Genomic DNA, 70,718 nt, shown 5'->3' on the forward strand with positions numbered 1-70,718 from the left:
GGGAACCACGTGTGCCGATGAGTCGGTTGATGAGAGACATCCTTGAAGGGAATGCTCAACTCTGCCAACCTCTCCCCTGGTGTCTGGAGAGGTAGGGTGCTTCCAACCTCCCTGGGTTCACCCCCTCTGCTGGCACGGGGAGGGAAGACGTTAGTAATCTCTCCCAGGGGTCTGGCCTGGGATAAGCCCTTCACAGCCCTGATCACACTTGGCAGTCTCCCTGTATAGAAGGCACTGTCATTCTCATCTTTGCAGGACTCCCCTGAAGCACAGACAAGGCGACACACTTGTCTGAGGCCCTCCCAGAGCAGCAGGTGAAAAAGGGTTCCACTCCAAACTCAATTCACCCCCTTTCACTCCACGGCCCTGGCTATGCTGCAAAGACAAAACAATCAAAAAACAAAAACAAAAAGCAAAAACCCAACATGGCAATTTTGGAAACTGGGATCCTGGAAACCCAGTAGGACCCCTCCCCCCATAGTACGGCTCTGCTCTGCTCTCTCCCAAACGCTGCTGCAAGTGGTGGGACTCAATGACTTCCACTGAGGGCAAAGAGGTCTGTGTGGACTAAACAGTGGCCTGTGGCCCTTCCTTCCTCTCTCTGAGCTCTTAACTGATGGCAGGCAATTGCCGGGCTGCCAGGCGCCCCGTGGAAGCTCAAGTCTTGCGTCTTTGTGCCCTTTGCCTCCAGATATCTGCCTGTAGCACAGGTCCGTGGAGCTAGCCTGCAACCTCCCATCGCTGCAGGGCGGTCACCTGCAGAGGGTCGGCTCTGGGAGGCATTCCCCACACACACCAGGGTCCCAGTGGGATCTCCACACCCTTCCTTCTACTTGCCCTCCTCCTGTCCACTGACTACCTCCCAGGTGAGCTGCCTGTACCTCAGCCCTCCCCTCAGGTCAAAGCCAAGCCTCGCCTGCTCTCCGACCTCACAGCAAAGTCACTGACGAGAAGGCGGGTGTGGCAGTGCCCTTTGGTGGAAGGCTTAGGTAGAGTGGGGCCTCCACGAATCCCACCCACTTTGGCTTGGCCCAGGTCTCTTCCCTTCCCAGTTGCCACACCCAGTTCACTGCACCCACGGGTGCTCCTGAATGCCTCCGAGCTGACTTTCGAGTCTTCTGACTGCCACCACCTTGCTCCAAGTCTCCCGCCAAGCTGGTCCTTGGAACAGATATATACTCACACACCTCAACTCAAGATGTGTGCCGAGCACTGTCTGGAGGGGGTTGGCTAGCCGGCTGCATCCACAGGCCTTTGGGCTGCACCTTAGCGCTCCAAGACCTGTGTCCAGTCTCCTCTCAAGATCCAGGTAACGTAAACTTTATACTTTCAGGGAAGGAAACGCTCTCGTTGGAGCCTCAGGTAACTTGCCTAGCCCCTTCCCCTACACTGATAGTGGGAACTCATGGAAACTCCTGCCTCTTACCCGGCCGGTACAAGAAAGAATACCCAACAAAATCTGGTCAGTACAAGAAAGAACACCCACCAAATCTAATGGGAAAAGTGGATGGAAGGATTGCTTGAGAATTCTATAGGGTTGTCCAGGGACCGTGGGCCCGAGAGTAGAAGAGGCAGCCTGGTGAAGGGGAGAACGTAAAAATGTAAACACAGAGGCTACAGTCTTGCATTGCGCGTATAGCCGCCCCCTTGTGGACAGCTGGACAGCTCGCTCCCAGAACTGGGCCAGGCCAAGTCTCTCTTGTATCTTACCTGCATGGGCACAATTCCAGGAATGCGGTCTTTGGCATCCTCGGGGATGTGCGCTGTCTTCAGGTGTGGGTCCCCAGAGAGCATTTGCAGGTCTGCTCCCAGCATCTCAGCCAGGGCCCCTTCGGAAGTCACCCTCGCGTATCGGCTCTGCAGACCGCTGAGCTTGGCCGCCATCTTGGCCCCCAACTCAGGGGAGGCATAGTTATCTGCCACTAGTTTTCCAGCTGTCTGCAGCACTGTGGGCACCTTGGCACGCAGGGCCACTATGTCCTGGGCTGTGGAAAGGGCCTCACTCATGGGCACAGTGATGTCGGGTTCCACACCAGCCAAATCCCAGGCCTCGCCGGTGGCGGCACTCAGGGCCATCTGGGTAGGCATGGAGGCGTATAAGGGGCTGTCGCCCACCTGGTAGATGCCCACAGAGAGCGCCCCTCCAGCTGTGGGCTCTCCGATCACTGTGGCCCGCTGCAGGTCCTGCATGGTGTGGGCGAAGGCCTCGGCGGCGGAGCCGCTGGTGTGGCTCACCAGGATGTAGAGGTCCTTGTGGGGGCCGTAGCGCTGCCCGGCGACCAGCGGCAGGGTCCATATCTCTGTGACCCCAGAGGTTGCCCTGTCGAAAACAGAATAGAGGTGCTTGCGGGGTTCTGCCTCAAAAAAATAGGAGCAGAGCAGGGGTACGGCGGAAGAGTAGCTGCCGGGGTTGTAGCGCAGGTCAACAACCAACGCAGCCGTGTCCACCAGCCGCTGCCACACCAGCCGTACCAGCTGAGGCCCTATGGCCTTCACTGTCTCCAGCTCAGCCATGGCGTCAAAACGCAAGTAGCCCAGCTGGCCCGGCAGCACATCTGTTTTGAACAGGGCCTCGATGAGATAGGAGAGTTCCTCTGGGGAGGGAACAGCAGGGGGCGGCAGGGGGACCTCCTCTGCCACCAGCTCACCAGGGCTGTGGAACACCAGCAGGCGGTGATCCTCGGACACTTCCTGCAGGTCAGCCGTGAGCTGTGAGGCCAGTGACTCCAAGTCCACAGCTGTGCGGTATGCTCCTTGGGCCAGCTTGGATCGCAGGAGAGCTCTGGCCTGCCCTGCGACCTCTGGCCTGGCATAGTGGGCTTCCAGCAGGCGGCCGGTGCCTTCTACCAAGGCGCCCAGGCTGCGGTGGAAGTCCAGAACCTCCTGTGCTCTCTCTAAGGCCTCTTCGGCCAGCACGATGGCGTCAGGCACCACGCCACCACCCAGCCAGGCCTCACCGTGGTTGTCAATAAAGGTGAGCACAGGCACTGTGAGTGCCAGGCCGCCCTCTGGCGAGTCCAGCAATGGCACGGTGCAGGTGTGCAGTAGGCTACCCGCGGTGATTTCACCTACCAGGGTGGCCCAGCCCAGGGACTGCATTAGGAAAGCGAACTCCTCAGCAGCCGTGGCAGTCCTGTGGCTGGTAAGCAGGTACACTCCACGCTGGTTGCCGTACCGTTGGCCTAGCAGCTCCCTGTGGCTGAAGTGCTCCTGGGTGACGTTGGTGCGGCGGTCATAGGTGGTGAAGAGGCGCACGGGGCCAGCCTCGGGGCCCTGGAAGTAGGACAGCAGCAGAGGTACAGCAGAGGACGGCCCTCCGGGATTGTGACGCAGGTCCATGATGAGGTGCTCTGTGTCCTGCAGGGGCTCCCACACCTGGTGCAGCACATAAGGGCCCAGTGCCCTCAGCACAGAGGCGTCTGCAAATCTGTCAAAGCGCAGGTAGCCCACATTTCCTGGCAGCACGGATACCTGAAACACAGAGTCCACTAGGGCCCTCCGGGCAGCTTCTTCCGTGGGTACCTCGGGAGCGGCTTCTGGGGGCTCGTTAAGCCCAGTGTCAGGCCTAGGGGAGCTCTCTCTGGGTCCGGTGGCTCTCACCAGGAGCCTGGGATCCTCCGAGACAGCCTGCAAGCCAGCATTGAGCTTTGCCACGAGGTCCTCCTCAGAGACCACGGCTGAGTAGTCCATGCTAGCCAGGTGATGCAGCAGGCCCGGCACCCGGTCCACCAGTGTGTAATAGTCCTGCAGGGCTTCCTGCAGTTGGAGGACAAGCCCTGGCAGGGCACGGCGCAGGGTGAGGATGGCCAGGGCCTTTTCGAGGGCCTGCTCTGCAGGTGTCCCCACGCAGGGCAGCACTCCACTGCCTTCCCATGTCTGGCCACCTCCGCCCAGGGGCCCCAGGGACCTGGACACGGGCACTGTGAGGAAGAAGTTGGACTGGCCTATTCTCAGCTTCTGGAGGTCCAGGGCTCCACCCTCGGTCCGCTCACCCACCACGATGGCCCTGCGCATCTGCTTGAGGATGTAGGCGATGTCCTCAGCCACGCCCCCGGTACGTCCACTGGTGAGGACTACCACATCCTTGTCGGCACTGTATCTCTCCCCCAGGATCTTTGGCAAGGTCCAGATCTCAGTGGTGGTATTGGAGGGGCGATCATAGATGGTATCCACGTGCGTGACAGTGTTCCCTGGGTGCAAGTAGGAGATGACATACGGGATCCCGGAGATGTGACCACCAGTGCAGTGCCGGAGATCTAGCACCAAGGAGGAGGTGCCCATGAGCCGCCTCCACACGTGGGCCACCAAGAACTCCCCCAGTTCACTCAGCACCTCCTGGCCCGGGAGGTCATCCACTCGTAGGTAACCCACATTGCCCTCGAGAACCTCATGGTGGATGTTCCTCTGCAGCTGGGCCAGTAGCTCTTCTCGGGTGAGGTTGGTGAGTGCCGGTGCTTGCTGCTGGGGACCTTCAAGGGAACTGGGCTCATAGGAGATGAAGAGGCGTGGGTCATTCAAGGAGCTCTGCACTCCGGCTGTCAGCACCTGGGCCAGCGTCTGAGGGTCTGTGATGCCCAGAATCTCACGACTCTTCATAGCCTGCTCAATGGCTGCTTGCATTCCCATCAGGTTCTCAGGGAAGCAGTAGTTATCCAAGAGGACCTTGGCCATGTCCAGCACCAGGCTTGGCTGGAACAGGTTCTGTATGGGGCTGGCCAGAACACAGAAGAGCAGTGTGGCCAAAACCAGGGCCCATTCTCTCGTCATTGGGATCCAGGAGCCCTGGCTCCTGAGTCTGAGCTCCCTTGACTGTGTTTAAGACTGTGGTCGTGCTCCCACAGCTGCCTTTCCCCCTTGTCCTTCTTAGCAGGCAGACAGAAGGTCTGGGGCTCAACTCGGGAGTTAGACGTGAGGCTTGCAGCTCTGGTAAGCCTTTAATCCTGCCTAATTCAAGTTCATGCGCCAGGGGACTAGGAAGAAGAGGCCAGGGTGGTTTGACCCGGAAGGAACACTGCATCTCATCTTGCTGAGCCATGCCTCCATAGAGTAGCACAAGTAATGATGTTTATTTTGAGTTCTTGCCACATACTAGGCCCTGTGCTGTGCTTCATATGCTCACAGATTTTACTAAAGCCTTGCAAATGAGAGTTGTTAATCTACAAAAGAATACTGTTTTCCTACTACTGTGGGAGCTCTGGAATTAGGCAGATGTGGTTGGAGGTCTGGTTCCGCTACTGTTTATTCTGTAGACTTAGGAAAGTATTTCATCTGTTTAGTATGTGAGTTATTGGATAGATTAAATACGGACGTTTTCACAAAGCATATAACAAGTATCATATATATTTCACTGCCAGGGAGTTCAGTAGCTAATTGATCCCACCATTTCAGATGGGGACAGGTGAAAGATCGTGAGAAGAGGCTGGGAAGGCCACCATCATGTCAGTGTCAAGGCTGAGTCTGGGGCCGTTGTTGGCCTCAGGAATTGAAGTTTGTTCCTGTACCCTGCTTGTCTCCTCACAAATTTGCAGCAAGATGAATGCAATGTCTGGGTGTGACAGGTGAGAGGACATGGGGTCAGTAACTCCAGATCAGATAAGGTTAGCTGTGAGAACTCAAGAGCACGGCTCTCCTTGTCAGTGGGGACCCCTGTGGGCTAAGGGCTCTGCTTCAGCCCAGCACTTGCAGTGAAAGTAAATGTCTCTCTGTGGCCCCAAGTCACACACAGAATACAGGTCACTCTCATACCTGCAGGAGCATTCCTGGGAGCCAGTCCCAGGAACATTTCTATGTTTCACCTTTTCTTTTTTCGTGACAGGGCTATGGAGTTTTGCTTGTCATTGACTTGCCCTGGATATCTAAGAGCATCTGCCGTGGACCGCATGCCCAGAACCCCTGCTTTGCCCAGGCAGCCTCTTAGTGGGCACATTTCTCTCATTTTGCAGCTATCCCTACTCAGATTGTATCGGGGTGTGGTGGGGGGCGTGTACAGACAGGGAATAGCAGTTGGTGCAAGCCACTTCCCATCCCCACCTTCTGGCTTCTTGAATTCTATCTAGAACAGACTGGCTGGGCTCGGTGAATAGCAGTTCGTCCCATGGTGTCATAGGCAGAGAAGGTGGTCTTCCAGGACAAGGATGAAGGAGTGTACCCTGCAAGCTGGAAACCCAGAAGTCAACTTCTGGAAATCATTATCTGAAGATGTTTACCAAGTGGTTTGTTTACAAAGGCCGGAGAGGTCAATTAGCTAAAACAAACATATTTTTAGCTCATTAGGATTTGTTTAATACCCAAGTGGCATATGGTCTCATCACTCCACTGCTTGCAGCCAATGGGAATGAAGCAGATTTACTTTCAGGATCAGCTGGGGGTGGGAAGCCACAGACACAGGCCTCTCTGGGGTGACTGAGCCTTTTCAACCTCCACCTGGGAAGCCAAACTCCAAACAGCAGTCAGAGTTCCTCTGAGGGCATGGATCTGTCACTGCGGGAGCCCAAGCCAAGCCCTGGACCGGGGACAGGGAGAGGGTGAAGACTTTCAGGAATAATGCTCTTTTGGGAACACGTTATCATCACAAAGATGCTATTTGGGGATACAAGGCAGAAGGTCCTCATGTATACGTATGAACAGCTGCCCAGCATGGGCTACAAAACTACCTGCAACCCTTACCACTGCCTAGGGTACATGATACCTTCATTGGGTGACATGAGATCTGGATTAGGTTATAGACAGAGGTACATCTGTAAGAGAATTATCTGTTAATATGTTTGTCTGTATGCCATCCATCTGTCCATTATTTTGACGCTGTGTCCTTTTTGTCTGTCTTGCATTAGTGTGCCAAAATACCAAGCATAAGCAAGTTAAAGTACCAGAAGTTTGTATTGGTTCATAGTTTCATAGCTTCAGCTGGCTCTGAGGCTTTTAGGCCTGTAACAGAGCAAGCTAGAACAAAGCTGCTCATCCTATGGTGGGCAGGTATGAGAGAGTGAAGAGAGAGAGAGGTGGGGGGGAGAGGGAGGGAGGAAGAGGGATGGAGGGATAGAGAGAGGAGAGGGGAGAGGGATGGAGAGGGAAGAGGGATGGAGAGGGAAGAGGGATGGAGGGATGGAGAGGGATGGAGAGGGGAGAGGGATGGAGAGGGAAGAGGGATGGAGAGGGAAGAGGGATGGAGGGATGGAGAGGGATGGAGAGGGGAGAGGGATGGAGAGGGAAGAGGGATGGAGGGATGGAGAGGGATGGAGAGGGGAGAGGGATGGAGAGGGAAGAGGGATGGAGGGATGGAGAGAGGAGAGGGGAGAGGGATGGAGAGGGAAGAGGGATGGAGGGATGGAGAGGGATGGAGAGGGGAGAGGGATGGAGAGGGAAGAGGGATGGAGAGGGAAGAGGGATGGAGGGATGGAGAGGGATGGAGAGGGAGAGGGATGGAGAGGGAAGAGGGATGGAGGGATGGAGAGAGGAGAGGGGAGAGGGATGGAGAGGGAAGAGGGATGGAGGGATGGAGAGGAGGGAGGAAAGGGATGGAGGGATGGAGAGGGATGGAGAGGGGAGAGACTACTTGTAAAACAAAGTCACTTCCCCAAAACCTTCCTTTGGCAATCAGGAGTCACTTGGAAGTTCTGAAGTCGTGTGTGGTCAATATTTTGTCACAGCGACAGTGAGTGCGGTATAGCAGAGCCCCTTCCCAGGTACTTTCCTCAAGGCTGCCTAACTTTAGCATTTTTGTTATAAAGAAACCCATTACCTACCATCTTGATTATTTCATTAAAAATGCGTAAGTGGTCTGGGGAGATGGCTCAGTGGATAAAATTCTTGCCATAGAAGCATGAGGGCTAAGTTCCAACCCTCAGCACCCACATAAATATCAGATGGGCATGGCGGCTCACCTGTAATCCCAGCACACAGAAGGCAGAGACAGGGTCCCCAGATCAAGCTGGCTACTAGGTTGGTCTAATCCCTGAGCCCTGGATTTAAGTTCGAGACCCTGCCTCAAGATGGAGAGTGATGGACAGCTGACACCAAGTTTTGGCCTCCACACACATGAGCATCCCTCCCCACGTGAGAACACGGATACACACGACTGCATAACACATACACACAAAAAATAGGGGAAGTTTGCGCATGCCCCAAATCACACACATGGTTTTCATGATAATTATTTATTATCCTTGCTTGATAAACACATTGACCCAGAAAGTGACATAGACTAGAGGAGCCCCCAAACCTGAGCACCATTCAACATATCAGCTGTAGCAAAGGGGCTATGCCCCCGTCGAGATGTTCCCGTGTTAGGAATTATCTGCACGTAAACAACAGTCAAGTCCAAACAGATGCTGTTGAATGTTGCAGAGACCTGACCACGGTACAGGCTGGGGACATTTTTCTGATGGGCAGGGTTGTGCACTAATGGAAGGAGTCCATTGTCTGGTGAACAGCGGTCGTCTGAGCAGGATGTGTCTGACGAGAGCTAAGGCTGGTGGCGAGTTAAGCACGTGGCTGTCTGGACTGGTGACCATTTACAAAGCACAGGCCGCTATCAACAGAGGAAGGGGCTCTAAGCAGGGTGCTGGCTGTCTGACCCAGCACAAACTACCCGTGGTGTCCATGCTCAGGTATGGTCACAGTCTCCTTGCTGTCCTTGTTAGGGGAGAAGCTGGGACAGTGGAAGGTAGACAGTGGCATGCATCCTCCCTGTGTCCCAAGGACTCGCCACGCGGATGCAAGAGATGGGTGTTTTTGCTGTCTGCGGCTCACAGATTGGAGAAGCCTCGTGGGCTTCCTTGGCACATATTGGGGAGAGATAACAGGGTCATTAGACCCCAGGGTAGGCATTCTGCATCAAAACACGGATTCTGTCTGCCTAGATGAGGCCTGAAACCACTGCCAGAGATCTGACCCTCTGTTCACGTTTCTGGCACATTTTCTCAACATTTGTCAGCTCTCTCCCCTTATTCCTGGCTCAAAGGAAAGGTTGTAAAAGAGGCAGAGGATTTTCTCTCCCTGAGCAGCGTAAGGGCAGCACCATGACGCCAGCATCTCCATGCACGCTGCAGTGACCACTTTACCAGGGACGGAAGGTGCTTTAGGAGCAGCGTCCAATGTAACTCTACACTGATGGGCTCATTCGCATGTCAGTGGCCAGAGGATGACCACATTGTGTTTCAATCCATGGTGGCGGGCGAGCAACCTTCGACAAACGCTATGTGAAAATATCCCAGTGGTATGGAAGCCAGAGACCCCTCTTGAGTCTCTCCTCGTGGGTTCTACCCTTGTGCTCAGCTCCACCTCAGGCTGTGCCTCGGGGCATGTTGGCCTCCAGAAGTGACCAAAGCAAGAGGCTATGGCCTTGCCTCCAGAAGACTCATGCCACCCAGGAGTGGCACAAACCAGGAGAGTGTCATCTCCCATGCTGGGGCTTGGAAACTGTGTACCAGGTTGTCATGTGCCTAGGGATGGAGGTGTGGAAGATCAGGATGTGTTTCTGGAAGGGGAAGTCCTCTGTGGCAGCTGTTGAGACAGGATCCGAAATGCAAACACATGCAGAGGGACACCGGCCTGGTGTCTATTTTTATGACATTAAAGTCAAACTTCACGACTCTCTGTAAGGGACCCTAAGCCCCAGCCGTGTCCTACATGGAGTCCTTTAATGGGACATCCACCACTGAGCCCGAATTGATGGGTGATGCTGGAGTTTGGGGTCCCCCTCACAGGTGATGGCACTTGTACAGCTAGAAGTTGGGGATGGGAATGGGCAGAACATTGGCCTGAGGAAGGAGAAGAGGGGATGAGCTTGTGGGTAGCGTGTGTCTGAGGCGCGGGCTTCTGAGAATGACAGTGGTGGACGGACACTGGCAGACACCCTTGGACATGAGGTGGAGATAACCAAAGGTTATCTGTCTCCCGGAGAGAGACATTCTTCTCTGACGTGTGTATGTGGGGGAGGGGGAATATGGTCATATCAACACACACACACACACACACACACACACACACACACACACACACACGTGCGCATGCACACTCACTGACCCCAGCGTGCAGATACCACACACCTTTACCCTGTGGAAATTCCATGTTCCTGCCCCCGGCTTCTCCTACCCTGGGGGAAGTGATGACCTATCTCCTAGGGGCTAGTTAGGCAGGTGTGCAGGGCTGTGGAACTGGAGAATCCTCAGCTCTGACCTCTCATTCGGGAAAGACACATACCAAACATAAGACTAGATTTCTAAGTAAAACTGTCTCATACACACAGAAACATCTCTAGGACCTGGAGAAGACGTCGCCACCCATCACCATCTGTCAACAGTGCGGCCACACCACACTGCCTGGCGTGTCTCAGGAAATTATCTTTTCTTCAACTCCACCAATAAAGAGTAATGCTTCATTGAGTTTTCTGTTATAATTGTTCATTGGTTCCATGGAAATATTTAATGTACATCATTGCTTTAAATTATGTGGGAGCATCAATGGGAGAGTGGTCCAGACCTTTGAAGTCCTTCTGGGCCCTGCCTGGCAAAGGATATCAGGCTCTTCCTCACCCCAACCAGTCCCATGAGCCACTGGGAGAGTCAGGTGAGAGGCTGAAGCACAGGACTGGAAACGCTGTCCTCCCTGGGGACACACTACTCAAGGAAGCTGGCAGAGTCGATGGCAGTAACGAGCAGCAGAGCTGTCTTCAGATGCCGGGAACCCTCACCCAGTAAGGCTGGACCTCTCATCATTCGAATGCAGGTCACCAAGGAAGGAAAACAGGCAAGTTTAAAATAGTTAACTGATAATACATTTGATCCCAATAAGTTCAAACCCCAGCCCCGTCATCTGTGGCGTCCTCAGGCAGGGGATGCTCCTCCCTGGGCTGCTGTCCAGACAAGAGTAGATAATTTCAGAGGCCCGAGCCATGAGCAGCCCTTCCCAGATGGTCACAGAGAATTGGAATAAGGGATTGCAAGTGGCCTTTCGTGACCCCTGGGACATGTGAGGACTGTCCCAGTGATCAAAACAGCTCACATCACAGTGTCAGAGGTCCTGAACTGCCTCTCCATTCTGTGCTTGCTTAGGGACATTTATGCAGGGGTGGAGTTTGTCACAGGAACAGGAAGTTCATGCTGGGGCACAGCAAGTTGTGGGTACGGGGCCTGGCTCAGCCCTGCCTGGCCTCATGCTGGGCCTTCCGGATCTAGGGACTCCTTCAGCACTCAGTGACCTGCTAAACTGCATGGGACACTTGGGAACGCCCCAGGCCTCAGGGCCCCACAGACTCAGGGCGGATTCCTACTGCTGGGTTGTGGTAAACTGCTTGTTGAGTTCTGGTTTGTACAACTGGCAATCAGAGGCCGTGACACACATCTCAGCGGGGTGTGGAAAACAACACGAAACGCAGGACGGAACCCTCTTCCCTTGCTGCCTTCACGTGTTGACCTCCTGGGCCCCGTGATGCTCTCTGCACACCACCTGCATCTTCTGCTGGCTTCCGCTTGGTTTTCTGCTGCCTCCCACCCCCACCCCCTTTGCCTCCGATTTCTGCCCACCTCCTTCTGCCCACCAACCCTTCCAGGGGCTCCTGCTCTGCTCGCAGACCCGTATGACACAGTCATTGTCACTTCAGCAGAGGAACCCGCTGGGGACAAGGAGGACAAGTGGTTCTTTTCTTTCTCCAGGGTGGTTTCAGATCAACGGGCGGGGGTGGCAGGACCCTATCAGCACCTCTTCCCTGCCCTCCACCCCCAGCCCCGGGGGTGCGGGGACTACCTGCACCCACACTCTGCCACACTCATGCCCTCATAGTGGTACTTGAGGGTTGGCACCCCCATGTCATCCTTGTAGAGGATGGAGATGGGGCTCAGTTTGGTGGGAACACAGCAGGCTTTGCCCACCTTCGTGGGGAACTTGAGATGCGCCAGCGTCTGCACAATGGCGTGTTTTGTGGGCGTCACGTCGTCAGCCAGGGGGAAGAAGCAGCCTCCTTTACACTCGTAGGCGTCATATTCCTTGGGTGCAATGATCCAGCTGTCCCAGCCAATGTCCTCGAAGTTCACCCTGAGGGACATCCGCTGGCAGTGGCTGCTGGTCCCGGTGCTCCTCTTCCTTCTGGCTAAAAATGGTCCCGCCGCGGTGTGCTCACCCACTTCCTCCTCGTCATGGCTCTCACCGGCCTCCTGGTAGCCGCTTTTGGATGTCTTCACCAGCGCGGTTTCCTGCTCGTGGCCGATCATCTCCTTCAGCTCCAGTCTGGTCTCCTTGGTCCCATTACTGCGGTCATTGGAGAAGACGACAAAGAAGGGTAGGTTTTTGGAGCCTGGTGGGACACTGATGTCCAGCGTGTCGCAGCCCTTCCTGTGGCTCTCCACGGTTACTTCCAGCTTGTTTTTGTTTGTGGTGGAGCCTGCCCTGACCCATCGCTTCACAGCACTCGAAACTTCCAAGGTCTCCCAGCCTTCATACCGAATGTCCTGGGATACCAAGAAGGTCTTGGTCCCTGAGGCGCCATTCCAAGTGTCATCCCCATCCAGAACATCGTAAACAACCATGTTTCCTTCCAGCACATGAGTGGAGCCCACACGGTTTTGACAGGAGACATAGAGACGGAGCTCAGCCCTGGTGATCTGCTCGTGTCTAGGGATGGAGATGTTGAAGATCAGGATGTGTTTCTGGAAGGGGAAGTCCTCTGTGGCGGCTGTTGATATGGCGTCTGAAATGCAAACACATGCACAGGAGCATCTGCCTGGTGCCCATTTTTATGATACTACAGCCAAAGCTCATGATTTGCTAAGGGGGACATCTGGGACGATGGATTTAGTCACTGTTGTCTCCAATCTGTGTCGAGAGCATGCAGGAAGTTTCTCTTAGGATTTTTCCAGGAAAAACAGAAGCAGGAACCTTCAGCTGGGGTTAATAGTATCTACTATTTATTGAGCACCTACTATGTCTCTGGCATTATACTGAGTTTGGGAGGATCTAGTTATTATCCCAACTTTGTACATATGGAGTTCAGTCTCCATAGCTTTTTACTGTCAGAGTACACGCAGGTAATCGGCACCCTTATCTATGTCAGGCCAGAAAATACATTGTTACCTTTAGAGGGAAGATTCGACAGTCCTGGCTGGGGCAATGAAAGTCCATATTTAAGTAAAGTAAAAAAAAAATGCAGCGTTAGAGTGTTTAAATATTTTGGAATAATGTTAATAACTTCCATCAAAAGTAAAAGTGGATTTATTTTTTTAAGAGAAAAAGTATTTTCATCCCAACAGTTTTGTCATGTTGGGCAAAAACGGGCATCTTTTCTTAGCCTCAGTTTTCCACTTCTGGGCTCGGTTTGACCACAGACACCGCCTCTTGTGAGTTCCCGCCCACACGCCATGGCTGCTTTATCCTTGGGACACATGTTCTGACACACGCAGTGGATGCCTGTGAGCACAGCTATTTCTGAGCCCTGGACAGTGTTCCTTCCATATGCATGTCTGTGCTAACGTGCAATGTGTAAACCAGGCGCGGTAAGACCGTGAGTAAGGAAACCGAGAATTAAAAAATAATCTCACCTGTGATACAAGTAATCTAGAAATTATGAGTCATATTTTTTTTATTTAACCACAGTAGAGCCTCAGAAAGAGGCCTGGAGTCTCTCAGATTAGGGGGATTCCTGTATGTGCCACCATGAACAGAGATCATGCTGTTTCTGAAACCTAGCAAGTTGTCTAAAGAATGGAGTGTCAGTCCTAACTCTGTCCCTCACTTTTAAGCTCCTCGGTGCCTCAGTTTCCTCTCTTGTGGAATGGGGCTCATCTTACCTGCTTTTTTTTAAATCAAGGTAGCACATGGGACTTATAGGCCAGTCCTGAGATAATGGATGATGTTCAGTTAATATTTCTGTCCCCGTCCCAACTCGTGCAAGCCCAGTGCTGTGACAAAGCATGTGGCCCTTTACTCAGGCTCTCTGTGGACTCCTCACTCAGCACGGATGTGCCGTTCCAGTTCCTGAGTAACGTGGTGATACCACGGTGTATCAGAACAGTGAGAACTGTGCATTGCATTCACGACCCAAGGCGACCTTACTGTGACATATCTCTACCGAGGTCATTGGACCACTGTCAGACATGAGAAATCCCATGCCCACTGGGATTAGATGGATGTTTCCTAGTTCGTGTGTGTGTGTGTATGTGTGTGTATGTATTTATATATGTGTGTGCATGTATGTACTTATATATGTATGTATGTATGTGTGTGCATGTATATGTGTTGTTGATGTTGGTGCTGTTCTTGCTGCTAACTCATGTAATAACTGTGTCAAGGATATTTGTGTAGGTGGGCTTGTGTCTCTAGCTGGTCTTCACATTCCAACCCATGGAATATGATTATTTAGATCCCAATAAAAGCAAAATAAAACGTCAAGAACAACAATAAAACCCCCCAAACCCAGTCTTTCTCCAAGGCAAACATCATAGACAATCCCAGGGCCCTGGTGACCTGAAAACTATGTTTTTAAAAAATGAATCCATATTTTTTAAAAAGGCAAGTGCCCTTGAAACGTCTGTTGGGCAGTCAGAAAACTTAGGAGTACTGAGCATGCGTGTTGATCACAAGTGTCCTTAGATTGGTACACGCTCTGCAGGCTGGACAAATCTGGCCAGAACTGGCTATGACTCTGAACTGGGATCTTTGGGCAAATCCTGGACCAGAAATGGGGAGGCCCTGTGCTCCTGGTCCTTCAGAGTGAGATGCCATAGCAGGATAAGGGGAGCTGGTTTGGTGCAGGAAATAGGGCCAGTGACATGAACTTGCAAGTGTGCCTGGCCTGGGTTCCTCAGCCCTGCCAACCCGGCCTTTCCGTCCAGTAACTCATTCTACCCAGATCTCTGGAAATCTGTGATGTATCAGTTACTGACCTCACCTCCATGTTCATCTAGTCTTCCTATAACGAGGACGCTTACATTTAAAACATACTGGACAGAAACGCCTGCTGTGCTGAGGAAGATTACATCGACTCTATTAACATTTTAAAATCTAGGTTTAAAAGGCTCATTAAGAGAGAGACTGTCTTTCCTTCAAAGCTTAAAAATATACCAGCTTATTGGAGCTAAACGAGCGATCTATTTCTAAGTCCAAAAGGGACAGGGAGAGAGAGAGAAGTCAAGAGAAAGGGAAGGGGGGGGCAGGAAAGGGAAGTGAGGAAGAGGGAAGGGGAGGAGGGGGAGTGGGAAGGGGAGGAGGGGGAGCGGAAAGGGGAGGAGGGGGAGCGGGAAGGGGAGGAGGGGGAACGGGAAGGGGAGGAGGGGGAGCGGGAAGGAAAGCAAAGGAGACAGAAGGCAATAGAAGTGAGGGGAGAGAAGAGGAGAAAGGACAGGGGAAGGGGTCAGAAGAAAGCAGAACCCTGGCACCCTCACTACTTGTTGGGTTAAATGTCTATGCCCCAGGGAGGAGCCAGGCAGTCCATCAGATCCTTCAGTGTTGATGGTCAGGCCCCATGATGCGTGCTGCCCTGTAGGGAAGCCGTTAGGCACACACAAAAGTTGAAGTGGGTACTTCCGTTTCCACCCCGTTTTCCTGTAATGCACTTCAGTATAAACTGGGAGATCTGTTTGTGGGGGCAGGGTGCTGTAGGTATGTCCCACCCCTCGGGACCCCTCGGGAAGCACTATGCATACCTTCCACACTGAAGCTCCGAACGATGTTGGAGGCAGGAGTGGACGACTTGTCGCTAGTGTACCTGTTGTACAGGTCAATCATGTACTGGGGTGTCTCCACTCTGGTTTTGCCCTGGGAGGGAATGCCGCTGAGGTTAAGGCTGTGCAGAAAATCCACCTTCATGTTCTCCAGGAACATCTTCAAGTCAAAGAAGCCCTCCTCTCCACCTCCAGACAGCCCCAGGATGCTGCCGGCGTTTCCCCCCGGGGATGCCTGGTCCCAACTCTTCAGCGGCTTCTGTTGTGTGGGACACACCAGCAGGGACAGCATGAGCAGGGCCACCCAGGAGGCCCCAGGGGACATCTTGGGCCCTGAAGGGGGTCTCCGCCGGGCTGTCGTGGTGTGTCACCGGGTGCAGCAAGGAGCCCAGGAGGAACGGGCCCACATTGCCCTGCTGACAGCTCAGCAGGGAGCCTGGCTGGCTCAGTTCTCCTCAGCAATCTGAAGGCCTCTACACTTCTTATCTGGGTGTGGATGCTATGCTCGGACCTCTTATCTGAGGCAGCTCTCTTTAATGAAGACTGTATAAACATCTGACAAGTACTGGGGCTGGGGGGAAGGACTCCGTCGACTACTGAAGAGGATCCGCATTTCTCTGGGGGTCATCCACCCTAATTAGGATCTTTGTTCATTTCCTTGCTGCCTTCGTCAGAAGACTCTCCGGGCAGGGGGATGCAGACCCCACCCCCTGGACCACAGGAACAAAGAATCCAGGAAACGAGAGGCCGGGAAGTTCCCCAATATATAGAAAGCCCACCAAGTACCCAGGAGATGCCACAGACCGTGGGGGCACCGAAGGTGGGGTGAGGTGAGGGCTGTGCCGGGGTTGGTGAAGGCTGGTCCTTATGCTATCAGGGCCTGGCAGTGTAACTAGGCACTGCTCTCCGAGGAAAGGGCTCCTAAGTACTAAGAATGGAGTGTGCATGGGCCCAGAACACTCAGCGCTCCGATGACGTCACACGCAACGCAGATGAGGCCTCCAGACCCAGCTCCTTTGCCTGTTCCCCTAAGCTGTGGCCTCAGCTCTTTGAGCCTCCCTTTCAGGATCATAGAGGTAAGAACTTAGAAAATGTGTTTACATACATGTAGGCAGCCACTGCCAGCTCCTAGTAGTGGGTGGTTATAGTCAAGCAGCCCTCCAGGGCTGGGTCTGACTGAGTGGATCTTGGGGAGGAAACTCTGTGTCAAGGCCAGTGGCTCCTCAGTACCGCAGACATATGTATCCAGAGACCCTGAGTTCTAGACCCGTCCCTGGCCTGTGTGGTGCTTGTGTATGCAACAGCATATGTGTAGGGGTGTGTGTGTGTGTGTGTGTGTGTATGTGTGCATGTATGTTCAGAGTGTGACTTGGTTCATGTCAGTGGGTCATACCTATCAACCAGGGGACCCACTCACAAGTTGAATACACAGGAGCAGTTGGGCAGTTCTGAGACTGATCCCATGCCCAGAGATGGTTTCTAGCCTGTGAAGGCCGCTTGTGATAGCCCAAGGACAGTGTTTATTTTAAGAGTGGTGTCCCCAGAATAAAGGAGAGCAAGAAAAGAGGAACCATAATGGAGGCAGCCATTACAGGTTTAAAGAGAAATCTGGCACTGGGGAAATGTCCATAGATCTACAAGATTGACCCCAACTAATAATCTAAGCAATAGTCGAGAGGCTACCTTTAATGCCCTTCCCTGATAATGAGATTGACGACTACCTTATATGTCATCCTAGAGCCTTCATCCAGTAGCCGACAGAAACAGAAGCAGACACCCACAGCTAAACACGGAGCTGAACTCTGGAATCTGGTTGTAGAGAGGGAGGCGTGATGAGCAAGGGGTCAAGACCTGGCTGGAGAAACCCACAGAAACAGCTGACCTGAGCAAGGGGAGCTCATGGACCCCAGACTGATAGCTGGGAAACCAATATAGGACTGACCCAGAACCCCTGAACGAGGATGATAGTTTGGAGGTCTGGTTAATCTATGGAGTCTAGCACACGAATGGACTTTGGGAGCCCATTCCACATGGAGGGTTACTTTCTCAGCCTAGACACACAGGGGGAGGTCTAGGCTCTGCTCCAAATGATATGACAGACTTTGAAGATCCCCCATGGAAGGCCTCATCCTCCCTGGGGAGCAGAAAGGGGATGGGATGGGGGCTTGGTGGGGCTCAGGGGAGGAAGGGAGGGAGAGGGAACTGGGATTGACATGTAAAACAAGAATGTTTCTAATTTAAATTAAAAAGGGGGGAGAAAAAAGAGTGGTGTCCCCATACTTAGCTTCCATCTATCTCCATCACAAGTGGCATTAATTAAAGCAAAGAAAGAGCACAGCTAAAAATATTTGGAAAGTGTGGTGGTCTACTGCAGGCAAGAGGGGCTACAGTGTTCTGTGCTGTTGGGGCTCCTGGGAAGAGGGACCACAGGGCCAAGAAAGTTCAGGAGGTTGCAGGATGAGCAGGGCAGGCTGTGGTCAGAGAGCTCAGAGAGGGAGGGTGGACTGGACTCCCACCTGTACCCGCGCTTTGGGGATACCATCAGGGCAGAAGGGAAGGCCACAGCTGAGGAGCCATGCTTGTGAGCGGAAAATGCAGTGTCCTGAGCACCGACTCCATGTAAGAAGTGTAAGGGCTGGGAGAAGACAGATGGGACAATCCCAGGGCCAGGAGATGGGGCTGAAGCTGCAGTGCTAGCGGGCCCGGGGGGGGGGGGGGGGGCTGGAGGGTGATCTGGGCAGTCTCTCCGTGTGCCAGAGCCTCTGGGGCCAACCCGCGGCACTCAGAGGCTGAGCACAAGAGGCTCCAGGGAGACGGCATGTGCACTGGGCAGTGCAAAGGGCAGCTACCCAATACTTTTTTTAAAAAAAGAAGTTGGCAAAATTTGACCCCAATAATGACAACAGCGTATGGTGTGGAAAACTGGAGGAAGCCAAACTTAAAGGAGATAAAAAACCATCCACAGCCTTGTGACCCAGTCAACAGTCTGACATGCGCAGCTCTGTAAGTCTCTGCCAAACTCTGGTGACCTGGAGTGCTAGTGGGACTTGGAGAGCTTCAGACTGATGCCAAGTCATCTCGTCCAGTTGCTGTGTTGTGGGAGAGACACAGCTGGGTGAACACAAGAGGTGTATTTGGCTCATCGACTTATTTCAAGCGTCACTGAAACCTGTCCTCCCAAGGTGGGCACTTGTGGTTTCAGCTGTTGTGGAGCTGAGAAAGGGTTCACCTGAGTGTCCATAGCACAATTGCCCTAGGCTGTCAGGAACTAGAACATACCACTCTGAGCACACTTCTCTCTTCCTTGCAGCTCCATTGTTTGTTTTCTGTTTCTCGAGACAGGGTTTCTCTGTGTAGCCCTCATTGCCCAGGAACTTGCTCTGTAGACCAGGCTGGTCTGGAACTCACAGAGATCCGCCTGCCTCTGCCTCCAGTGCTGGGATTAAAAGGCGTGCGCAACCATGTCCAGCTTCCTGTAGTTATCGAGAGACACACTACATGCAATTGTCTAGAGGAACGTCCCCATGCAACAGACATGCTCATAGAAGCTGCAGGGAGTATCTGAAGGTAGGAAGGGCTGGAATGGATTACTTCCCAGATCTGGGCAGAGCTTCCTTGAGAACCTGTTTCCAGTTGGCCCATGATAAGCACCGATTCATTGAATGTTCCTGGCCTGTGACAGTGCCCGGTAAGCTTACTGTTTAGAAATGTAGTTCTGAAATTGTGGCCCAAGGACCAGCCACACTAACACCTAGGAGGTGCTTAGAAACACAAAGGCTCAGAATTCATCAGAAAGCTGTGTGATCTCAGCAGGTGGTTTTGAGGCACGTTCAAGTTGAACGCTAGATACGGCCTTATTTGGGGGGTCATGTGCTAGTTCCCCTCCCTGTGTGAGTGTGTGAGTGTGAGTGTGTTTGTACAGGTGTGTGTGTGTGCCCACGAGTGTGAGTGTGTGTGTGCCCATGAGTGTGAGTGAGTGTGTGTGTGCCCATGAGTGTGAGTGTATGTTTTGATAAACATTTGCTCTAAGCACGGAGCTTTTGATAACATAGGACAATTGTATGAGTCTTTTACAAAATGAAACATGAAGAAGTAGTTGTCCCTCAGAATTCGTGGGAGATGAGCCCAGGATTCCCACACACATACCAAAATCTGAGGATGCTTCAGTTTCCTTTATGAAAACATCTGGAGAGATGGCTCAGCAGACAAAAGCACTTGCTGCTCCTTCAGAGCAACTGAATTCAGTTCCTGTCACCCATGTCAGACAGCTCACATCGCCTACAACTGCAATTCCAAGGCATCTGGTGACCTCTCCTGGTCTCTGTGGACACTTGCACTTACATGGTGCAAACACACACACACACACACACACACACATACACACAAATCAAAATATATCTTTAAATAACCACAAAGAAATGCAGAGATGAAATAATGCAAATCCTGTCAATAGATAAGGCAATTCCTCTGATCTAATCATTGTATTGTGTATATGAATTAAAATGCTATGCTACACCTTACAGATAAGTGCAATTTCTATGTGTCTATTCAAAGACAAAATATATTCTAAAATAAAATAAGATTACCCCAAGTTGTTATAGTGTACAATTTAGAGAAAAATCCCTGCACACAGTTACAGGTACACTCCACCCACCAAGTGTTTTCAATCCCAGGGTGAATCTAAGAATTTGGAGTCCACAGATATGGGGTGGGGAGTTGTTTAACAGATATTTGACACACAGAAGATGTTGAATATTTGAATAAATAAACAGAGCTACTTACACCTTTTCACTCCCAGCTCATCCGATCAAGAGTGCTGGGTGAGACTAGAGGAGGGAGCCTAGGACTGAAAGAGATGTAGGTGACGATTGCCAGAGGCAGGGAAGGGGACCCCACTCCAATGAGCATCACCAGCTTGGAGAGGAGCATGGAGAACAGAAACCTGAGTAACCTCATCATCCATGGAAGCTTCTGTTTCCAGGTGTTGGCAGAGTAGAACAGACTAAGGGGAGCTCTGATTTCGGTGCTGTTGGACACAGCACACAGTCAGAGCTTGTCAGCAGCTCCACTCCTGGTCTCCCTGCCAGGCCACCTCTTACCCTCCTTGATGCACCAACATCAGATGCTCAAATGCAGGTGACACCTGCAATGTTCTCCTCAAGCCAAGACCAGCTCTTCCTTCTCATCCGACCCCACAGCTGCCCCACCACGTCCTTCTGAAGGCCTGTTCTCATGCCTTTCCACCCCTACCAGACATCTGTACGTTTCTCCACCATAGAGGCGCCATCTCCATTCTGGCTACAGAAGCAGCATTAGGTCCAGGCATCTGGTGGCTGTTATGGTGTTATGAATGACGTGTACATGCAGAGGCACTTATTAGAATGCCCCAGACCAGCTACCTGGTCTCACCAAGATTCTGCTCTCACACTCTTATCAAATCCGAGCCAAACCTGAAACTTCTCAGAGCCTGGATTTTGATCTGAGGAACTACTCTCTAAGATGTTGTAGTCTTCCTTTTAGAGGATGTACAAGTTCAAGGTCATAATCCACTGGCAAGCTACCAAAGTTCTCCCTCCAGCCCAGCCCAGGCTCAACTGAGTGGCCTCAGGGACCCATGAATATCTACGCAGTGTTCTGGAACCTTTTGGTTCTGGGAACAATGTAATGTTATGCTTTGGTTTTAAGGAGAAAGATGTAATTTTGTGAATACATTCATCCTAGACCTCACCTTGCAGTGACTGTATTCACTGCCATTGAAGTGATCCTTTATACTCTCAGAAGGGCCACTAGTTGGGAAATTCATGGGCAGTATTGGCCATGTTGTCCTTGACCCAAACAACTGTCAGCATCAAACCTGAAGTTACCTGTGGCCTTCATAAGGCACTGGTGAGCACATTATATGTTGTATGACTTTTTTCCCGGAGACATTCATTGGTTGTTGAATTGTGAGGCAATTCTGCGGCAAAATAGATATTTCATCTGAAATAAAGGCTGCTGTTTAAATTAGAGGGGGTCAACAATGACACCACTCTTTCCATTGCCGTGGGGATGTCATCATTCACATGCCCAATTTACCACACCTCCAACTCATCTTGACATAAGGCCCAGGGCCCCCCGAGTACTACGTATGCACTCTGCACTGTCCTGAACCCATGCCCATGGCTGGACCCCAGTCAGAGCCTCTCAGGTTGTTCTAACTCATCCCAGAAATCTAGAGACGAAGACTTGGAAGGGTCGCAGGCCTTTGAGAATTTCAGTGGTCTCCCAGAAAGTATAGATGGCAGAGGGAACCAAATGAAGCTATCACAGGTATGGTAAGCCAGCCAACGGCTCAATGGGAAAAAATGAGTGGGGAAGGCAACAGCAGGATCTAATATTTGGAAGAAAGGGTGGAATTGTTTCAAGACCCAATATTTTATTTTGCTGTTCTTATAATTATATTCTACTGTGTTTCAAAAGCATTTGACATGGCAAGAAAAGCACTAAGTCTGAGATCAGTTGGAGGCATTCGCATCATCTACAACAGCTTAGAAGGGCTCACTTAACTTCACGCACGTCCCTTCATGGAGAAAGGACTAAGATGGCCTGTGTTGGTGGGCATGGCCCTGTCTCACCTGGCTAACGAACATGGGTGGCTGTGTATGCCCGTGGCCTAGGGTGCGTGGAGCACCTCCGAGGACAGGGTGAGGGTGCTGATGGGTTCTGTGAAGTCCACGTGTGTCTTTCTCATGCTTACCCATCCAGGATGCTTCTGCAGGTCTCCCAGACCACAATGCTGTCACTGGAACCTTCTTCAGAGATTGCCCAGGCTTCCCAAGCCACCGGGGTCACCTGAGCAGAGGGCCGTGGAACTGGGCACTGGCAGTTCACTCAGGACGGCCTGGAAGCAGAAGCTCCTCCACATCCAACTCCCCTTCCCCAAGCTGTACTCACCGACGGGCTGTGCAGACGGCAGAGCCCCCCTCAGCCCAGGTGGATGTGGTGGTTGGGTGGGGGTGGTGTGCCCAGGTCTTCCTCTCACCTGCACTTCTCAGAGAACTGAGCTCAGTACCCCTGCCTCGCTGTCCTCAGTTCCGTCTTCTCTCAGCTTTGGCAACTTTACAGTCCATGCGGTGAGGCTCCAGCCAGTGTTATTCCCCAGGACATGGCTGACTGGACTGTGGTATTTCTACCTCAGATTGGGCCCGCGTTCCTCCTTTTAAAAATGCCCAGCCCCACGCTTCAGGAATAACCACCATAAGGAAGGCAAGAATCATGCCAGTGTTATTCATAGTAGAGTCCTTCGGGGTGGCTGTTTGTGACTTGGCTGCTGGGAGACAGACATACATCCTACAAACATCCTCTAGTACTGTGAACCTCCTGAGAAATTCCCTAACTGGTTATGTCAAATCTGTTTTTATTGTCCCAACTGAAAGACCCGTTCTTGTCACTCAAGACAAAAGCTGCCACAGACACCTGCCAACCAACTAGGTCAGGGGTATGAAGAAACTCGAGGAAGGTTACTCTACCATCTTGGAACCTCACCCCATTTTGATGTTAATCCAGAGTAGGGATTTACAGAGTGGATAAAGGAACAATTGATAATTTGGAATGGGTGACATTCAGTTTTCCCAGATATCGCTGTACCTTTAATTTATTAGCTTTCCATAAAAACACAGAACACTCACAATCTACAGTATACAAAGTATAATTTACAAAAATATAAAATCTTGGTTATTTTTTAGTATTCCAACATTTTACTGCACGTGTTATCTCCACATGCATGTTCAAACAGCCCACATGTAACCTGCACTAATACCTCTGTGGGGGATGGGGTTAACGCTCTCCCTTTTGTTTTAAAATAGAGAATACATATATTAAAGGAAGAGGCCAATCTCGACTGCATATGCACATTGCATGTATAAAACTGTGTAGTGAAAACGTAGGAGAAAACATTCATGCCAAGATTGAGGCCCCATTTCTAGTATGTATTACAGTATTACAGCCTGAGGGTTGTAAATGAGCACTTAGATTTCCACAGGGGTGAGTACCCCAAGATTTGCATAGTCTTTCCAGGTTTTGAGATGATGAATGCATGAAATTGATATTGTGCATACATGCTATTTCCAGGCCTTGAAAAATGTGGGTAGGGCTGACGGGCAAACTGCAGACCACAGTTAATTCCAGATACCTGCCAGGAACTCAGAAAGTCCTTACAGGGCTACACTAGCAGGGAAAGGCTGAGCAGCGATGGCACTGTGTACAGATCTTTCTAGGTCCCAACAGGGTTACCTACAAGCTCGCCTCGCACCTGGAACTGCCCCGAGTCAAGTCCTGGCTCCAAGCACGCCACTCCGCGGGGCAGGGCTGTCTTCCGCCTCGCAACCATCTCACCGACAGGCACAGGTCTCTACAGACATGTTGGGGTACACCTTCAGAACCGCGTTCCGGTTCTCATCCAGGAAAAGGACTCCAAGGGAGTTCATCTTGTCTGGAACACAACAGGGCTCCGGGATGCCAGGGACGATGCCCACCGCTCTGACGATGCTCTGGATGGTGGCATGATTGGATGGGCGGACAATCTGCAAGATGAGAAAAGACAGCTGAGCGCTCAGGGCTTACCGCCGCGTCTCGAATAAGGCCATGCAAGGCTGGAAGCAAAGGCTTCTGCCCAGAGCTGGACACGTTTCCTCTGAAAGCAGCTACAGGCTCAGTCCTGGTGCTCCATGCCCACTTATTTCTAGCCTGCTACTCGAAACTGGCCACTTGGGGGCGCCTGCGCATCACCTTCCTAGGAGCTAAGCTGGAAGCTTTTGCAAGCCCAGAGCCACGCTTCAGGCAGCAGACATGACTCTGGAGCCACCCTGGCTATAATTAAAATGATATGCCTAGTGTGGCACAAGCTGCAGACAGGCATTTCAATATGCACTTGACGTAGGGTGACGGGTGCAGCGTTAGGGCATCATCTCATCTTGATGTCTTATTAATCTATATGGACAATATGGCCTTCATTTTACTGACACAGACACCGAGGCTTAAAATGGCTAAGAAACACAATCAAGATGCCTCCGTTAGAAAGTGTCTTGGCTCGGAAACTGGCCGCTTCTGAAAAGATGAACACGGACAGCCAGGTGATGGGTCTCAGCTCTTGGCTGGCTGCAGAGGTTGCAGCGGAAGCGGAGAGTGGGGTTGAGGCAGCGAGAGAAGGGCATGAGTACCTACGGGTGAGGGGCTCAGCTGGCGTTCTGAACGTGGGGAGACAGCAAGCCAGTCTGATGAAGCTAGAAGATGTAAGAGCACATCTGCCCTGGGCCCACGCAAAACCCATCAGCGATCACCTCTCTCTACCGGCTGCCTCTTGTACAAGCATGGGTCTCTTCCTCTCTCTTGTACAAGCATGGGTCTGAGGGGAAGCCCCTGAATTCCAGACAGATTATACAGCCCCCATCTGGGCCCGGGATTTCCCATGGCTATTGAGGTTCTCGATTGGATTTATGTACCAACTTTCTTTCTTGGAAGACATACCGCAGAGGAGTCTGCAGAGTTAGCTAAGCAAGGGACGCTGCTGTGGGTGCTGAGGGGTGACCTGGGCAGCCTAGTCCAGCACAGGCGGCAGACAGGTGGGTGGAGTTAAGTCAGCCTGGGGGAAGGTGAAAACTCAGGACCAGGAAGATAAAATAGTCCAGCACTATGTATCTTTTAGACCACTGTGCTGGCTGGGCTGCTGGGTGCACCAAACCAGGGGGAGCCCACTGGGAGAGCACTGACACCAAAAGCAGTCTGACGGTGAAGATTCCTGCTCCTGGTTCAGACCAGAATAGGTAGGAAGGAGAGTCTTGGTCAGACGGGAACGTTGAATACCTGCCTTGTCCACAGGAGGGCAGCACTGACCCAACCTCCAAAGACGCCTGTTCTGTGGGAATGTCCTTTCTCTGCGTTTAGGAAGCCATACCTCGCTTTGAAAATCCCAATTCAGTAGGACCGTGATACAAACCTGGTACATGAACCAGCTTGTTGGAGCCCACTCCCTATGGTGGGATGCCATGCTCAGCCTTAATGTATGGGGGAGGGACCTGGCCCTGCCCCCAGGCTACGTTGGCTCCTCCTAGGAGCCCTTACTGGTTAGGAGGAGTGGACTGGGGGGGGGGGGATGGGAGGAGGCAAAGGGGGGCAGGAGTGTGGCAGGGAGAACTATAATTGGAATGTAAAAAATTTTTAAAAATAAAAAATGGCAAAAATAAAAATAATAAAATTAAAATTAATAAAAACCCTCCCAATTCAAAGCAAAGCATAGTGGCACATGTCTTCAATCCCAGAAGCTGGGAGGCTAAACAGGAGAACTGAAGCCAGTCTGAGAAACGTGCAAACAGATAGTCTCAGCAAAAAAATTAAAGTCAACGTTTAAAAAAGCACCACCAAACCAAATAAACCCTATCAGGCTGTGGGGCACCTCTGTCTGTCTACTCCTGCCTCTGCAGACAGGAGATGTAGCGTCTCCATTTTGTAAATGATGAAACAGGCCAGGCAAACAGAGGGATGGCCACCAGGGCAGAACCAAGTCAGAATGAGACAAGATCAGAGCAGGGAGGTGGTACCTTGGGCATGGGGAACTCGCAGGCCCCCGCGCAGTAGTAGGCATCGAAGGATTTCGGGGAGATGATCCATTCATTCCACCCGATGTCCGCAAAGTCCACTTTCAGGTACCGCCTGGAGCAGACCCGTGGCTCATCCCACTGCCTCCGCCTGGCTTTCTGCATCGTCTTCTCGTCAAAGTCCAGCACCTGCGAGGAGGTGGCGAATGTATCCTGTTCCTTCTTCTTGCGGTCTTTGCGCCCGGTGCGGGGTTTCAGAGCCCGGAAAGGGCTGGGCCAGAACTCGTGCTTATGGTAGTGCGGGGCAGCATGCAGGGCAGGTGCCGGTCTCTCATCCAGTCCTGGCAGTTCATTGCCCTGCAAGGGCCCAGAGACATGAGCTGCCCGGCGCACGCGGGGGTCCGCTGAGCTGTTGGGGGCAGCGCGAGGCTCCAGGTCTCCGGCTGGAAAGGGGTCGTATCTCTGCAGCGTCACGGCCACACTGTTGGGTTCTGAGATGGCCAGGTCATTGGCATAGACAAGGATATAGGGCATGTGGGTGCTGGGGCTGGGTATCCCGGGGTCTTTCTCCCCAGAATCCAGTTGGGCAGAGAGGAGCAGTTCTCCATCTCTCCGGGCAGCCTTGACAATGGATGAGATGTCCTTGGCCTGCCACAGCCCACGTGGTGGAGGCGCCAGGGCCATGGCCCCGCGAAGCAGCCCCTGAGTAGCGGTGTTCTGGGAGAGGCTGCGGAAGATTAAGTTCAAACGTGCTGGCAGACCTGGGGTCAGGAGGCGGCAAGAGGCATTCTTGGCTCGCGGTTTGCAGAGAACCTCACGTGCCCGAGGCCACCGCGGGGGTTCTGCATGGAAGTGGAAGGTGGCTGTGAGGATTATTTCCGAGTCTTGCATGGACGTCAAGTTGAAGAAATACACGGGCGTCTTCTGGTCGACCGCATCTGTAAGGGAAAAGCAGACCTGCTAGATTTTCTCCTGCAGGGCGTCCTGTTCTTGGGTTTCTGCCCAGAACGGGGACAGGGGAACAGAGGGTGGTGACCAAGTCTGTAAGACCCTAAAGCCCCTGCTGTTTCCTCCTTGCCTCCCACTGGCTTTCACAGAACAAAAGAGCATCACTGACACCTTTATTAAGAGTTCATGATGGTTTGGGTCAGGTCCAAGACCTGCCTCAAGGCAGCAGCTGGTCCGGTATCTGCCCAGCACGCTGTACTATGCAGTTTTTAAAGGCAACTTGTGTAAAATGTGATCATTCTTCTAGATGAAATGGAATAAGGAGATCTTCATCATTTTTTGCTGCAGTCTTAAACCTTTCAAGGTAATATAGGGTGAAGACCACAGGTGTTTGCTGTTTGTTCTACCCTAGGATTTGTAAAACAAAAAATACAGACAGGCATAGTGATGCATGTCTTTAATCCTGGCAGAGGCAGAGAGAGGCAGAGGCAGAGGCAAGTGGATCTCTGTGAGTTCAAGGCCAGCCTAGTCTACAGAGTGAGTTCCAGGACACCCAGAGCAACACATTGAGACCCTGTCTCGAGAAACAAAAAATTTTTTTCAAAGCGATAGCAATATGGGGACTATAGTATGTCACTCCACTCCAAGGCTCACATTGCCATCTGGAGACCCACACTCCAACTGAGGAAGGCCGGGCACATTCAGCAGTCACATGTGTTTGGAGAAAGCTTCTGCTTTTGCTTTCCAGGGGCAGCTGGAAGCCCTTTCCTTCTGGCGTTCCCCAGGGTCACCTACAGCCCCAGCCTTGACAGCAATGGAAACTCTCCGCAATGAGGATGTCTAGGATACAGAAGGAGAACAGGTCTTTTTTGGTCACTGCCACCTCAGCATACTGCAGACAAGGAGGAGACCAAAGCGGCTGGGAGGACTTCATCCTTCTCCAGCAGAATGTCTATCTGCTTTGCATAGCTAGGGAAGGATCAGAGCTTGTAAGCCCAGGATGTGTATGGGGAGGGGGGGGCAGTACACTCTCCAAGAGACAGGCTGTCTGTCTATATGACACCTGTATCCAGAGTATGAGCTGGGATCATTTTCCAAGGCCCAGAAAGGGGCTCAGTGGTTAGAGCACTCGCTGCTCTTGTAGAGGATGCAGGTTCGATTCCCTACATGATAGCTCACAACTGTTTGTAACTTTACTTCCAGAGGATTTAATGTCCATATTGTACATATCCACTCGCACACAAACAGAAAGTAATAATAAAAAATAAAAATTTAAAAAATTCTCAAAATATCTACCCACTGGATATTTTATTTCTATTGGGAAGGAAGACGACTCTATTGGGAATATTCAGGCCCTCTTAACAGCCTCACAACGTATAAGGAAAGTGGACACACCTATAGCAGGCTGAGTAGAGGCTGAGGCTGGTCCCACGCAGCACCACACAGGTACATCAGCCCTTCCCTGTGTTTCATGTGTCAACTGATGCCGGGTCATGCGGACTTGAACCTGGCCTCCCAGAACTCTGTGGGTCTGAGTGACATGACGTGGAGGCCCACATCCTAACTAACCCATCTGGGGGTTATGGCTATGGGGGAAATTGGAGAATCACTCACATCAGAGGAGGTGTGTGTGTGAACGTGCAGAACTTTGTAGCTGGAAGCTACAGGGGGGTGTCCCTGCTCTTGACCTCAGCCTGGGGCTCATGGTAGACATCCAGGGGATAGCCTGTGCCACTTTCTGCCTCCCACTCACTGACCTGCCTATAGGGAAGTTCACTATCTGCATGCGACACACACCTCTAAGCTGGAAAACACCCTAGAAAAAAAAGATCCAGGCCCTAGAGCAGAACATCACACTCTAAGCCTTATTCTTTCATTAGTCACATAGGAAGATGAGGACCCCCAGGTTCTGGGATCCTTGGAGGACTAAGGAAATGGCACATGCCATATGCTTGGCACAGGGGTGTTCACAAAGGTTCTTCCCTGCATTGTCATTTAAAGGATCAAGGATGGCAAACCAAGGGTTTCCTATACAAACTCAAACATGCTCACCCACTATCTAGTCTCTACAACATCTGACTTGGCAGCTTTAGCTTACCTTTAATCTAGGTCAGGTACTTCCCCGTCAGCTATCCTGCTCATTGGTCCAGAGAGGGGAGGAGCCTCCAGAGGACAGATGAGAAGGAAGGATTCTACTACACTTGGCTTGCATGCGTTTAGATAGAGGGAATTCACACTCCTAGTGGGAGGTGCTGAGGTCCAGATGGGTCACCCCTAGCCCCAGGGTGGTGGTCCATGCATGTATATGCCTGCATGCCTGCAATGCAGGGTCTCCAGGCTGTGGTTGAGAGTGGAGGCATATCTGATATTTCCAGCTAAGTGGGGCACAGGGCACCAAGGAGAAAATAAGAAGAGAAGTCTCTCTGTCCTATATCCTGTGCTAGAGTACTGTGGCCCCTGCCTCACAGCCAATGAGAAGACAGTCTTCGTCCTCCTGTCCTTTCTTTATCCATCCGGTTTCCCAATAAACATTTGCAAAAGGCCTGTGCTGGCTAAGTGATGGACTGCTTGGAGTCCTGGAAAAGACAGTTGAAGGTGCTTGAAAGCCCCTTGGGAAGACAGAATGGTAATGATCACAATTATTCTTAGGGTCTGGTCACATTACAGTCTAAACAAGGTACCGTATTATGGGAGCATTCACATTGGGTACCACTCCCACTTAGATCCTTGCCACCTAAAGACACCATTCTTTACTCAGCACTGTCCACGCTGACTTTGTCTTCCGGCTACCCATAACATCCTGCCATGTATTTGTTTATTATTATAAGTCCCTCCACATACTCCTAAAGTGCAAGGCTTTGCCAGCCTTCATGCTGTATCTCTAGATCCTAGCACAGGCCTGGTGACAGCTGCTGCTCAGAAACAGATGTGAATGATGGGTTCCCGGTGCACACCCTGCCCTGTAGGAAGACAGGAAGGGGCAGGGGCCGAGTGGGCTCCATTGCTTCTGTTAACAAAGGGAACATTCTTGCCATGCCAGAGAGAGCAGGTAACTAGTGTAATGTCCCACAGCAGCCCAAAGGCAGAGATGCAAGGTGTGTCTCCAGGTGGATCTCATCTAAACGCACATGCCCCTTGCCCCCCACCCCTGCACAATAGTGTGCTCTAATGTCATGGTGTGCCCAAGAGCCCATAAGCAAATATCACCTGCTGTAAGAAAAAAATGGGTAATTTTGGTTTCTGTATTTCCTAGGGAAAAAGGACTGCCTTTACTCAAACAATCTATTCTCTATGGATCTTTGGGGTTCTTGGGACCCCAGCCTCTTAGTGGAGCACTCAGCTTCACCCTGGTGACAGTAGGAATGGGACAGATACCTTGATGGCCAAAGATGGCTCTGCCCAATACAAATAGTTCCAGCCACGCGTTCCTCACTGTCCCTGGAACAGTCATCAGGGACAACAGCGTAGGCATGCCATGCTGAAATGCAAACTTTTATACAAGCTGGAGGTGGGAAGTAGAGGAACACTCCCTTGTTGGCAGAGAAGAAGGGGACAGGGCCTGTGCTGAAAATTTATTCCGAGGGTCTTTCTGAGTAGGAGGCCTTACGAGCCACCTAGCCCTTCTAAGAGTGGCAGAGAATTCTCCATCCTCCCCTCTCCTGGCTTCAAACCAAGCCCAGTCACGGTTGGCTTTGTAGATGCTGCATCCGACTCACCGTGGTTTCCTTCTTGTCTGGCCTTGACTGTGACAGCTATCCTAGAACTGTCAACCCTTGATGTCATACACAAGCACCAAAAGCACCAATCACGAGGAATGAGAAGTCAATACCCCCACTATGAAAAGAGCCTCAGCAAGACCCAGAGGAAGAGGCCATTTCCATGGGAAGACCTGCAGTGGCTGCAGGGAACAGCAGAGACCTGAAGGGGAGCTGCAGGCGGATACTGAATGCAGAAAACAACGCAGCTCCATTAGGCTGATGGCTATGTGCACGCATACGTGCGTACGTCTGTAGACAGACGTGTATTTTTTGTGCAGAAATTAAATGAGTCTACAAAACATTATTTTAACTCTGGTTCTATCTGGATGTATGATTAAGAATAACTTACATTTGCTACCGTGTTAAAAACAAAAACAAAAACAAAAATGCCTGTCTTCCCTCCTCATTTTTCCCCCGCCACCCCTCCCATTTCTCTCTATACACCCTCAAGGTGTACCCATGGGATTGGCTGCATTCTGCTTATCTGTCTCCTCCGTTTCCTCCTAACCCAAAGCCCAACAGCTCTGCTCCAACACACGGTGGACGGTTTCACTTCTGCATCCAACCTGCCCATCAACATGCTAGGGTCTTTTCTGGCTGTGATGACCTCACTGGCCCCTCCCTGTCAGTGCCACCCTTGGGGACCCTGCAGAGCATCCTGCCATGCCCATCCCACTGTCCTAGCCTACCTGCCCTGACAGTTCATGAGCTACGTTAGGTGAGACCAACATTCTGTGTATCTCTGTGTCCTCCAGATGAAGTGCTTAGGAAATGTCTGATGCTATGTTTTGTATTTGGTTTGTCTCCAAATGCAGGGCAGGGCATTTGGTCTCCAGTGTGGCGACATTTAGAAGTACTGGGACCTCTAAGGGGTGGCGTCTAACGGGTAAACGTTAGTCACTGGAGATACTTCTCTCATTAGATTTCACTTGGTTTCCAAGGGAGGGGCTCTTACACCTGGCTGAAGGCTACCTGTTCTCCTTGCTTTCTGCCTCCTGCTCAGTCTTTGTGACAAATTTTCTGGTCACAATGTATCTGTTACACCAAGACATAACCCAAGGGTTACCACCAGAGCCATTACCTTCCAGACACCGAAAGTGAGCTAGATAAATCTTTTTTTCTCTTGAGTTACTCAACTCCTGGTATTTTGCTACAGTAACAGAATTGGGGTAATCTACTGGAGAACCAGATGAGCTTGACTTGGCAGTTTTCAGAGCTGGGTATGCTTGGGAGATGAAGAAAAACTAGCTTGGTATCAGGGTGGCAGGGGCCAAGCTTGGGATTAAACACAGATCATTCGTTGGGAGTGTGGAGGTAAATGGTGGTCTAACCTGAACTTAGGGCCGGCCTCAAAGGCTTTCCCTCCACAGATGCAGACTAATAGGGAACAAAGTGCACTTTAGGGGGGAGTGGAAGGGGACAAGGAAGGCTGGGGTAATCACAGTTAAGAGCTAATAAATTGCAAATGAGCACATACCAGGAACTGTTCAAAGTACTTGCCATAGCTGAGCTCCTTTAAAAACATTATTAATCAGGAGGGGAGTCGCAGTTTAGAAATGGGAAGAAAGTCTTAGTCCTGAGAAGGGCAGTCCCGTGGCTGGATTACAGACCTGGGATCAGGATCGTAGCTCACGTTCAGAACCTGGGCCTCGCTCTAGATGAGGTGAAGTGGCGGTAGCAGCTTTTGGGAGTGGGTGCTTTTGCTGTCTGGCAGGATGTGCTGACCTGGGAAGGCCTCCTTGGAGCCTGCCGGGACTGGAACGTTCCAGACCAGGACTGTGGCAAGGGTCTGTGCTCACAAGGCCTCACAGATGGGCCCTCATGTCAAGAGGCAGGAGCATCTGAGGCTAAGTGTGGGACAAGTTGGATGAGTCAGGGCACAAGAAACCAAGCCTTGACTCAATGCGAGGCGCAAATCTACCTTTTCTCCTACTCAGTGCTCACCCCTTCCATGTGCACACGAGAAGTCATGCTCAGAACAGGGAGGTGACATGTTCCATAGCACACAGCCAGTAACCGGTGAAGCTTACTCTCTAGTTTGTATCAGGAATCCAAGTAAAAGGTATTTTCAGACACTTCAGGACTGGGTCAGAACTCTGATGTCTTAAACGTGTCTGTTCCACCCCATGCTCAGTTCTGACGGCGAGACGGGGGTGGCATGTGGCAGCGAGCAGCAGTTACTGCCTGGCACACACAATAGCTTCCTCCCCTGTCCTGTCCTTTTATGCTTGTCTGTAAAATGGGAGTGCTGGATTAAAGTGTAGTCCCCAGGCCATTTGTGGTGGTTAAAATGTCCACTGTTATTTGCACTGGGAAGTATTATCTGTTTGGCGAAAACAGGCAGAACTGCACCCCTTAATGAACGGACTGCAGCAGGTGCCCGTGCCCAGTGGACATGCTCACTTCGTGTTGCAGTGGTGACCTTGATGACCTCTCTCTCACTTCCAGGCTTCCAGGACCTGAGTTAGGAGCAGCAAAGGTCAAGTTCAAAGTGCTCATAACAGTGCTTTTTGTTTCTGGAGTTATAGCACCGGGCCAGGGCTCTGAACTTACGACTTCATTTCCTCTTCAACCCCGAAGGGGAGACACTGTTATGTGCTGCCCATTTTACAGAGTACAAACAAGTCCACATAATTTTTGTGATTTCACTCAACCGTGCCAAATGCTTCTTACGTGGCTTAATTTTAGAATGCTTCTCCAGAAATGAACTCCTGGTATTGAATAAAAGGCATCAGGGAGGCCAGGGTTGGCCTAGGAACCTAGGGACACTGGCCTGGTGAGTGTGACCGAGGACATGCCTCTCCCTTCCCCGGGTTATGTCTGAATCTGAAGTCACAATGTTACCCAGGGTCACGAATCCAGTGAGCGGCAGGTAGTGAGTGCTGAGCCTACACTGCTCTGCCTCAAAGTTGCCTGAGATTTGTTTCTATCGGTCTTGGGAGAGAAGACTGACGACTGAAGGATTTCTCTCCTGGGGAACGGCCTCCTCTCACACGGGACTGCAGGAGACCCCTGCCCACATTTTCTGGAGCAGCATGCTGAAACCATGGACAGCCACCATGACAACCAGGGTCTTCTCACCACCTGCTTCCCAAGCTGTACTTTCTCTGCACTTAGCTGGCAAGGCCCGCTCAAGCCCAAGTTAGTGGACAGGAGCTCAGAGTGACCTCCAAGAAGAGGGCAGGGGAACACCTGCCAGGCTCAACCACAGATGCACAGAGTGGAGAGGTCGAGCATGGAGAGGGGCAAGATGGTTCTGGACCTTTCTGGAAACCTATCTTCTGAAGTCCTGGGGACTTTCTCAGAGCACTACCGTCCCTTGCCACCCCAACCATGCTTCCTACCTGGGCTCAGTGCTTGGTACTTGCACCAGTGACCCGCTGGCCATGCTCCCCTCCACACAGCAAGTGACAACACAACTTAACGCCACCGATCATCCTCCAGCCATGTCCATCACCACTCTGTGCCCAAAGCCTTGAGCATGACATTTGTCCAGCAGTTGTGGAAGTTCCCAGGGGCAGGAGGTTTGACACCTAGTACCTCTTTGGTCTCCACTGCAAGCTCTGGTACAGAGAACCGAGTGGGTTGTCGGTGAAAGGATGGATTAAAAGTCAATACAAGAAACTGGGGAGAAGCAGAGCTATAAAGGAGCAGAGAGGACAGATAAGAGAATTCTATGCATAAGGAGGACCGGGTCCCAGTGTTTCCTCTACTTACCCAGCCTGGCACGGAAGCTTCGGACCGTGTTACCTCCTCCTGGCCGAGCGCCCCGTCGGTTGTACTTCTCATAGAGCCTGAGCATGTGGACAGCGACCATGTCCTGGGCACCTGGGCCCAGCGTGGCTGCTGCATCCCCAGGGGACTGCTGGGGGTCCTTGTCCCTCTGCAGACCTTCAGCTGCCAAGGGCCATGAGGGGCCCCTGTGGCCGCAGCCTACGCCTCGCAGCAGCAGGAGCAGGGGCACCATAGGCAGTAGTTGGGACCCCAAGCTGATCCGAGCAGGACCAGGAGCCATGGCTAAGTGAAGGTGGCGAAGGATCTGAGCCCAGGAGGACAGACAGGAAGGGCTCAGTGTTGGCTGCACACCTCGTCGGCGACCGGAGGGTCCTTGTGGGACTCCAATAGCCCCTGTGACCCGACTGGATGTAGCGGGACTGGCTCTCGGCAGCAGCGCTGTGCGCGGTGCATCCACGCCGCCGGGCCAGCGGTCCCAGCTGTCCGGAGCCGCGTGGAGCACAGCCGAGCCCGCGCCGGCGCGCGCCCTTGATTGCCTCACGCTGCAAACTTTGCAGCCCACGGAGCAGCGCCGGGACTGGGGAGTTCGAGGGGCGGGGCGGGGCGGGGTGCCCGACAGCGCCTTCGGAGGGGAATCCGGCTGCGTCCTCCTCACTCGCGGCCGCGGAGAGCCCGTCTGTGGCCCCGGTGTGCTGTGCGTGCGCCCTGGTGTGCGGGCGCGCGCGCGCCGGGGTGTGCGCTCACCAGTGTGGGGGCCGTGGGTGTGGGCGGGCGCGCTCCCTGCTCCCCCGCCGAGAGCCGGAGACCCAACCCCGCAGCCGGCTCCGGAGTGTCGCTGCCTGCAGCTGAGCCGGGGCGTCGCGGGGGCTGGGCGGCCTTTAGAGGGGGGCCCGCCTGCGGGGTTGCCCCTGCAATGGCATGCTATGGTTATGTGGTTGGAAGATGACAGCTCCCCCATGAGGACCCTGGAGGGGATGCGTGCCTAGTTGTCTCTGCTCAAAATGCAAAGGTGCAATCTTGGGAACAGGAGCTCTGGGATTTAACAACAAAAGGAGTGTGTGTGGCTCCAAAGCTCAATGGACCTAACTAAGGCAGTGGAAAGCAAGAGCTTGATCAAAATACAGACTTAGAATTATCCGATTAACTGACCCTTTATTTGGCAACAGTGACTCCGGTTGTTGAAGAAATACATCAAAGGTCCTTATAAATCTTCGGACAGGATTGCTAAAAAAGAAAAGGACGTGCTTTCAATTTATTTTATAAAAAGTTTCAAAGCATCAGAGAGGGAGGAGAAAAAGTCCACGGTTTTCTCAAAAAGAATTCCGTGAAGTGCTGGTGTAGGGCAGCGTAGCCCTGGGGCGGAAGGGCCCCAAAGGTACTTCACTCCAGCTAAGTTACTTCCCCATAGACAGAGCTCGAGGTCCTAAGGGAAAAAGCCTGGTCGACATTTTCACTAACTTCAACGGAAACGTAGCCGCTTCTGATGTTATACAAACAAGCAAGCGATCCCAGTGACTGAAAGTATGGCTTTTTCACAGATCGACACTACTCAGTTATTTTGTCAGGAAAGGTGCTCCAGGTTTCCCCTAAACTACATTGAAGTTTCAGTAACTATTGATCCTCTGCTAATTAAAGAATTAATAAAATGGAATATTAATCATGTTCAAAATGTAATATGAACACTTGGTACATAATAGCACCTTCATATGTTATTAAACTGATGTTTATGAATTTTTATAATTATAGTGCTGTTGGTTTCCTTTATTAACCTGGGTATTTCATTTTGTGCATCTGAAAGCATACTTCAGGGGCGGGGCCCACAGCATTCGGCCGACTGAGAAAGGAATCATTGACCTCTAAAGTGCTTCTCAACCTTTCCAATGCTGCAGCCCCATAGATCCTCATGTTGTGGTGACCCTCCCCCCCACCCTAAAATCATTTTGTTGCTACTTTACAACTGCAGTTTTGCCACTGTTTTGGATTGTGATGTAAATATGTGTGTTTTCCAATGGTCTTAGGTGACCCCTGTGAAAAGGTCATTCACCCAAAGGTGTTGAAACCACTGCGTTAGGGGGAAAGACAGGACGCCCCTTGAGACCCTCGTTCTTCTAGAAAGTCAGCTCACAGACACCCTCTGTACTGCATGACAAGAACGTGCACACGTGCAAACCCGATGTCCCTCTGATCTGGTGACTTTGGGCTCTGGAAGCCACAACAGTTACTTTTCTTGAAGGGATCACAATGTAATAACTGAAAATTTTCCTGGAAAAAGCTTCTGTCACCGTGTAAACAACCCACCTATAGTTTTTTTTTTTTTAATCTCAGGCTGTCACATTGGAGCTCATCCTGCCCACAGTGGAAGTGCCTAGGGCAGTGTTTATCAGGTATATAAACATACATTATACATTTTAAAATTAACAACACTGTGTTCAATTTTCCATCCATATATAGCTCCCATTTGTGCTGTGAGCTTGTTTTCCCAACATGGTTTGCCTGGAGCTGAGAGTCCATCAAGTCCCGCATCTGTGGTTGAATTTCTCTAGATAAACGGCCCAGACCATCCTTCCTTCCAAATGTCCTCCCCCACCTCACGTCCCTCCTTCTCCATGTGCCCCTCACTTCCCCTTGCCCCCCCTTCTCTTCTTCCCCAGAATGCCTCTGACCTGTGCCAGCTGGGGGTAGCCTCTGCTCAGGGGTAGCTTTGTCTCTGCAGGGGCCAAACACAATCGAGGCCTGTGAAAAGGAGGGGGAGTCCGCGGGAGGCCGCACAAGCTGGGCTATTTGGATCTCTGTCCATTAAAGCCTCCTGGCCCTCCTTAACTCATTCTGGCTCCATTCACGCCAGCTCGAGGGTCAGGCTTTAGCAGGCACTAAAACCTGTAGGGTACAGATCCTCTGACATTGTTTCGAAAGAATTAAGGCATCAGCCAGGGACGGCTAATATTTCTTGCCTCATTTTATGGCTGAACAGCGGGACTGTAAAGTTTTGAACGCTGGAACTCCGTGGCCCCCTTTCATGTGGCCGAGATGATGGGATAAAAATGTGTTTGGTAAAGCAATTCAGATTACCGCTGGGTCACATCCTTGCTAGCTCCCAGCACAGCCCTCCAAAGAGCGCAGCGCAGACAAGAAGCAATCTGTGCAAGTGCAGCTCGTGCTGAACGGTGTTTGAGCGTGGAAATGAGGCTAATTGTGGAGCTTGCCAATGAGCATGTTTTGTTTTTAATAGCTCAGGCTGCAGCTCCGAATAATGAGAATGGAGACGGCTGGCTATGGAGCTCAGTCTTCCAATCCCCTGCTTCGTAGCTTCCCACACAGTTATTCTGCTCTTGGGAGGACCATTCTGGGAGGAGCATCCCATTAAGATCAGGCTCTTGACCTTGTGGATTGGGATGAGGAGTGTTCTCTCTAGAGATAGGGTGGTATTTGAGGGGATCGTGGCCTTCCATCCTCTGTTCCCACTTCCCTAGAGAAGGAGGGGTTGCCTTTAACTCAGAAAACGGTGATGGCAAGTCCCACACCTCAGTACAGCAGGGGACATGCTGATAGCTCTAAGAAGCAAGAGCCACTGGGCTTCTATAAAATCTCCCCCCACATAGAAGTCAAATGAAAAGCTCTCCCTCTCCTTGTCTGACAGTACTATCCAGTTCTTCTGTGACTGAGTCAGTTTGTCATTCTAACCAGCTCTGTTAGAGCCCCAGTGCCCCACTAAATCCAGGAAGTCTGGTCAACAGACTGTTTTGCCTCTAGTACTGCGTGCCGTGCCTGTGGCTTCAATCTAGTCTTGGAAGTGAGAGCGTCTCCATGACCTTCTGAAGTCACCTAGGACTGAGCTCATGTCCCAGCTCCCTTACTACCTAGCTGTGTAAGACCTTAGGCAACTTGATCACTTTCCCTGGGCTTCCATTCCCTCAACTCTAAACACCCGACACTGGAGACATAGGGAGGGTTATCGGTGAGGTTCTAATGAGAGGCGGTGGCGATTGCATTATTGACATTATTGCTGCTTTTCCTTGTGCTGGCTTTGAAAGAGGCCACAGCGCATTCAGAGTGGACCCAGACACTGGGGGATTCGCTGAGAAGCTCTGCAGAGGAATCACTTTTGTTTGCACACTGCTAAAAGCCAAAAGGGACGGCCCATGTTTCCTTGGTTAGCAAGTGTTAGCCCCCTCTAGAATGAGCTGTTGTTATCCGTGTGTCTACGGCATGATTCACTGCTCTTCATCTAAATTTCCAAAGCTCTTGGCCCTTAAAGGACAAAAGAAATGCCAACAAGTCCCTGTCCCCGTTTGGGGTATGAGCTGTGGGACGCTAGAGACACGAATCTCAGGGCCTCTCCGGGCTGCCAGGCAGAGTGTAATAAATCAGTGAAATAACAAGCACAAAGGACTTCATAATCAATGACAGATTTTATTTTTGCTCTGGCAAAATCCATCCGTGGAGTTCACATTTTATGGGGAAATAACTACCCAGTCTGTGACTCCTCCTCAGCGCATAGTCTCTTTCTGAAAGTCAGGAAAACTTAGAGGCTCAGAGTCTGCCTCTTCGAGAACCGTGGCCAGGGAAAGCATGACTTCCCCTGGGCGGGGACCCAGCTCTCCCGGTACTTCCTAGGGTGGTGAGGGCCATTCATTTCTGTTTTGCTAAAATACCCGTGACATGTGAATAAACCAGGATTACAGAACATTGTCTCGGACAGTAATCTGAGCCTGCATGGGCTCTGGCTTGATGAAATATGGTGCTCTCTGAGCAAACATGGGGATCGGTATTACTTCTCGTTAAAGCTGAACAGTGGGACTATTTAGAACTGATGCATGAATGCAGCCCTGTGGGGAGTGACAATTTGAAGGGAGCCGATTTGGAGAAGGGGGTGGTGTGTGTGTGTGTGTGTGTTTGAGTTGGCTAGGGCCAGCTAACTAAGAGGAGTCTTCTGGAGACGCAGCCAAATAGACACTTTGGAAATTGTGACTCCTTTGGGGTTGTGTGGCCTCCTTACAACCCCCAATTTTCCTCAGAACCTTTGATGGCCCTGTTCAAGGGAGACAAAGCCTGCATCCTCTGCTGGCGCTCAGGCCTTTGCCATCTGTCCAGTTTGTCTTGGTTGAGCCTTTTTCCGTCTCTTCCTGTGCGTCTTCTCATGCCCCAGAGTTCATTGCTTCTCTCAATCCTCCTCCCAGCTCCATTCTCGCTGTTTTCAGCCGACTTCAGTGGACGCTGTCACACACATCTGCTGATGTCTCCCTGACTTTCAAGTCACGAAGTGCCCGGAGGTTGCTGTCTGCCCCAACTGCTGTCCTTTGAGGGTTCAGAGCAGAGTCCCTCCTCGGGAACCGTCGGTGAGCTGACAGGAGTGCCGTGCCCACTTTCCCTTGTTTGTTCCCCAGGAGGGCCAGCCGAGTACAGCAGGCAGATGCAGGCTGGAGGGCCCTAAACAACTCTGGGTACCATCATGCTCCAGGAGTAACAGCTGTCACAGCTTGTCACACTGGTCTTCTCTTTCTGGTCCAGGCCGGTTCCCTCCAGCGCTGTGCACCACTCCTCGCCCAAAGCACTGTCTTAAATACTCTGTATCCCCCATCTTAGCAGCAGGCATGACCTGAGAATACAGCTTCTGAAGGTGCAAGGCCTGCGTCTCGTGCTGAGACTGGAGCAGACAGTGTCTGGATGGCAGACAGCTATGCCTATCTATCTCTCAGAGGCCCAGGAGGAAGGGATAACTTAGATTACTACATCAGGCTCCCCTGGGAGTCCTGGACACATGGCAAGAGAGAGATCACGAGAGACTAAGGGCTGAATACTGACTGGCTTCAGGAAAAGGGCATGAGAAGGTCTCATGGTAAGTACATAAACCCTCATTTCTTGCAGAGGATCCAGCTGAGGATAGGACCAGGTTTTAAATAGGAAGGCGGCAGAGCTTGAGTTTAGTTTGTTGAACCCAAGTCAGGGGCCTGCCTGCTTTCGAGGGAGGATTTCTGGAGAGTTGGGACACTGTGGTTGGTGCACTATCTTAAGGAATCTTAAAACTCTCTGTCTCTATGAATTCTCTGGGCCCAAGAAGACCATATTCCTTTCCTAGAAGATGCAACTATAACATGTGCTTCTCACACGATTTACTTATGTCTGTCCTCTGATTGCCTGGGGAAACCTAAGATCATGTTGCCTCCTAGCCTGACTGTGGAAGGGTTGACCCACCAATGAGGAAAGCACTGTAGACTGGTTCGCATGTACCAGGACATGGGAGCACATAATTGGGGCGGATCATAATGGTGCTGGATGGAGGTGAGGCTACGTGATAGATTTAGAAGCAGGGGTGGATTAACACAGGCATACTCTCTTGTGATGCTTGGTTTGTGCTATGGACAGGGTCCCAGTGACTGGGGCTGATATGTTTAGGGATTGGTTCTTGGACACTTAGAAAAAGCAAAGGCCTGTGTTAAATGCATAAAACTGTCACAGTCAACATAAGAAGCACAAATTAAAGGCAGAGAGAAGTGGGTGTGATTTGAATGGACCAGAAGGCCAGAGAACCACAAGAAGACCTCCAAAGACTCTTCACACAGGAAAGTGGCAGGAGAGAGAGAGAGAGAGAGAGAGAGAGAGAGAGAGAGAGAGAGAGAGAGAGAGAGACTGTGGCCCATAGCTGGAAGCTCAGGGTGGGAGCTCTTATTACTGAACATCCTTTGGAAGGGTCCCAAAGCAGCAGAGTGCTTAACTGTCTCAGTCAAGGCAGAATCAACCATGAGAATAAGAGGTACAGTAGATGTACAGTCAGGGCTCTTCACTCACACAGCGCTATGGAGATGCCCAATAAAAATGCAGAATCCCTAAGGAACATGGTGTTGGGCAGCCAATAGAGAGTATTGCTCCATTTACACAGTCAAAAATGAGCTTTAGAAGGTCACAGATGAATGAATGGGGCAGAGGGCAGCCACACCAATAGAAGCTACAATCTTTTGTTCAGTGTCGGATGAACCAGCTTTTGGTCCTGGAGCATGACGGGTGAAGACGAGGCCAGGCTCCTGGAGGCACCAGCAGCACTTAGCAGGGAAAGATGATAATGAACTCTCTCATTATAAGGGCCTGTGGTCATATACTCAAGTAGCAACTGAACAGAGGGAACATCTGGGGATTTCAGCGATGGAAGGGCATAGAGACAAAGTTATCACGAACAGCAAGGCATCTTTAGCACCATCCTGTCAGAGTGAAGCTTTATATAAATGGATGTTTAGTCACAGTCAGCTTATTGAGCCCCAGGGTCTCTTCCATAGCCATTTCCTCAGACCTCAAATGGATAATTGAAGTAAGAATTCTTGGCACAGGCCAGAACTTTGTACTGGTTTCTTGGCCGGCAGGGTAAGAGCCTGTGCCATAGGGAGGCAAGTTGGAGCTTTGTGGTGGTGGGATGGTGTTAGGGTTACTATATGAGAAGATTCCAAGAAGAAGCCTCTGAAACTGCTCTCTCATCCTGCTTCAGCCAGATCAATGAATTAAAATCAGTGATGTAATCCCCAGGGGAACCAGGGAACTGACTACCATCCTTTGAAACATGAAATACACATCTGAGATGATGCTGGCAATGTCATCATTTAATTCTTTAGTCTCATGCTTACAGAAACCTTACAGACAATCACAGTGGAAGACTCTAAATGCAACCGGATACTGTGATGATTGCCTCAATTTCAGCAAACACCTAAGTGGCATCTTGACTTAGGCAGACTGGTCTCAGGCACACAGCATCGTGGCCTTTGACTTGGTCACTACATCTATTTAATCTCATTCCAGAAGGCAGGGATATAGCTCAGTGGTAGAGTACTTGGTTGTACATGGACCTGGGATCACATCATAGTTACCAGAATATACATTTCATCCTCTAGGCCCATGTTAGCCACCACCTAGCATGATGGACCAAATCGATTTATGATGACCTGTGAGTATTCTGCTGAGCATTTTGTTGGTGCCTATGAGCACTATCAGCAAGAAATGGCAAGTACTTTGGAGAGTCTATTAGGAAACATGTGTTTCATGGAGATCTGGGGGCTTGCCATATTAGTGAGACTATTAGGTGACAAGTGTCCTGAACATGCTGGGTCATCTCTTCTCCTTCAATACTGAGGATACATTATTGTGTCTTTCACTTCTCATCTCCAAGAGGACAACTCCTGATAGGTTACAAATTCCACCCTTAGGGATACCCATTCCAGAGAACCACAGAAGCCTGATGGCTTGGAGTGAGAGCAGAGAAGGGTTCTGTAGCCTTTCTAGACTGAACGAAGAACAAGGAGCTTTGTTGCTTGGTGCCCAGCAGTCTTAAACCCTGAGTTTTTCATGAAGGAAAGACACCATATGGGATTAATGCCAGAGCCCCGTGAGAACAAAGACATGAAGCAAGGCGCAGCCAATCGAAGCAGAGGACTTCATCCTGTTTGAAAGACACAAAAACACAATGGGCCAGTCATAGGACATCAAGTGATGGTGCAACCAGCAAAGCTTGTCATGAGTTGTGTTCTCTTGGATTTACCACATCACAGGTCTGGGGAAGCCCAGTAATAATTCATCAAAGGATATGGTCAGGCAGAGCACAGTGTCAGCAGTCACAGTTCCAAAGTATGACACAAAGCTCGACTCTAGCAGGGTGCCCAGACCTTCACACCATCCACTGCGCACCCACGCCTCTCTCCTAGTTCACATCTATGGCTCCTCGGGGTTTGTTATGATCAGCTGTCGGGGAAGGATGACATTTGTGCTCGCCTCATGGATGGGTAGTTTGCTGTTGCAAATGGAAATGGACTTGAGTGGTGCAAGCCTCTCCAGCAGGGGTGGTTCTGAAAGAACGACAGAGGAGGGCTTCTGAGTAGAGTTTGGGGTGGTCGTTACGGGCGCCCACTTTATGGGGAAAGAAAGAGGACATGAGGTAAGGATACAAATGGACTTATAAGCAGTGGATGGTAAATTGAAAAAGAGACTGAAATACATAAGAAAGAGAGTCCTGGGAACAAGGCATTTGGGTGAGCATGAAGGAGTGGATAGGGAAAAAAGGATCTCTGTGTTATATGTCAACGCCTACCACAGAGGCACTCAATAATTGGCAAGCTAGAAGGCCTTGATCAGCCGCACCACCCAGCTTCTGTTGTCCGTCATAGTGGATGTGTGCATGGAGCAGCTATCCCAGGAATGAAAGCTACACACAGAGAAGCAGCGTAGGTATCCTGAAAACCAGACTGCTCTGGCTCTGCCATGATGTGACAGAACGCTCTTGTTCACTTTAAAGGTTCCAAGCCACATGGCTAAACATAGATAAGAATTATGGGCTAATTTAAGTTGTAAGAGCTTGTTAGTAATAAGCCCGAGCAATAGGCCAAACCGTTTATAATTAATATAGTCTCTGTGTGTTTATTTGGAACTGAATGGCTGCAGGACAGGGTGGGACAGAAAATTCTGTCTCTACTGCCACATCTCAGTGTTCAGCCACCCAGCAAAGAGACCTGGCCCTGGCTGAGCACATGGAGTATTGGTAGAAGGATAATTTGGTTAGATTGTTTCTGCCCAGGAAGGTTCAGTGATTCACCCTGACTGGAGTTACATATTCTGGGTAGATTTGCTATTGGAGTTTCAGAGTCTTAGCCAGTGTTGGCTGATTTCCCTGCCAGATTCTCATGGCTAACAGATGAGAGCAGAGGTCGCAGCTTGAGTAGCGTGTGATGATCCCCAGGGGTGATTCTCGAATTTCCTTCCAGGTAGACTCCTTGATCTGAGGAAGAAGTACGTGAGATGGAGAAGAATCTAGGACAGAGATACAATGAGTATGCATGGTCCCGAGCTGACCGCCATGGGATTAAATTCGTTCTTGTAACCTTCTGGGAAGTTTTCCCAGGAATTAAATAGACAGAATTCCAGGGAGCCATTCCTAGATAGCATGGGATTGTCATGCAAAGCCAATTAGCTCATCCTGAAGAGAAGGTGGCCTGCAGTACCTCGACAACTGTCCCATTCTAGTTCACCTCTTCCCTCAAGGATCCCTGCCTTCAGCTCCCCACTGAGACGCTCACCAGGAATTGCCTCAGCTTCCTGAAGGGGGCGCCCAGCCCATGGTCCTTTCCCAGGGTCACCTAGCATAGATGGGTGGCCAGTCAGAGCTGCTCTTCTGCCCTTAACAGTCCTGGGCACTCTTTTGTCAATTTGGAATGAATTCAAAGGTCCATTCTGACTTCAGAACTGCTGTAGGAACTGTCTCAATGCCTGTTATAACCACATCATAGTCAATGCCCTGCCTGTCCAGCCTGCCTCCCACTGACAATCTCCTGCTCACCTGGCCGCTGATCTGGTCCACTGACCTGGTCCACTGACTCCACCTCCAGGCTGGCTCTTGGGCTGCTCTCCAGACAGCAGTCTCCCGGCATCAATAGTGTCCATGTATCGCAACGTGACAATTGCTCATTTCTTAATCTTCTGTCAGCCTTTCTAAGAAAAATGTCATTTTCCTTTGGTATTTCCTTAAACATCTCTCTCACGCTTACAGGTTTCTACTTTTAGCAAAGAGCAGTCTGCTAGATCGTAAGAAATTCATGAGCCCGTGTTTCTTTTTATTTATTTTTATGGTTAGCTTCTATTTTTAACAAGGAATGCTGGTTTTTCCGTTTTACACTAGAGATGTAAAGGTTCTGTTTAAAATAAATTTAAGTCAAACAGGGTGAGCTGGTTTAACAACAACAAAAAAATGTACACCAAATAAATGATAGCTATGAGAGGGCCCAGGAAGGTAATTGCCTGAAAAACAGCAATGTGCAAAACACCTAACCCAGCAGTTTTCCCCGCCTGAGCAGCTCCCTTCCGCATCAGTGAATAGACACTCTATGGACGCCAGCCGCAAGACTCGACAGTTACACCCTCACATTAATGTGCTCCACTGTGTGGGCTGGTAGGTCTCTGTGGCTGATTCTGCAACTGACCAGTGAGGGCCTTGGACACCCACGTCTTAATCTTAATCTGTGTTTCCACACCAGAGTCCAGCAGGGGCCCAACACAGGGTAGCCATCATGAGTAGGATTCTGCAGCGCTGCCCCACCTCCTGATTGGGCCTGAGACCTTGACCTACAATTCGTGTCACATCAGTGGTAAGCTTGCTGCATATGGCAGTGTATCGAAGGCTCTAAATGACTTAATTCTGAATTAATCAAAACAGAGATCATCTTGGGTGGGCCCGGGCTAATTTACTGGCAGCTTTTAAAGGGGGATCTAGGCCTTGCATGAAGATAGCCCGCTACTGAGACCCTCGCAGACGGCACTGTGCGGGGTTGCATGGAGAGTGAGCAGCTGATAGCCAGGAGGACAGCAGGGACCCCCGTCTTGCAGACACGGGGAACTTACAGTGTGAAGGACCTTGAAGTCCTCCAGCCCAGTTACCACCTTGATGGCAGTTACAGTACTGCGATAGGGCAACTCATCATCATCAGAGAGTGGGCTGACAAAAACCTGTTCGTCTCATGGCCAGAAAGAAAAAGAGAGATTGGGGAAGAGACTGGGGTCCTGCTATCCCCTTCAAGGGCAGACTCCTCTGGACCCACCTATAGAAGGTCCCACCACCTCCCAACAGCTTAGTTCTGGGACGCATCCTTTAACACATGGACTTTGGGGACATCCAAGATCCCAGCTACAGTAAAATGGCAAATATCCACCTGTGGTGATTGTTTGTTTGTGGTTTAATAAATCAAGCTCGCCTGAGGATCAGAGTGCAAAGCTAGCCACCCTAGTCAGCCATAGAGGCCAGGCAGTGATGGCACACACCTTTAATCCCAACAGCCACACCAGTTAGCCATAGAAGCTTGACGGTGGTGGTGCACACCTTTAATCCCTGTAACATGAAAAGTAAATGACTCAGAGACGGATATTGGGGTTCAAGCATCAAGATGAAGATGAGAAAAACAAAGCAACCAAACCATTAGCAATTATCTCTACCTCAGGCAGAAAGGGTTGGTTCTGTCTCCACGATCTCTCCACCAAGCCTCAGACTGCTGCCTTTCCTTAGTGTGGCTGAAGAATAGATGCCTTCCTGTCCTCAGTGTGACTGGAGAAAATCAATGCCTGCTACTGAATACTGAACATCCTGCTCCTATATTTTATACCTCTCTAGTGCTGGGATTAAAGGCATGAGCTCTGTTACTCTTTTATTCAACCTCATGTAGCCCTGGGTGGCCTTGAACTCAGAGAGGTTTATCTGTCTTTGTATCCTGAGTCCTGGGATTAAAGGCGTATGTCACCACTGCCTGGCTGGCTTCTATGGCTGCTTTGCTATTTTGATCTCCAGTGGCTTTCATAAATCATAGACAATCTATCACCACAGGTCCCAGCCCTAGAGAGAAATATAAGGCAGGTGCAAACAGGAGTGCAGTGTATTCAGTCTGCAGTCACTCTGAGGACAGGATCGCCCCTTTTGGTAGACGTAAGAATTCTCTAGCGGCTGATTCTTTTGCTTTTCTGATCTTCAGCCTGAACACCAATATCTATCTGCCTTTGGGCTTTTATTATTCATGCTACATCCACCCTGAGCCATGACGCCCCACCTGTAACCAGCAAGATGGAAAGCCACCGCCTGGTAGGCTCCTTTCTCCCTGTTCCCACCTGCCGTGGCGGCATGTTTCCTGTACCGCAGGAGACTTTCTCTGATGTCAGGAAACTGAGATGGCCTAGGAGAGGAGGAGGAAGAATGACAGGGAAGAAAAAGGAAGAGGAGGAAGAAGGAAGAAGAACAGAACGAGAAAGAGAAGAAAGCGGTAGGAGATAGAAAGCATCCCAGTCACCGACAGTTGTGAAATAAACTAACTCAGCGCTTACAGTGGCTTGACACAGTACAGATGGTCCTTGACTTTTGATAGGATGACTTGAAATTGTTTGGGCTTGCCAATGGTGTGCATGTGAAAGTGAGACGCAATCAGTAGAAAACTTCCTTCCAATTTGGAGTTTTGGGCAAGTCTTAGGCTATGAATATGCAGTTCGGAACTATCTTAGTACTGGCCCCAGTTCCCAGTCAGCCATGCATTCATAATGGCAACAGTCTGATTCCGCACTGCTGTGTGCTTCTGAGCTGTGACCTTCAGGAGGTTGGGCATAGTAAATGGATTTTCCTAGTGGGTGCTTCCGCTGTAAGTCAGGGTTGTTGGGTTACTTACATAACAGCGAAGTAAGTAGAGGACTGTACATACTTATCTCTGGTTCCAAGCACTGGTGAGCCGGTTGTACATTAGCTAAAGCCTTTGAAGGATGCAGTCCATGCTGGCAAGGACCATGGTCGTCCCGAGGCTTACCTGGAAGGGTCTGATTCGGAGGTCCTCACGGGCTACGGGCAAACTCAGCCTTTAAGCCTGTTTCCCACACAGTTCCAAACTTGGCTCCTGTTCATCCCTTGACTTTCTTCTCTTTGTCTCTCTGCATCTGTACCCAGATTTTGATCCAAGCCAGAGGTCAATATTCCTCATGGACTCCTGGATGCCAAAACTGCCTGTGACCCCCTGGTGTTGCTTGCACACTGGCATCTCCTGAGGGATGGTACAAGGTTCAGACCTGAGGCCTGAGGTGTGTTGCTGGCATCTTTTGTGACGTGCCCCTAACCAGATGCCAGCGCTGTGAAACTGATGTCTGAGGTGCCGCTGCCACCCGTCTGCCTACCCTGCCCTTGGCCCTTTTTCTCTCTGTGCCTTGCCTTTCCTTCCAACCTGTCACCACCCATTCTTACCGCCTAGCACCTCCTCCCCCACAGACAACAGAGGGATTGTTCTGACCTCAGAGCTGACCCTGCCCCCATCCTGTTTCCACGACATCCCCTGGGCCTCTCCCCTTTAGAGTCGCCTCCAATTAAAACTCTTGTCAATGAGCCCCACCCACCATTGCACCGTTTCTTCCTCCGCACCCTCTTTCTTCCGGGCTCTTTCAGTATGAAAGGCAATGTCTCCCAAAGCCACATTAGACCATCTTCGAATCCCAAGGCCAAATTTCGTCTCACCCAAATGTCCTGCTAGTTTCTAAAACCCTTTCTCCCTGCCCCACTCCCAGGAATGGAACTTTCCCATTGTGCAGAGGTCCAGCAGGTGCCTTCCGTGTTCTGCACACTGGGAGACGGCTGTTGGGAATCTGTCCTGTGGAAGGTACCCAGGAGATAAAGAGAAGGTTCCAGGTCAAGAGTGGGAACCTCAGCCGGGAGGTGGTGGCGCACACCTTTAATCCCAGCACTCAGGAGGCAGAGGCAGGTGAATCTCTGTGAGTTTGAGGCCGGGCTGGACCAACAGCGTCCAAAACAATACAGAGAAACCCTGTCTCATAAAAAACAAAAACAAACAAACAAACAAAAAGAATGGGAACCTCAATATTATAGCTTCCTTCTTCCCTCCCTACCTCCTCAAAAGGAAAAGTTTCACTGTTAACTTGTTCCATAGTTATAGCTACCATAAAAGTGGAGGCAGATATATAATTGGCTTTCTGTAACCATGTGGTTTGTAGCCACTAATTCAGTCAATAGTGATTCAAAAGTATAAATAATAATTGTGTCTTACTGAGCAAGTCATTTTTTATTTTGTAAACAATACAATTAACAGCATAGGATGATATGTGTAAGTTATATGCAAATACTGTGCTTTGCTATCTGAGTTATTTGAGAAACCCCATGTTGCATGAATACATAAATGACCCAGAGACTGATATTGGAGTTCAAACTTCAAGCTGAAGAACAGAAAAGCAAAGCAGAGGGCCACTAGCTCTTACCACTACCTCAGGGTGCATGGGCTGATTCATGAGCTCTTCACCAAGCCTCCGTGTTGCCTTTCCTCAGCATGGCTGGAGAAGGAGTGCCTCCTGTCCTCAGTGTGGCTGGAAAATAAAGGCTCGATACTGACTCCTTGCTCCTGTCTTACATACCTCCCTAATGCTGAACTTAAAGGTATGTGGACCCAGGTGCTGAGATCATCTTTGGGTCAGCTGTTTCTCTTTAGGGCTGGATCAATCTTGTGTAGATCTGTGTGGCCGTGGACTCCAGAGACCCATCTAACTCCATCTTGAGTCCTAGGATTAAAGATGTGTACTACCACCACCTCCTAGATTCTGGCTGCTGGGATTAAAGGTGTGTACCTGACTCCTAAGGCTTGTGACTGGCTTTGCTTTCTGGATCCTCAGACAAGCTAATAAATCATAAATAATATACCACCATAGCCCCAGATCTGATATCTTGTAGGGGCAGCTCTGGAACCAGCCTCTTGTTGATACATAGGAATAATTGTGTAATATAAACATATCAATATTCATGTCACTGTCTTGACTGTAGACAGAATGTCCCCCTGTAGTGGGCTGGAGAGTAAACATTATAAGACTTGGTGGCCATGTTCTCTCAGTGTGCCTGTAAAATCAACCTCAAGTGTGTCAATAAGTGTGTGTGACTATGTGCCAATTAAACTTTAGTACGCAATGAGCATTGCTATCCCCGGGACAGAAAAGAAGAGGAGTGGTGAGGTATCCTGTGTCCCCCAACTCCGGACTCCTTCTGCCGTGATTTATGGCTAAGGAAGAGAAGTGTGACCCCAGCTGCCTGTTTGAGTGTCTGTAGAGGGCTCTGATTGGCAGGGAGTGTCTGTAAGAGGGGTTGTCTGGCTTTCAGAGATGGGAGAATACGCTGTTGGATGTACTGTTAGGAGCATGGGAAATACTCAATCACCAGTACATTCTACATTCCTGACCAGAGCTCAGGTTTTAAGAAATCATTCTTGATCATTTGTGGGGCATGACTTTAACACAAGTGGATTTTTTTAACTTTAGGAAGTTATGTCATTGGCTGTATCTTACAGGGATTGCCCTGGGCTCTAAAGACTGAGGATGCATGGTCCTGCCCAGTGCCATGACAGACTAAGTGGGTCAAGGAGACTCACATACAGGCCTAGAGCAGCCTGCCTCTGGCTCTGAGGAGAAAACATGGGCCTGCCCGTGCCTTACTGCACAGAACAAGTGGGCCCTATTATGGTGAGCAAATGTATGGTGTGGTATGGGGGAGAGAGAGACCGACAGATACAGACAGACAGAGAGAGACCCAGTGTGGGCAGCTCTGTTCCCCTGGCAGGGGGACCCGAACTGTGTAAGAGCAGAGAAATACAGCAGAACCAAGCAAGCAAGGAACCACAAGGACCTGTGAGCTCTAAAATAAGCCCGTTCTCCCATGAGTTGTTTTCCAATGAGGATATTTTAATCACAACAACAGAAATGAAACTAGGGCAGTTACCAACCCCTTGATGCTCTGAGCACTTCCTGGTGGCAGCCACAAACATCATACGTCCCAGTAAACACACAGTCACCAAGCGTCCTCGGGCCATCACATCTGGCTTCTCCCTGTTCCCTGATGTCACTGTGCAGAAGCGGCGTCTGCACTGTCCCCCTTCCGGCTTCGAGGCTTCCCTGGCCAGCCTGCTGAGTTGTAATCCCAGAGTCCAGCCCCACCCTCGAATACCCCGCTGTCATTTGCTGACTTCAGCCTTGGTTTCTTCACCCCTGGCTCCTAAGGAAAGCCACGCCCTGATGTGAGCTCTGGCTCTACAGTGTTGCTCACCGGGCTGGGTTCCTACCATTGTCACATGGGCCCACGGGCATTCTGCTCGCTCACCCTGCTGCACTGCTGAATCTCATGCCTGGGATGTGATGGCCCTTGCTGCTCGAGCTCCATCCATCCACCTTCAGATGCCAGGTGCTGCCTCTCAGAGACGCCCTCTATTGATGGTGCTAGTAAACCAAACAAAAGGACACAGATATTGAAAGAAGCAGCCTTTACTGGGCTTTTCTGTGGAATATTGTTAAGTTAACCAACGTGGGATGACCCAGCCTATTCATTTGAAAACACAGAGCCAGGGCAGTCTTGGTAGAGTCCCAATAGTACAGCGGGGACGTTTTACAGGGTCGTTCCATAGGGGTTAGAGGTTGTTTTCAGAGGCAGTCCATTGGCCGGGCAGAAATCCGGAGCTAGCCGGGGGTTGGTGGCGCACGCCTTTAATCCCAGCACTCTGGAGGCAGAGGCAGGCGGATCTCTGTGAGTTCCAGGCCAGCCTGGTCTACAGAGCGAGTGCCAGGACAGCCTCCAAGACAATACAGGGAAACCCTGTCTTGAAAAACCAAAAAAAAAAAAAAAAAAAAAAAAGAAATCCAGAACTGCAAGTTTGTCCTGATTGGTTCGCTAACTAAGGGTGTTTGCAGCCGAGTGGTGCAGAAGGCTGGGAGCCGCTGACTTCATTGGTTCCTCCGAGTCTATGGGAGCTTCCTGTGGTTTGGCCTTCAACAGTTACAAATGAAATCCTCTCCCCATCCAGAGTCGACTTTAGACAGTCGCAGCAGCTTTTATGACTCTGTGCTGTTTCCTCTCGCTGCAACACCCCCTTGAGCCTGTTCCTAACATTTCGTTACATTTGTGGAAGTCAATGGTTTAAACAGCTGGGCGTGGGGAAACACGGGGTGAAGTTGAGGGACAGGTTGGCCTGTGAAGGAAAAGAGGCACCGGACCTCAAGGTGGGTATTCTGTGGACCCAGGATCTAGGTGGGGGTACGGTCAGCAAGGAGGGCTGCATCAGGAAGGCTTAGAGGGGAGGGTATGAGCCCAGAATGGAGGTGATGGGATGCCAGGTTCCTCCTCGAGGACTGTTAGCATGATTGTACCGCAGTGAAATTCCTAAAGCAATCGGCACACAAGGAGAAAGGGTTACTTAGCTCCTGCTTCTGGAAGGCTCTATCCAAGGTCACGCAGATCTGTGGCTTTGTGCCTCTGGGAAGAGATCTGATAGCAATGGGAAGGAATGCATGGGGGAGCAAACTGCCCATATCACTAGCCAGGGGAGGAGGGCAAGAGGATGGGCAGATCCCAGTCCTGTTTGGGGGTCACTCCTGCTACACCTCACTTCCTAAAGGTTACGGCACCTCTCAAAGAGGTCACTCTGTAGAATACTCTAGCACACGCCCTTTGGGGGACACCGCCCATCTTCTCGGGGACCACAGGTAGCTGAGTACTGAGGTAAGCAAGGACAAGCCTGGCCTTGGTAGACTTTTCAGCAGTCACAGCCACTAAGACCCATGAGTGAGGGCATTATGGAAGAAGGCTGCTCTTTCTATAGAATAGTGGATAATCCACAGAAAGGTCATAGGTCAGGGGTCCTAGCTGCAGTTGAGGCAGTGAACAAGAAAATGTGTGAAGCAGCCGGGCGGTGGTGGCGCACGCCTTTAATCCCAGCACTCAGGAGGCAGAGGCAGGCGGATCTCTGTGAGTTCGAGGCCGGGCTGGACCGACAGCCTCCAAAACAATACAGAGAAACCCTGTCTCGAAAAAACCAAAAAAAAAAAAAAAGAAAGAAAGAAAATGTGTGAAGCAAGACAGGCTGTGGCCATGTCTCCCTCTTTCTCTTGAAGTTGACCGTTCAACTGGAGCCGGGGTTCAAGAGACAATGGCTCTCTGATCTTATTGGAGAAGGGTCTGGCCTTCTGTATTCCTGGAGTGGTTCCCTATAGATTGGCCTTTGGAGGGGGGTAGGGCGGCAAAGTAGCTGTCACCACAAGTCAGCAGGAAAGGCTAGGGGCCCAGCCTGGCCTGGCTGTACGGTCTTGGATGAACATCTGTGCCTGAGCAGAGGGGAGTGTGCATGTGTGGCCCAGGCTTTGCGGGCCATACTGAGGTTTGGATACTGCTCTTCATCTGACTCTGAGAGAAGCTGGGTCATTCCCGCTCGGTGTGAGAGGGCCGGATGGTGTCATTCGATCTGTCTGCCCACGGCTTGCTGTGATTTCTGTTGGGGCGGGAAGTCATTGTGCAGCCACGGTGCCACCGAGTCCCAGACCCTCAACACGTTAGGGGCTGATCTGCGCCTCTCTGGAGCCTGCAGAGGCACCTGGCACAGCAGCAGGAGGCTTTTATGTGCCTAGTTAGGTTTTATGGCGGAGCCAGGCGGATCTGTGTCTGACGAGGCATGCGAGTGACTATGGCATCTGTATTCCTGACTGGGACTGCAGCAGAGCAGAGGCCTGGTGGGACCACCCTGAGGGCACACCCCCAGGTCCAGCCACAGGACCAGAGTTCCGGCCACCCTGGCTAAGCAGTGACACCCCTGAGCACTTCATTCGTGAAAGATCAGGGCTGAGCCAAGCCAGAGGGTAGAGGACGCAGAGAGAGAGAGACAGAGAGGGAGAGAGAGAGAAAGAGAGAGAGAGAGAGAGAGAGAGAGAGAGAGAGAGACAGACAGAGACAGAGACAGAGAGACAGAGAGACAGAGAGACAGAGAGACAGAGGTGTGTGTGTGTGTGTGTGTGTGTGTTACGGCCTTGGGACTTCCTCCGCCCCTGCCAGCATCAGCCATCGCTCTGAGGGATCAGGAACAGGCTGCAAGGTTCTGCTGCACTGCCGTGCTGGTGTTCCCCTCAGGGCCATGGCAGTAAGTCTCTTAGGAAGATAAAATAGCATGCGGATTTCTGGAAGCAGAGACTCGTGGGGAGGCAGGAGGCAGAAACTGAGAACACAGAACAAGACCGAGTCACCTGCTTTGTCAAAAGAGAGTAAGGAGCAGTGAGGCTTCTCAGGAGACCCTGAGCTGCTCTTATGTAGGCTGCAGCCAGAGCCACGGAGCAGGAGGTGGTGTCAGAGAGGCAGCAGGATTAGGCTCTTCTGGGCCTTCCTAAGCTCAGTGAGGATATGCACTTCACTTTGATGGGTGGGGAAATCAGGACGCCCTGCCAGTTACTGAGGCTCGTAGGCCCTTGAACAGCAAGGCAGAAGGAACTGCACACTGCACAGGCGGAAGGGATTCCTTTCCTAGGTTTTCTCTGAATTCTCTCCTAGCAAGTCCCACTTAAAAGGAGAAGTGTGAGTTCCTGTCTTCTGTCTGCATCCATTGTCTATGTAAAGTCTACCCCATGGTCACTGTCTTCAGAGCAGCATCTAAGCTGGCTTGGACCCTCCCATCGCTATCTTGAGTAGCTATGATGCTTTGAGAGTTTTGTCTGCTTTCTGCTGGTCCCTACAAGCCCAGTTTGGCACATTTATTCTCTCCTTCCCCTCATCCCACCACTCAGATGCTGTTGACCTCTGGAACCAGGCTGGTTTTTAAGCTGCCTGCTGAAAAGCGTGGTGTCCTGTGGATTTTCCCTTCTCTAGTGTGGAATGTGGTGGTTTGAAAGAAAATGGTCCCAATACAGAGTGACATTATTAGGGGACGTGGACTTGTTGGAGTAGGTGTGGCATTGTTGGAAGAAATATGCCATTGTGAGGGCAGGATTTGAGGACTCATATGCCCAAGCTATGCTCAGTGTCACAGACTCCTTCTGCTGCCTGCACATCAAGATGCAGAATTCCTTTAATCCCAGCACTCGGGAGGCAGAGGCAGGCTGATCTCTGTGAGTTCGAGGCCGGGCTGGACCGACAGCCCCCAAAACAACACAGAGAAACCCTGTCTTGTAAAAAACAAACAAACAAAAAAGATGCAGAATTCTCAGATCCTTCTCTAGCACGGTGTCTGCCAATCTCACCATGATGATAATGGACTAAGCCTCTAAAACTGTAAATGAACTACTACAAGTAAATGTTTTCCTTTATAAGAAAAAAATCAGTGTTAGAATAGGAAGTCACCCATACCCATATATAGAAAGTCAACCTAACCTAGAATTAATCATGTTAGTGTTCTTAGTGTAAATGTACACACCCAGAGATACTGTAATGAAAATTCTGGAAGATTTTTGATGAATCAAACAAATGGCTATTAAATTCTATGGAAAAGAAAGATGACAGAAACTATCTATCTATCTATCTATCTGTCTAAACTACAGTTAGATAAAAATAATGAAACAAAGAGATCTAGTATATATGATGATTATAGATAATAGTAACACAGGGAAGCAATTAACATGTTAATTAACTCTAAATATTCCATGATGTATACATATATTTTCTTGTAATATTATCCTTATTTATTCTTTGACATTTTCATACATTTATACAATCTATTTTGATCATGTCCATCCATCACCACCTAGCTTGTCTTCCTCCTAAATTCACGACTTCCTTTTTATGTTGTTATTAATTCCTTTTTTGTTTTGGTTTGGTTTTTTGTTTGTTTGTTTTTTCAAGACAGGGTTTCTCTGTATTATTTTGGAACCTGTCCTGAAACTCGCTCGGTAGACCAGGCTTGGTCTCTAACTCACAGAGATCCACCTGCCTCTGCCTCCCGAGTGCTGGGATTAAAGGCGTGCCCCACCACCGCCAGGCCGTTATTAATAATTCTTAGAGTTCAGTTAGTGCTGCCTGGATGCACATGGGTATGCTGCCACACACTTGGGCATAGGCAACTATAGGTGCTATGTCTCCAAACAAGAATGACTCTCCTTTGTTTGGTAGTCATAAACTACCAATGGCTCCCCAATCAAGATAGGATCTCGGGGCCCTTCCCCGTCTACTCTGGAACTTTGATTGGCTTGATCCTGTGCAGATCTTGTGCAGGTAACCACAGCTGTGGTGGTTTGATGTGTGCATCAGCCTTGTAATGGTCAGATGTCAGCATTTTACAGCTTTCCTCTCCATCTGCCAGCTCTTACAATCTTTCTGCTGCCTCTTTCTCCAGGGTTCCCCAAGTCTTTAGTGTAGGGAGGTTGGTGCAGATGATTTATCCATAGCTGATCACTCACAATTAATCATAATCAACATTTTGGCCTGCTATGAGTATGCATTAACCATTGCAAATAAAAAGTGCTTCTCTGACCAAAGTAGAGAGCAACATAAATCTATAAATCTATAGGCATAAACACAAAAATTTGGAGAGAACTTTCACAACATGACCATTTAGCAAAACAATAGAAACAGTAGGTTTTCCTCTCTAGGGCTTATAATCATCATAGAAAGCAAAAGATGAGGACCCTAGTGACTGCCATGTGACTAGGAGAGAAATGAAAGATCAAAACAAGTTGGGAGCCAAGCACACATGGGTTAGAAAACTCAGTGTTATGTCTTCAGTTTACCCCTTCATTATTATAAACTAATGCAGTGCTTATCAAAATACAATGGGATTTTATTTTGGAAAATACAAATTAATTATACCATTGAAATGGAAATTCAGAGGAACTAGAACAATTGAAAGACCGTGCCAAAGAGCAAGTTTGGAGGACTGATTTATAAACCTACAAAGCTCCAGCAACCAAAATAGTTTAGCTTTAGTAACCAAAATAGCTTGACATTCACATCAAGACAGACACATTTATGCAACAGAGCAAGAATCCACAAATACACAAACACAGAGACAACTGATTCCAAAAACACACAAAGATGATTCAGTAGAGAAAACACGGACTTGAGATAATTATCCACAAGCACACACATAAAAGAGCACTAATTCCTGTGTTCATCTATTCAGATGTAAACATAGAAGAACTCAACTCACAGGAAAAATCTAAAACTAGGATGTTTCTAGAAAGACTTTCTAAGAGAAAAATACAAGATGAAAAAAGGAGACTGGAGAAATGCTTGAGAAATAAGTCTGGTTGACTGCTCAGAGGTCTTATTTTCTCCATAGGAATTATGAGGTGCAGAGTTGGGGCATCAGAAAAGGGCAAGTGGATTAATAGGACCAGAAGACAGATGCTTTCCTGGGAAGACACATAGCTGGAAATGGTGCGAGGAATAAGGCTCAATGGAATGACTTAAGAAATGAAAATTGGGGTGACCAACCCTGAAACTACCCAGAACCAGGGCTATGAGTTGGCCCATCCCAGCATCCACCCCATCTGTGATCTGCTGGAGCACGTGAAGGGGACAACTCTACATACCCAAAGCTGCAGGATCTCCACAGCACAGGGCAACAACAGGACGCTCAGGAGGAGTCCCAGCATCCATAGTGTAGCAGACACCAGACCAGTGGCTCTTTGTAACCAACACTTGCAAGTAAAGATGTATGGACAAAAGTGTTTTCTGTGTGACTCGCTGCAGTTTCCATGATGAGATTTTTTTCCTCCCCCCCTTTCTTTTAATTGTTTTCCTTTTGGGGGCAGGTTGCAAGGGCAGAGGGTGGATATGAAGGGTGAGGAGATGAATGGGATCAAGATGCGTGGTGTGAAAGACGTATAAAAAGGAATGAAAAGAAAGTTAAAAAATGAAATTGAAATCAAAATGAAATAATCCTCTAAATCTATTAGAACACCTAAATTAAAAAAAAACAAAGCAAAGAAAAGGTTAAGGGACAGTATCCCACGCTGGTGACGATGTGAAGCAATGATTCCTGTCAGCTGTTGACGCACGCGCACAACAGAAGTGTGTCCACTTTGTAAAACAGCCTGGAAATTTCGGATAAACTGAACATAGCCTTGCAGGTGAGGCAGCAATCTTACATTTAGGAATGAACTGAAAATTTTCCTACACACTAAAGTTTCGGACTGTTCATAACAACTGCACCCACAATCTGGAGAATGTATCCTCCAATAGGCCAATGGATTAAACCAACTGTGGTATAACCCCACAATACAATGCAGTTCAAAACAAGCAATTGACTTACATCACAGTACAGGTGGACTTTAAATATACTCCAAATAAGTTATATTTCACTTTTGTGAATTACAAAATAGATAAAATCATAAAGATTTTCAATAAGAGCCATTTTGAAGGTTGGGAAGGGTGGAATGGCCAAAAGGAGATCTTATGAGAGAATTATTAAGCTCATGAAATGGGCTGAGAAACTCAGTAGAAAGTCTGCAAGCATATGGTTCCCCATTTGGAAATTTTAGTTATTTGTTCAACTGAGCCAAAAAAAAAAAAAAAAAGAAAAGAAAAGAAAAACAACCAAAAAACTGGATGGAAAATTTCAGACAAATACTTTGTAAGTATTAAATCATAAAAAGCACAATGAGATGTAATTCCTCTGTTTTCCCAGTGCCTTATACACTACCTGCCTGCTAGTCACTTAGATGCTGTGTCATCTCAGTTATAAGATCAGCTGTCTCAATATCAAGTAACATTTATTTCATCTAATATGGCCCCAGAGTTCAAGAATTTAGATGTTAGCAATTTGGAGATGCTAAAGACAGATCTTTATTTAAATAAAAAGTGAGTGCTATCCAGTTTGTCAAACTAAAGAAAGAAAAATTATCGCAGGCTGAAGCTGCTAAGATTTACTGTAAGAACGGATTTTCTCCCCTCGAAATGGTGAAGAAGAGAAAAATAAATCTGTGCCGCGTGTGTTGTCACACCTCAGAATGCTGAGAGTACTGCCGGAGAGCCTGATTAGTGCTCAGCTAAGACGGAAGAAGCAATTAAATCTGTAGGCGGAAGACAGAAGCAGGAAAGGTGTTCTGTCTGGTGACAACAGCGTGCTGCACCAGGACGTGTCAGGTTCCCTTCGGATGGCCAATGTTGCAGACATCTGCCAGTGACCTTGAGATGCCTTCCTTGCACAGAAATGGGATAACTGTGGTTTTTTTAAAAATCAAAATGCATAGAACTAGCACGGAATATTTATGCCAATGCTATACAGGAAGATGGGCATAGGCACATATGTAATATAGTGAAGTATGTGTAAAGGGATGGCGTTAAGTACATAATCATGACTGTCGATGGGGTGGGAGTCAGGGTAATTATTACAAAGGGGAAGAGACTGAAACAAAAGGGGGCTTGCATGGACCTGTGGTGAGTGTGCTCAGAGCCTCACACTTGGATGAGTTCAAACTTGTTATTAATATTGATCAACGAGTGCATTTTAAGCACTGGCTGACATAAAGAATAGTGAAATGACCCACTGTTGTATAGTTTTGACATCCATCATGAGATGTCTAGGGTTCTTCCCAGAGTAGAATGTTCTACTAAAGGGCTTGCTTGCTTTTAGGCTCTTGATCCCCTGTAGGAAACCCCAATCTGAGTATCTCTGGTGCTGAAGGTTCCTCACCTGAGCCATGTTTGTGTCCTGAGGGAGACCATGGAGTGTTCCGTGGACCTGCTCTTTCCCTTCTCCCCACTTGCTCTTTCACTAGTAGCTGTGGAAACTTTTGGGAAGTATTCTAAGCTAAGGGTGGTTGGTTGGACTTGAACAAGTCTACCAGAAGTCTGGTCCCCACCCCTGGAAAACCCTGTAGTGCCGTGCCTCGTAAGATCCTGTAATTCCCTGGATGGGAATTTCATGGGAACAGGGTGACTAAGGGGGGTGCCTTCCTGTCTCTACAAAGTTCATGCTGGAGATCCTGGGTTCAAAGAATTACATCTGACTCACTTTTTCCAGTTCCCTAAAGGTACTTGGAACTGAAAAACACTGAGCCCCTCCCTCCCTGTCCAAACAGAAGCCATTATGATGGGATTTCTTTTTCCAGGGCCCAGGCAAGCTGGGGAAAACAGCAGCTTCCAGGCAGGAGGTAGCATGTGCTATTGACCTCAAGGATGCCTCCCTAAATAAGGGCCCTGGTGTGCCAAAGACTTCCCCTGGAGACCTCTTCTCAGACCAAACTCACCTCGCTTCCTTCTTGGGTTTATCTTCTACCATTGTTCTTTCAGAAGTATGACCACAGGGATGAAGGCTGAACTGAGGGTCTCATAACTCAGCAAGGGTGGAGAAAAGGAACCTTATGAGAAGGTGTCTTAGCTAGGGTTTCTACTGCTGCAAAGAGACACCATGACCACGGCAACTCTTACAAAGGAAAACATTTAACTGGGGCTGGTTTACAGTTCAGTGGTTTAGTCTGTTGTCTTATTGCTGTATCGTGGCGGGAAGCGTAGCAGTGTGCAGGCAGGCATGGCGCTGGAGGAGAAGATGAGAGCTCTACATCTTGATCCTCGGGCAGCAGAAGCAACCGTGTGTCACACTGGGCATAGTTTGAACCCAGGAGACCTCAAAAACCCATCTCTTCTCCCCACCCCCAGTGACACACCACCTCCAACAAGGCCAAACCTCCGAATAGGACCACTGCCTATGGAGGCCATTTTCTTTCAAACCACCACTGAGGGGGACATGTTCAGCAGAAGAGGTGTAACCTATCCTTCCAACTTCACTGGCAGACTTGTGTGACTGAGAGGGTGTGACCCCATCACTACCAAGGGCAGGCGGGAGGCAGATACTCTTAGAGTAGTGAGGGCACCTTGTCGCTGGCAGGCAGCAGCTCCTGTTGTGTTCTGAAGCCCATGGATAGAGATCTGACTCCGCACCAGGGCACAGGAGTGCCAGATACCTCAGGAGCCCAGAACCTAACAAAATTGCCTGCTGTATTTAGAAAAATCATGTTCATCCATTTTACCTTTGAATTCCTTTTAGAATTAAGAAGGGTGTACAGATAAATCAAGACACTCTTGCCGTGAAAATGAAACACCTCTGCCCCACAAAGGCTGTCCACTGAATCTTGAGATTCTAAGACAAATGGATGGAACTAGAAGAAACCACCATGAGTGAGGTAACTCAGCCACAAAAAGACAAACATGGTATACACTCACTCATGTATGGATTTTAGACATAGAGCAAAGGATTACCAGCCTACAATCCACACTGCCAGAGAAAACAAGGAGGACCATAAGAGAGATATACATCGTCCCCCAGAGAAGGGGAAAGGTACAGGATCTCTTGAGTTAATTGGGAGGATGGGGGAGGGGAGAGGGAGTTAGGAGAAAGAGAAGGGAGAAGAGGAGGGGAGAGGAGGACATGAGGGAGCAGGAAGACTGAGTCAGGGGAAGAATAGAGGAGAGCAAAAGAAGAGATACCTTAATAGAGGGAGCCATTATAGGTTTAAAGAGAAATCTGGCACTAGAAAAATGTTCAGAGATCTACAAGGATGACCCCAACTAACAATCAAAGCAACAGTGGAGAGGCTGCCTTAATTGCCCTTCCTCGATAATGAGATTGATAACTACCTTATGTGCCATCCTAGAGCTTTCATCCAGTAGCTGATAGAAGCAGAGTTAGACACCCATAGATAAACACTGAGGGGAACTCCTGGAATCCAGTTGTAGAGAGGGATGAGCAAAGGGGTCAAGACCAAGCTGGAGAAACCCACAGAAACAGCTGACCTGAACAAGGGGGAGCTCATGGACCCCAGACTGATAGCTGGGAAACCAGCATAGGACTGATCCAGACTCCCTGAATGTGGGCAATCTATGGGGCCTCTGGTAGTGGATCAGTATTTATCCCTAGTATAGGAATGGACTTTGGGAGCCCATTCCACCACATACAGGGATGTTCTCTCAGCCTAGACACACAGGGGAGGGCCCCATGTTGATCCCTCAAAGCTCTTCATTGGGTCAGGTCATGATCCAAATTCTAGAATGAGTTCTACGGAAACCCAAGCAGTTGAATTCAAATAAAGCTGTTGCCCTCAAACTATAAAGTTTGTGAGCGGCGAGATGGGGACTTTATGTGGCTTGCCTTCTTCCTGCTGGCTGTGTTTGTAGAGTCTTTGCAGAGCTACCAGCCCCACAGCTGGTGCTGATTAAGGGGGTGTTGACAGCACGGTTTTCTTTCCCTACTAACTGGGGGTGGAAGTGAGCATCAACCAAGTTTCTCCGGGAACAAACTCCCCGCCAGGCGCTCTGTATACCTGATTCTACCAAACTGTCGTCACAGCTCTGGGAAATCAGCTCACAGCCTCCGTTTCACAAAGGGGAAAGTTGAAGGTCACAGGGGTTAAGTTGTTTGCTTTTGTTGACAAAGCTGGTAATGACTGGGTGTGGGAGGCTCAGATGCTTGAGTCCAAGACCCGCACTTTGTCTTTGCTTCAGAGTCTAGAGCAGCGCTGTCCAATAGAAACAGAAGGCATGCCATGGGTAAGAGTCAAGTATGTAATGTTATATTTTCTTGTAGCCACATTAGATAAAGGAAAACCAGGTGACATTAATTTCAGTTTTGTGTTACTTAACCCAAAATAGCATTTCACCGTGTAATCAATATAAAAACGATCAATTTTACTTTATTTTTTTGTGGTCTTTGGGCTCCATTGTATAATTTACAAATTATAACACATCTCAATTTGGACTCACCAAATTTCAAGTGCTCAGTAACCATATGTCACTTGTGGCTATCACATTAGACAGCTCAGCTATAGGATTTAATACTAGCTATTTTTGGTTTCTCTCCTAGATATTCCTGAAAAAGACCCTTTTCTTTTCTTAAAGCTTTTAAAAAAACTTGAAAGCTTATGAAGTACTGGATGCACACTCAGTACATAACTGAAATGTTTTTTTTAACCTGCATTTGTCAGCTCGGGCCACTATAATGAAATACCATAGATGGGATGGCTTATGCAAGGGAACTTTGTTTCTTTACAGTTGTAGAGGCCAAGTTCCTAGCACCAGCACAGCGAGAGTCTGCTGAGGGTTTTCCTGGCTTACAACCAGCTACTTTCTCCATGTGTCCCTCACATACAGAGCAGCAAGGAGAGGATGTGCCTGTAACTTCCATATGTTACCGGGATGGGGTGATCGCAAGCTATGTCTGACCGAGCAGCGTGCAGGTGAAGAGCATCTCATGATGCTCAGCAACCATGTGGCCCTTGGCTGCTGAGAAGACGGTACCCTGCGGAAAAGCCCTGCTGACTCTGCTCTCTGCAACTATGCTGTCACCTTCCTCCGTCCCTGTGCAAAGGCTGGGGTGGGGGCATCCTCACTCCTTTTAGAGATTCAGAGGTGGGCTCTGAGGTCTATGACCTGTTCCAAGCCACATGAGTAGCCAGAGCAGGAACCAAGGCTTCCCTCCAAGGCTTTCTGGGGCCGTGGGTCAGGGTCCTTACATTCTGCTTTGGGAGCAGCTGCTGATGGCCTGTTGATGTGCCCAAGGGGGACTGACATTCACATGTCTGCTTGTGCTTGCCTTGCGGCTTTTTCGAACAGCAAGAAACTGCTTTAACACGTTCTGGATCATCAGCTGTGCCAAATGTCTGGTGGCTTGGCTTGTGGGCTTTGCATATGACAAGAGACCTTTAGAGAGACATGGCTGCGTGGTGGGGTTGGTTGGGTAGGCCTTTGGACAGGATTTGGCTTTCTTGTGATTATTATAATTATTTTCTAATTTGGTCTTGAAGTCTCCTGAGAGTGACCACCTGTCAAAGTGATCATTCTCTAGGCCAATTCTGACCAGGGGAAAGTTGGATTCTTATGTCTGTCACACGAGACCCAATATGGGGACCAAGTACACGTGACATTTACTACTCGTGGGTACTAGAGAGTGTAAGGGCACTGAATAATGCCTCCTGGAAGGATGAAAATAGCAGAGAGCTCACCTGGAAGGCGGGGAGAGGAGAAGACAGAGACAGCAACAGAGGCTGAGGGGGACTCATGGATCCCAGTGGGACTCCGCCTTCAGTAAGTTCCATGGCATTGGTCCTCAGCCCTTTTCTCAAGGCTATGTGCCGACCACTTGGTGGTAATCACTAAGTTGTATTCTTGTCAGCAGCTAGTGGATGTGTTGTTTGTGCCTGAGTGGGATGAGAAACACGTGGGCCACATCACAAACCAACTCTTCACCGACAGGAAAATGGGGTGTTAAACAACTCCTGTCGGTGAATGATGAGGCGGCAGCCACGGTAAGTGAATCCACAGGAGCTTTGTGATTGAAGCTGCAGCCTTGGTACTACCGCATTGCTCAAATCCTCACTGAAGATGCTCAGCTAGACGCCCCCGCGAGGTGTGGTGGAGCAGCCTGCCTTTCTAATAATCAGAGTCGGGACGCACAAGGCGAGAGGCGAGGTGCTCTTCAGTGGGAGCGTGCAGCAGCAAGGTTATCGATTTACCAGCAGACCACAGCAGACGGGGGATCTGGGGCTCCAGGAAGTGCTGTTGCCCAATGGACAGGGATCTGAACAAAGAGATCTGAGAGAGTGAGGTGGGTAAGTAACCCTCAACATAGAGGAGCCATGGGAATTTATTTCCTACTTTTCGTTCTTTAAGCCCAGATGTTGGCAACAGAGAACTTTCTGGGCAAAGATGGGCACCATTTACTAGGGAGCCGTGATGTGCCAGTCACTTGGTGTATTCTGCTTAGTTCGGGTTTAAATGTACCCTATTGAAAACAACTCTAAATTTCCATGTCGAGGCTCTAACCCTAGCACCCTAATTAGGACGTAAAACCTTGATGAAGCTGCAATCAGTTGGCATGTCATTGCTTGTGTGGGCCTCATTCCCGAGACACCAAGTGTCCTCATGAAAAGGAAAAACCAGCCGAGACATGCTCTGATCAGGAAGGTATATGTGGAGACGGGGCTGCATCTACAACCCAAGAAAGCCAAAGAAGAGGTGCGGAGCAGATTCCTCATCACAGTCCTCAGAGGAGCCAAACATGCCCAGAGCCTTAACCTGGGACTTCAGCCTGCAGAACAGTGAGACACGGCTTTCTGCGGCTTCCGCTGGAAAGCACGTGACACGGTCAGGCTGCCCTAGGAAATGACTGCACCATTCCGTTTAATGTGCAGAACATTCACTCCGTGGGAGAAACATTTCACTTCTGTTTTTAGAAGGACACATAGTTCACAGAAGTGACTCTGTCGCTTACTCCCAGGTGTCCTTGGAACCCCAATCCATGCCAGCCTAAGCTCCTACATCCTGCTGCTTCCATGGAGACTTCCTTTAAACCTTCAAATGAGCCATGGCATGGGCACTGGACCCTGCCTCTAGATGACAGAACTGTGCCTTGAGTGACAGACCAATAACCCACTGGAATCCAAGGGTTTCACTCAATCCGGTTTGCGCATATTTTATTTTCTGACGACATGTCTCAGAAGCAGGCTGGATCTCTGAAAGAATGTTTATTGGCTCTTCTTGCCATTTAGCTTGGCTCCATAAGTCAGAGAGATGTCAGGAAGACCCTGAGTATTCCCAGGACATGGTGCAGCTCCGTGTGTTGTGATTACGAGTCTTGTAAACGCCTTTGCATTTGCCTGGACCATCCAGCTTGCAGCATGGAGACTTTGTTTCTGACAAGTTTCACTCTTCTGATGGAACACTAGGGAACTACCGTTACACCCACCAAAGCTGCTCCACCATCATCACCCTGCCAGCATCCAGCTCCAGTAACAGTATTCCCCTGCAGCGGACACCTCCCGCCACGGTCAGCTCCTGCATCTCCACAACTCCCCCACTGCCTCCATCAATTTATCACAATTGCAGTAAATTCCCAAGTATGCTGCAGCAAAAGTCTAATAATCCGCACAGGAGCTTTAGTGGTCAGGGGTCAAGAAGAGAAATCCGATATTCGGGCGAATTGGGAGGGGACTGATATCCTACACTACGTATTAACGTATTGGCGAGTGCTACACCCTTTTGCCTATACTATCTTCTCATCGTGGACCATTTCACACGCCCCAAATCCTCACTTCCACTGTGATTCTGTCAAATTACAAGTTTAAGGATCCCAATTCAAACACCGATGTTCCAGCAAGCTTGTCCATAAGATGCCTGTGGTATTGATAGATGGATGATGGTACTTTCCCATGTTCTTGACTTTCAATGTACCCCTCACATTCTTAACCTAATAGAGTTTTTTTTCACTCATTCTAAAAGGATCTACAAGTGGTACTTAGTATGAATTTCTTTCTGGTCTTTCTTCCCTGCGTGTTGACAGATGTCCCCAACTTTATCTTTTGGTCCATTTACTGATGACTATTCTAGGGACAGAGAGGAGTAGATAAGATTCAAAGTATTTCAAATATGCTTCCCTCTCTGGATATTTCTCCGGGCCTGAGGCAGCGAGGACTCAGTTTCTCCCGCTTTCTGGTCTTCAGTTTGCATGGTTCCATCTGTCCGGTGCACAGTGCTGGCCCCTGCACAATGCTGCTGCTGCGGTTCCCCTAAGCACGGTGGTGCTCTACTCAACAGGAAGCCTTTCCTCTGGCAGAGCAGGCTCTTCAGAGCTTGAGAAGCTCAGTCCCTAGGTTGTGCCTGTGCCGGCACTGTGCCCAGAGCACTGTAGGAGGCTAGTCTTCCGGTAGAAGCCACTGTCAGACAGGGAGGCTCATGAGTTTCCGTGGAAGGTGGATGTTGGAAAGCGGGGCTGTGCACGAGTGTTTATCTGCCTCTCCTCCCGTCATTTGACTGACCCTGGGTGTGCCAGCTGCAGGGGAGACCCCTCTGCCTGTGCCAGTTTGGGGAGGGGAGCCGACAAATGGCTTCCTCTGTGTTTGTACTTTCTGCTGGTGAATTTCCATTCCAGGCTCTGGCCTGTGCCAGGAATAACATTTCACACTTGTCCGACACCCTTTCTCTGCTGAGCTCCAACACTTAACAAGCAAGCAGTTATTATTATCGCCCTCTGAACTCTGAGAGAATGGCTGAGGCAGAGGACCAAAACTGGCAGAGTTGAGGGTGAAGATGGGGACCCCAGACACCTGGTTAGCCATTCCCTCTGCCAGAATCAGAGAGAAAATGCAGGCACCTGAGGACGAATAGGCTAAAGGAGTTACCAGCACTGGGTCCCCAGAGGCACCCTATCACAGTATCAGGGTGATGCACTGTCCCTTGCCTAGGGCATCTGAAAAGAATGGAACCCTTGAGACCATCTGCCAGTAAATGTGAGTGGATAGTCCATAGTTCACCCAGAATGAAAAGATACGTGGACTGACTCTATCGATGGTGCTGTTGCTCATCTTGAGGACCAGGAAGCTGATGTGAGTTGTGTGCCGCTAGGGAGTGTAGCCATTGACAGGCTCACACTGCAAGGAGGCCTTGCTGGCCCTGGGCTTCCTCATCTCTCCTCTAGCCACTGCTGAGGTGTCTGCGGCACGTGACGCAGAACTGGACAAAGCCTACTGCATATGAGTGCATGTACAGAAGGCCGTGCCCACCCAGCGTGCTCACTGTACAGGAAGCTCTTCAGTGAGTACCCCTCCTCCTCAGCTCCACCTGGGAACAACACTGGTGTTCATAACCAGCTCTTTGACTCTGATACCCTTTCTCCTCTGAAACAGGGTCTGCCTTGAAGTTAAGCACTGTAAACAAGGCCCCACAGACCTTGCTTGACTGCCCTGGAGTCTTCTGTGGCTGGACAAGTCTTCCCAGGTCCCAAGCACTCTTTCCCAAGGCTTGGCTCTACCCTCCACTCCAGTGCCAAGAGGTTTCTCTGGGGTCCGGCCCCCTAGGACTTCACAGATACTTCAAAGAATGTTGGGCCTGGGCCCAGGCACAGCAGGGCAGCCCTTGTCCGGCCCTGTGGTTTGTGATCTGGCCATTCATAACTGGCTCTGAGCAGACACTTATCATTCTTCCCTGACCACCCAGTCAGTGCACACAGCCCCCCGAGTACAGTCTGAGCCACCCGGACCCAGGCCTGCTCAGTCCTGATGCTCTGCCCGCCCGCTGTCGGCCACCCTGCTGCAGACTGCAGGGCCCTGCCCAGCCAAGTGGACACTGGAGCCCAGAAACAGCAGGAACCGTGCATCCCCCACAAGTCACAAAGGGGGATTCACAAATCAAAGGGGCTGAGAGGACAAAGCTGTCACATCCGTCCATCACGGAGCTGGATCTCCAAATAACGCAGGCCAGAGTCCTGTAGCAGTGAGTCAACGGTCACCAGAACAAGCGCCACGGCCCCTGACTGCAAGGAAAAACACCATGGTAACCAGCTGGCTGTTCTCGCCCAGGCCTGGGAGGTTTGGGTGTCTGTGGGATGGTCCTGAGCTTCTATGTCATGGTAGGAGCCCTCAGGAGTAGGAGCAAAAGAAGGAACAATCATAGCTCAGGCCTTGTCTCCCAGAGGACATAGTTCCTGCTTCCTCCAGCCCATCAGCCCTGCTTCAGGACCATGGGTGATGAGTATGAGGCCGGTTCACGTGGTGGCTCAGCACCGTATTTGAAATCCCTCCCTAACCCTCGACTCTGGCCCTGCTCTGTGTCCACCTTTCCCTGGGAGCGTGAAGAGCGTCTGGGAGGAGGGAGGAGATGGCTCAGAGGGCAAAGGATGTGCTGCACAAGCCTGGTGACCTGAGTGACTTTGGATGCCCAGCGCCTACGTAAAGGACACAGTAGTGCACGTCTTTAATCCCAATCCTCCCGTGGGGAGATGGGAGGCAGAGCCAGGAGGCTGTTGGGGGAGGAGTCAGCTAGCCTGGCATGTGCTGTGGTGAGTGACAAAGGAGACCTCTCTCAAAAGGAAGGTGAGGACAAGCAACTGAGGCCCTCTGACTCCCACACACATGCCATGGAGCATGCGCACTATGGCAGGCTGCAAGTCATGCATGCATCTACACACACACACACACACACACACAGAGAGAGAGAGAGAGAGAGAGAGAGACAGAGACAGAGACAGAGACAGAGACAGAGACAGAGACAGAGACAGAGACAGAGACAGACACACACACACACACACAGAGGCACAGAGAGAGAGCGCCAGCCTGAATGTGACAGCTGCTAATGGCAACATGCCAGTCACCTTCCTCTTTTCACACCTAGGACCCATGACCCTTAGGGCTTAGGGACACTCGCACAGGCATGGTTTCCCTTTCCCCTTACATAAGCATTTCCTGGTGCTGATGCGGTCTGCCATCACCCCATCCAGAGACCAGAGAGCTTCCTTCCTCTCAGCACCCTTGAGGTTTTTGTGGCTTGGAAGCCAGGGGAAGTATGTCTGAGATGGTCTAAATGATAAAACACAGAGTCATGATGTTACTTTGTTACTCCTAGGCCACATTGTCAGGATGGATACCCAGAAGAGACCGGAAGGAGGATTTCAGCTTGGAAATCCCAGCACCCTATAGGACGACCCCGAGTTAACTGAACCACAGGAGTGATGTATCTTATCTGGGACTCTGCAGCAAGGACTCCATGTGAGGGAGAGTAAAAGACAGGAAGTGAGCCCCAGCATGTTCCCTCCTTGAGTGGTTGACGCCTCTTCTTTGATTACTTCTCTGTCTGTCTGTCCTAGGGCTGTAGCACAGTCATGGCTGGCTGGGGCCATCTGAGTGACAGGCTGTAGATGAGGTTTCACTCACCACCATGCTCTGCAGAAGTGACCTCCCACAGCCTGGAGTCTGCCCTCCTAAGGCTCAGAACCGGCCTGGTGGGGACATGAGCGGCCACGGTCCTTAAGACTATGTCTTGATCATCCATTCTGTATTCAGCCCTGTTCAAAGCCCCACCCACTTTGAAACCGACTTGGCTGCTCTCGGACATCGAGTGCCTGATGCTTTCCTCCTGGAAGGCTGTTAGGCTGAAAGCCTGCCATGAGAGCTCGCCATGTGTGATTTCTGCCCATCTGGGGATGGGACACCCCTGTAGAGCAAAGACAGAAGGCTCAGGCAGCAGGAGGAAGGCTGCCGAATTGCATCTCTAGACGTCTCAGAAGGTGGAGGCTTCTGGGTCCATGTGCAGCATGGGGCAACAAGGGAGCGGAGCTGGGGACCACAAAACACTTCAAGTCTCCCTGAGCCTGGCAGTGAGCATTGTGTCCAGGCCACTTCTGGCTGCTCCGTGACCCAGGATTTCTATACCATGTTGTAAAAGTGAACACTAACTGAAAAACAAAACAAAAACCCAACTCTCTCTCTCGTTGCTGGTGGCAGGATGTGAGGGCAGGGGACCGGACTACACTCCTAGACTGTGAGAAGAGGTAGGGGCAGAGGCCAGCCTCAGCTCTCACCCCGTCCCAGAGAGCTCATGACAGCAGCTGTAACTGATTCTGTAACTCCCATGCCCATGACAAAACCAGTTGCTGAAGCTTTCAGACTCAGGTCCCTTCACAACTTCACAGAAAGGGGCCTAGTCCTTTGTTCTTTGTCTCACTCATCCCCAGGGAGTCAGCAAACTTGGGCAGAGGGAAATTAACACCTACTCTTGTCTACTACCTATCCTGAAGGTTCCTTTCACTTAACATAGTGACCCTAGCAACCATGCCCTTGAATCGCTTTGCCATTTGGCTTGTGCAGACATATTGTCTTGTTTCTGGTCATTCCGTCTCTGGGAACTTGGGTGCTGGACATAGCAGTGACACCACAATGACTTTAGAGGTCCTTGAGACGCTTTAAAACATAGTCTGAAAATGTGACTTTAAAAAAAGAGGTTAAATGCACACAAGGAGCCATTTAAAAATACAAAACGGAGTGACATTTAACACCCTCATAATGTGCAGCCACCAGCT

The 70,718-nt window shown here is 50.1% G+C and overlaps 3 protein-coding genes across 3 annotated transcripts in view; all 3 read right to left on the reverse strand.

Moving 5' to 3' along the window:
• Rbp3 (retinol binding protein 3) overlaps window positions 1-4,767 on the reverse strand; it is a 9,423-nt gene extending 4,656 nt beyond the window's left edge. The window contains exon 1 of the mRNA XM_005077637.4: window positions 1,711-4,767. Within this exon, the coding sequence (XP_005077694.2) occupies window positions 1,711-4,767 (3,057 nt within the window). The remainder of the gene's footprint in view (window positions 1-1,710) is intronic.
• Window positions 4,768-11,541: 6,774 nt separating this feature from the next.
• Window positions 11,542-16,036, reverse strand: Gdf2 (growth differentiation factor 2). The gene is made up of 2 exons (XM_005077638.4): window positions 15,633-16,036; window positions 11,542-12,682 (listed from the first exon to the last, which is right to left on the reverse strand). The coding sequence occupies exons 1-2, from the start codon at window positions 15,973-15,975 to the stop codon at window positions 11,739-11,741; spliced, it is 1,287 nt and encodes a 428-aa protein (XP_005077695.1). The 5' UTR covers window positions 15,976-16,036; the 3' UTR covers window positions 11,542-11,738.
• A 7,231-nt stretch (window positions 16,037-23,267) lies between these two features.
• Window positions 23,268-35,422, reverse strand: Gdf10 (growth differentiation factor 10). The gene is made up of 3 exons (XM_005077639.4): window positions 34,645-35,422; window positions 26,225-27,159; window positions 23,268-24,211 (listed from the first exon to the last, which is right to left on the reverse strand). Exons 1-3 carry the CDS (start codon window positions 34,940-34,942, stop codon window positions 24,020-24,022), a joined length of 1,425 nt encoding a protein of 474 aa, XP_005077696.1. The 5' UTR covers window positions 34,943-35,422; the 3' UTR covers window positions 23,268-24,019.
• Between the last annotated feature and the right edge of the window lie 35,296 nt (window positions 35,423-70,718).

The sequence above is a fragment of the Mesocricetus auratus genome, unplaced genomic scaffold, assembly GCF_017639785.1.
Source record: "Mesocricetus auratus isolate SY011 unplaced genomic scaffold, BCM_Maur_2.0 Super-Scaffold_100006, whole genome shotgun sequence".
Taxonomy (NCBI): Eukaryota; Metazoa; Chordata; class Mammalia; order Rodentia; family Cricetidae; genus Mesocricetus; species Mesocricetus auratus.

Bases quoted from the DNA above. Each gene is read 5' to 3' on its own strand.
- Gdf2 (XM_005077638.4), bottom strand. From the start codon at position 15,975: ATGTCCCCTGGGGCCTCCTGGGTGGCCCTGCTCATGCTGTCCCTGCTG. The intron at 12,683-15,632 runs GTATGCATAGTG...TTTGCATTTCAG, and splicing joins TCGGAGCTTCAGTGTGGAAG to ACGCCATATCAACAGCCGCC.
- Gdf10 (XM_005077639.4), bottom strand. From the start codon at position 34,942: ATGGCTCCTGGTCCTGCTCGGATCAGCTTGGGGTCCCAACTACTGCCT. The intron at 27,160-34,644 runs GTAAGTAGAGGA...TTTCCCTTACAG, and splicing joins AAGCTTCCGTGCCAGGCTGG to ATGCGGTCGACCAGAAGACG. The intron at 24,212-26,224 runs GTACCACCTCCC...CTCATCTTGCAG, and splicing joins GCGAGTTCCCCATGCCCAAG to ATTGTCCGCCCATCCAATCA.